This window comes from Lagopus leucura, unplaced genomic scaffold (genome assembly GCF_019238085.1).
Source record: "Lagopus leucura isolate 7727_CA_CO unplaced genomic scaffold, USGS_WTPT01 Super-Scaffold_100009, whole genome shotgun sequence".
Classification (NCBI taxonomy): domain Eukaryota; kingdom Metazoa; phylum Chordata; class Aves; order Galliformes; family Phasianidae; genus Lagopus; species Lagopus leucura.
In genome coordinates, this window is record NW_024962266.1 from 12,293,474 (window position 1) to 12,365,562 (window position 72,089).

The window sequence follows — 72,089 nt, forward strand, 5'->3', positions numbered from 1 at the left end:
GCAAACCTGAGACCTATTAGTGCGTACATCTGCTTAAAAACTAAAAAGATAGAAAAAGAAAGCTAACAAACTACAATAAAAGTTATGTCTTTAAAGCAATAGGTTATAACAGGGTGGGAAATGTTTAATTTGTTTGCATACACCTGCAAAAGGGTCACTATCTTTCTGAAAGATCTGGTATTTTTCACAGCATCAGATTTATGGCTAAAAGCCATCACATTATTAATTATTATGCTTTTCCCACCCTGGCAGAGAATAAACATGAATTAAGAAGCACAGTAGAAGTGAAAAACAAAGAGGAGGAGGAGGAGAGAGAAAGCAGCAGAGAAAGACAGAAAAGGTGAATACAGAGCTACAGAAGTGTTTATTGAGCATGCTACAGAGGTAAGCAGAGTACACACAAAATGAAATTAAACAACCGTCAAACCTCCCAACTTTGTTAGAAAATTAATTTTTAATTGTGCCACTTTCAAACTATACTGAATTTTACAATTCTAAAGATGTAAAAACTCAACTAATAGAAAATATACATGACCATTTTCTCTACATAGATAACAGAATCTATGAATCTTGAAACTAAGTACATCAATTTCAAAAAGTATTGGTCATTTAAACAGAATCAAGGTAACAGTTCAGACTGACAGAGAACTGCTTTCAAATTAACTGGATCTGTAGATTCTGAGCAATGTTTATAGTAAAGTCAGATTAATTTCTAAATATAAAATATTTTGAAGAGATTTATTAAAACTGAATATTACAATGCAAGGTAAATTAAGACTAAAGGCACATAAACTTTGGTCCCACCTGGTTGTCAGTTTTAAAAAACTGCCACAAAATTTCCTGCAAGTGTTTGTTTGCAGCGAACTTTCTTTATCATTGAAAAAAACATGCACCATTTCCTGAACTAGCTTGACCAGTCTGTACATGCTCAGAAATCCACAACCATATTCCATATCTTAATTACAAACTAAAGATGGCAATATATATTTAAATGCACATAAGTCATGTCAACTTCAAAAACATCTACAAAAAATATTCAGCCACAAACAAGACATTACTTAGTGCTGACATTTATATGATACATCCCACAAGAGTGTGTACAAAAAGGTTAAGATTCCACAATGCTTTCCACATAGGGCTCAAAGTCACAGAAGTCACTTCTTGTCCTTTAAGAAATTAATATTCTGCACCTTGGTAATTGTAACAAATGCCTACATTCATAACTGAATCTAGACCAGAATCATAAAATACTAAAGGCCTTCTTTTTTTTTTTTTAAAAAAAAAAAAAAAAAAAAAAAGCATAAAGCAAAAAGTAGCAAAATCAAATAGCAATGTTTTACTCTTTCAGTACAATGTATCTTACCAAATAAAAATTAAGTGACAAGCCAGCAGATAAAGAAATCAATTCCAAGCAGGAGAAACAAAAGCTTAACCTTTTTACACACCCCTGCCTAAACATATTCAAATTATCATGTAACAATGTGCCCCACACAACCAAATTCGCTTTCACTAGTTATGCAATTCCAGCATTACTCGCTTTCCTTTATAAGGCACGTATGTCAACTAAGTTGAAAAACTGTGGTATTAACTTGAAATCTTTTAAACAATGTGATGGTTCATCTAAACAACAGTTGGACAACAGCAGTTAGTATCACTGCTCTTAATTTTTTTTTTTTTCTTATTTTTTAAACAACCAAGGAATGATAACAGCATGGAAAACAGAAAGAAAATCCAAAAATAGAAGACAAACTCTGGTCCCCACTCTCCGGAACAGTCAATAGGTGACAACACCAAACAATGCAATACACCCTCATTTTCAATCTGCCTTTTTAAATAGTTGACTTAGAGAAAGAAACTCTCAGGTGGTGATTTTCTCCAAGATTGTAATTGTGAAGATCAATCAAAGCCTGAATAGCTTCCTCTACTGTTGACATCTGAAGAAGTGCCATCTTGTGATCTCTTCTGAAACAAAATAATGGCATTAGGAACTCGAACACTACAGGAGTTGTTCCTAATGTTTGCTATGCCCTAGGCACTTAAGACACACAGGAAAAAATGCAATTAGTCTGCCTTTTGTTAAAACTTCGTACAGAAAAATTACTTACTGAAAAAATTTAAATGCTTTCACAGTGCCTCCAGTGTTAGCAAACAGTGTGCGTAAATCCTCTTCTGCTACTGATGGTCTACAGACAAAAAACAAGCAGAATCAGAAATTAATTCACTGTGTTACGATTAACACAAAATACCCCAGGCTTTCTGACAGGCAAAACTTACGGAATATTGGATAGATGAAGCGTTGCAGACGGAGGGAATATATTCTGGAAGTTTTTTGAACCAGGTTTCTTGAAACGATGCAGAGGTGAATTACCAAAATCTTTCGTCAGCCCTTGATCATCAAGACCCTCTCGAGGTAGTTGAACTGTTTGATGTTTAGAAAGGGTAACACGAATTATCTTCCCATACATTTTTTGTCCATTAAGATGGCTCATAGCTGAAAGAGACAACAGGTTTCTCAATGTAGTATTGCTTTTCAGTAGCATGTGACACATTATACACAGCCCTTCAAACAAGAAAAAAAACCACGAGAAAATCAGTCAGTGTGCTAGAGGACTGATCGAAAACTATCTCGGCAGAGTACATGAGGATTTGGAAAGCCAGTTTCAACTTTTGAATTATTCTACACTGTCAAGCTTTTGAAATACACGTAGATGTAATAAGATTTCAGACCTTGTCAGTAACTACGATACAAGAACTTTCAGATGTAAACACCCTCAGTTCACCTCATTTTACATAGCTTAATTTTTTGGGAATATAAATAGAAATCTAATCTTACCCAGCTGCGACTGGTTTCCATCAGCCATCTGTATAAGAGCACTGTCTTTCTTATTGTATAAAATCTTCACACGCTGCACATCACCATAAACACCTTTTCAAAGTCAAAGGTAACCCAAAAGAAAAAGTTTATTTTAAAGCCAGTCAACTAAGTTACATATTTTCACATACCAATGGAACATTCAGACAGCAACAAGATCACTCGCTCGGACTCAACACTCTCACAAATGAATAAAGGAGATAAAGATTTTGAATAGTGAGTTTTGAAAAGAATTTCTGATAAACCCTCAAAGCTATGTGAGTGATATTAAATTAAAGACCATGCAAAATATATTAGCATGCATTAAAAGAAAATCTGTGTCTATGGAGAGTTTTAAACAGCAAAAGAAAAACAGCAAAAGATTTACTACTCAATTTTAAGCCAAAGTGCTAGCTACAAATAAGAATTAAGGTGAAACAAAACAAAACCAACAAAAAAAAAAACAAAACAGAACAAAATCAAATCAATAATAAAAGTATAGTGCTAACAATAACATACCGAAGAGGGTAAACAGACTTTGGGGCGTAACCATCTTTAGAAGGAGAGAAGAGCAAGCAGCGTAAGACAAGAAGAGAGAAGAGTCGAGGAAGAGCGGAGATGAACAGATCATCCATAACGAAGGGTGGTTCCCGCAGAATGGTGAGGTGGTCATGGATCATGGTTTCAAGGCGGTTAATTGGGGCAAGTTGGTCCGAGGAACATTTTGTTCAAGCACAGAAGCATGAACATAGGGAATGAAGACAGGGAACGTAGACAAAGACGAGGAGAAAAGGGTAAAATGGGGAGGGGCATGGGAATTTGGGCAAAGACAAGGAAAGGGAAGTTGAACACAAAGGGAAAAGGATGAAATGGGGAAGGGGAAACAGCAATGCAGAAGAAAAAAAAATAAGTGGGGAACAAAAAAATAAAATATAGGTCAGTACATAGGAAATGCAGGAATTTGGTCAGAAAATGGTTGGTTTATGTACTGTACAAGAAAAACTGAGTAAAATGTAGTCACCCAAGACAAATATGGGTAAAGTACATTCATATCAAGAGTAAACTACAGCATTTCATCAACACGAAAATAAATAAAAAAGCATGCAATAGAAATTTTGAAATTTAAACTTCAACTGCATAAGCATGGCTGGTTATGAAATGCAGGCAAAATAATCTTCCAAAATGGCACTCTGACCTCAAACATTTTAGCATGCAAGACTGTGGATGACAAAATAGTACCAGATGATAAAATAAGCTTAATGATTTCTAGTGACAGAGGCCAGTTAAAAATGGAACAGCTAGACTGAAACAAACTTCCCACATTTCATACCAGCTTTCACAGCCATCAAAATAAAAATAAAGGACGGTAAAGATGCATAACCAAACAAACTCCTTTAGATTTCAAAGTTAGCAAGAAAGATACAGTTAAGGTGAAAGTGCTTTGTCAATTTTTCCTTATTATTTTTAGACAAATGAGAAACTGCAATGAAAAAAATTACTAAGAGAGACTGGAAGAGCTTCGTCAAGATCTTTGGGAGAACCTTTAAAGAAAAATGTGTTAGAGTAGTTCACATAAATTAAGACCTTACAATGTGAGATACAAGCATGAAATGAAGCAGCAAACAATTAGAAAAAACAAAACAGGAATTCTAGTTTAAATGATCATAATTGCAAATTAAAACAGAAAACTTTCAATTCAAATGTCAAACATGCAATAGTTACCATACTTTAAGAATAAACAGGTAGCCAACTATCAAAGCACATTTTAAGTCATTAGCTACCTCAGAAAACAAAAGTGTTTAACAAAGACTTCAAAATTAACTTTGGGAGAGTAGTAAGGTAATAAATATAACAGCAAAAATACCATGAGCTTAAAATCCAAACATAAGAGGCCAAATGCAAAGAAATAAAATGATGACCAATGAAGTATGGGTAAAGAGGGGAAAAAACAGTGTCAAATTATTTCACTGACCTCTTCATTTAAATTGCTAACCAAGAGAACTGTATTGCCACCGGCTGAGACTCCAGGCATTCCCACGCGGCCAGCAGCAGCAGCTGCAGCTGCAGCAGCAGCATTTGGAATAGCCAGAGGACTCAGAGCTCCTGGAACAGCTGCAACAGGAAGCCCTAATTTTAAAATAAAGCATATTTTACGAAACACACACAAGTCGCTTATGAAAACAGCACCTATATCAGTACAAGTGTTGAATATGACTCTAGAAAGCAGTCCATTCTAGCTGCTGTAGGTGTCCAGAGAGTTGTAAAATGAATTAAGTGAACATGAGGGATAGAAATATTAAATATGATTCAAATCAAATCTTCAAAGAGATGAGGTATAAAAACTACTCTCTTCTCTTTTCAAACAAGCATTCTTGTGCACCAGAACTGTTCCCCACTGTATTTATATCACCCTTTGAAAGGTATTGTTCACTTCAACTTCATGCTTCATACTCCAGAGCTGGTCAAGAGAAAAGGCCTATCCATCTCTCACACCATAAATGAGGTGAGGAGGCACAAGGCTGCAGCAAACTGGTTTTATAATAATCTAATTCCCTAAAAAAATCACTTTACCACTCCTCCAAGGAAACTCGGATCCTACAGAAATCTGAATGCTTCTCATGGTGATGTCACTGCTGTACCTGGCAAGTGTGCTAATTCTGGGAGCTGTGAAAGATTTCGGCAACATACGTGCACTGCAGACAGCCCATACAAGAATACCCTTATCATATGTTAGTCAAATTCTTATTTGCATATTTCAGAGTCCAGTAAAAGGACATTTATGTAGCAAAATATGTAAAAAGAACAGGAACAGAACTTGAAGTGTTTTATTTTCTCTTCTGAAATTGGCTTCTCCGATGTCACATTTTGGCAAAATTTCAGATGTTTGTACGATGATGCTCAGCTAGCAAAGTTTCTGATCAGTCTTACAACACACCAGGTAGACAGCCTAAATATCATCTTTTACACTATGCAACACTTTCTTCCCAGATTTATTTCAGAGGAAGACAACAGGAAAAAGCAAAGTTCTTCAGTTTCAGTCAATGACCAAATATTAAGCAGAAAATAGTAAATACAGTCATCTGTATTAATGGCAAATACCCCAGATTTAGCATCACATGGAGGGAGAGGAAGGTTCTTACCATGGGGGGGGAAGAGGTTATTGTACCATTATTATCTAGAAAATACATCTATATTTATTTCTACTCTTTAGTTACCTTTTGCTAAACAAATTGATGAAAAATCAAACAATTGAAAAAAAATGAGATGTTCCCAGACTGGACAAATGTCTTCTCAAAGAGAATAGGACATAAATCCCCGTTTTTCTGAAGTTCTTACAGAGTATTACTGATCAATTATGATTTGAAAAATATGTTCTGGTCATTTCTTGTCAAAGCCCACACAAAAATAAAAACAAAAATCCAAAAAAAAAAAAAAAAAAGGAAATTAAAGATACAGAATGCTTTCTGATAAATCAATAGCACAGCATTAGCATTCGTAGACCAAATCAGAGATATATAAAGTACTAAGTAATTAAAATATTTAGAAAATTCTAGTAATCTCTCAGGACAAGATAAAGGGAAAATTTACTTGAATTGAGGCAATAAACACAATCTTTTTATCGCATCACTTGTGATATTTGTGGAACTGTCTGTAACACAAAACAGAAAGAAAAACCTTGTCCTTCTTCCACTGAGACAAAAGCCCTTATCAGCATTTCAAACAGTATTTGATGGTCTATGGAAACAGCAGCCAATTATATTAAATAAAGTGATACATAATATGCTTCAGCACATAAGCCAAGCACTAGCTACTTCTGGTCTAGGAAAGTACTTCTCTCAGGCATGCTAACATGTGATCATCCATTATAAGGCTGTCCTAGGTCTTCTATGAGTGAACATAGAAGTAACAGCATCTGTCAGAGAGAGAATATCAAATTAAACCGCTGCTGGCATACAAACACATGGTGATTACTGCTTCCTAAAACCAATTCTGTGATACAGGAAAGTGTAAGTACAATCCTATATATCTAACACAAATGTTCGTTTTGTTCTTGGGGTAAAACTGAAGAATATGGCTTTACTTTCAAGAAAAACCTACTTATAAAAGAGACAGTTAAAAAAAAAAAAGTACCCTTCCAGATGAAACAAAGCAGCTTACTGCCAAAAGCAGACTGTGATACAAAGGAAAATCTGGGAATATAAAATGCAAATTCTCAAGTAAGAGTTTTTAAAAATAAAATTCTGCTGTACAAGTTATAGTTTGGAAATGTAATTTAAGTGTTTTGTATCACATATACTGACTTTCAAATTTGTTTACACTCAGCTACTGTGGAGGTCACAGAGACACAAATATGAAGAATGATGGAAAAGTATGACAGATTTTCAGCTAACAACTTGCTTTATACTAGCTTAGCAGCAACCATTTAGGTACGAGAAAATGTCAGAATATTAGCGTGCTTCAAGTCTTTTAATGTGTTTGAAGCACCTCTCCATAACTTCAGAAACTCTAAGCTAGTCCAGCACGTTGAGACATAAAAGAATTTGAAGATGCCTAGCCAAGTTAAGGCTTTTTCCGTAATTGGATGTAATAACACAACTGATATTTTAAAGTCAAAATTCTTCATAGTATTAAACTTTCTACAGGATTTTTTTGGTCCTACTGATGAAGTAAAAAGCAAAGATTAATTTAACAGCATTCATATAGAAATGTTTTCAATTGTTATCCTCTGAAACAGATTCATTTAATAAGAATTTTAAGAAGAGGCAATTAATGAAAAGTTGTAATAAAAAAACCTAGAAAAGACAGCAAGAAATAATACTGTAGGAGTAGTAACAACAGCAAATTTCTAGCTGTAGTAATAAACAGCTAAATTGAAGTTGAACTATTATATATCTTGCAATTATAAGTAGTTTTTGTTTAGCATTTTATTTAGCATTTCATTTTTATGTAGCTGCTATTACAATATAGCTGCTATTTACACAAAAGGCTTTTTTTTCCCTGGAAGATCTTCCATAACTTTTCTCTACTTCACTTATAAAAAGAAACACATTCCAGGGAAATAAAAAAAGAAAGCCTAATTCTGATATGATGACCACGACAGCCATTTGAAAGCAGCCCCATTTGGTTCATTAGCAATTTTGCCCTCCATTCAAAAGATAGTAAGACTCATTGAAAATATGCCCAATTTACAGTCTCCAAGATTTCTGACAACTTAGCTTCATCACAGCTGAGGAGGCAGTATATGAACAAGTAACAATCCATGAAAGCCTGGATAATTTACACGTGCAACAATTTTCTACTTGGTTATACAGCACACAGTTCTCATTTCCTGGGAGGGTCAGAGATACCACAAGATTTGCATTTTTTATGGGTTTATTTTATAGGTCTCTAAAATTTGCCACTCAATAGAAGTAAAACCTTGTTTTATGAATAAAATTTAGATTATGGTTATTGATATCACTCAACTCATTGATTTTTTTAATGACTTACCTACAACTATTTAGAAACTGTTGATACTGTATCAAGAAATGCACTTATTGGAAAGCTTTGTCATCGTTAACTTAATTTTAGCTTCCAACAATCAGGCTTTGGCTTCTTCTGGATATTAATGAAAACATACAAACATTATAGACCCCTCTTCCTAGCCATTGAGCTTTTATCCTCAACACAGCATGTCACACATTACTTATTCCCAGCTTTTTTTTTTTTGTGCAACTTCTCAAGTACAAATTACTAATGATATTTTATTAATAGGCAAATTAAAGCTATGCTAAAAATTATGTGTGAAAATAATAGGTAATACAAGTAATCATTTTAATGTAGATACGTAAAACTATGACTGAATTGGATTTAGTCCCTAGCTGGGCTACAAACTTCTTTATGACCTTATGTCAAGTAATCACTACCTCCTGGTACTCATTACTTCGCTCTATGCCTTCTTATACTTAGCCTGGAAGGATTTTGGGGGGGCAATAGGAGGTTCTTTGAAAATCTATGCTCAATAGCTCGAGAAGTTTCACATTTTAGGTTTTACTATAGCACATCACGAAGTTACAGTTTCTGAAGAAGAGGGTTAATTTCATGCAGAATGTAACCGAGGTATACGTACACACACATGATACTCAATCATAAAGACTGAAGCACCAAGACTAATACAAGAGTGTCATCCTGTCACTAAACCTCTACTGATAAAACATTTTAACCTAAACCTCACTTCTGACTTACAAATTACTTTATACACTTTAGAAAAAAGCATGAAAGCTGTACAACAATCCACTATTTAACAGCATAATGTAACAGAAATCAAGGTTAAAACTGAAGCCTTATCACATTTTCTGCTAAGAGATCTCATACACATATACTAAAAACGGCTACAGCAAGAGTTTTAGCAAGAAAGCCACAGGTGCAGCACAGCATTGCTGCAAACATACTAGAACTTGAAGAGCATCACATCGAGCTCAAAATGGAGCTCCACTCTTGTGGCAAAGCACACCCTTTGGGAACCATCAGTGAATACTGAATGGCAGATAATCTACCTAAGTACACTCTGAAGCTATCTTTATCACTACTGACATTAGAGAAGACAATTCTAAAGCAAATACAAATATAAAATAAGAAGATAAAAAAAAAGCAGGAGGAAGGTCACTGCAATCATTCTGCCATACTTCACACATCATAGTTTCCAAACCTTCATCTTACAACTCTCTGAACTTACAGCTGTTCTCACCTTTCTCCTTTTGAGTATGTGAATAAAAACAGTCATAAACCCATTCAGGCTTTCAAGTTTTTTTCTGTTTTTTTCGTTTCATTTTGATGTCGTGTATTTTATGCCTTTTTTTTTTTTCCTTCCATAGAGAGCCTCATACTTCCATATTCAAACAAGTATAATTCTCATTATGACAACTATTTGATTGGCTAAGGCAACAACAATATTAACAGAACCCTTTCGTGAAGTTTTTCAGCAGTAGAGCTTGAAGTCTGTGATAATAAGGCAAGCAGGAGGCAATAAAAATGAAAGAAGAAACTAACCCAAAGATCAGAGTACTTGTATTTGCCAGATGAAGCAAAGTTAAGATACACAAAACTCACCCAACCAGTCATTAGCAGAATCAGAAATGGTCCCTCCCTCTCTTCCAATATAAGATCTCCATTAATAACCAAGATAAATATGACTGACTTCACTGATGCTCAGGACACTTTCAAGAACTGAAGTTTAAGTTATTTGTGTCACATCCCTTTTATTTTTCTGTTGTTAGGGACAACATTGCAGTTGAAGACATGCATTCAGAGTGAGAGCTTATTTATCGTTTGTGCATTTCTCATTTGTCATGCATTCTCTCATTCACTTCTCCAGGGCTTCTAAAGATAATGCAACTGTATTACTACAATTCACATTGCAATGTAAACCTAATAGGCCTCAGGACACCATTGCAATTTAAGAGTAATTAATATCTTCATCAAGGACTTTGCAACACATAACAATAGAGTCAGAGTCATACCTAGAAGAGAAGTCTCCTTTGCAAATGCTGCAGCAATAGCAGGGTCCAGCGCTGGTTGTCCATCACCAGACGGAAGATCAGGACGAGTGTAGTCCCTGCTTTTATCATTGTTGTACTTGACATTTAAATTCACCAATTTGGAAAAATCAATCCGTAGAGTACAGCAAGCATTATAAATATTCTGACCATCCAGGGCCTGCAAAAAGGAAACAGTTTATTTAAAATAATACACAATATGGGTTGGTCAGTACTTAACTATTTATCCCTCTTACTGTCTAGCTTAAAACCTATTAAGATTACAATGCATTAACCTCTCTTAACATGATTCCAGGATGCTTGATGTTTATTTCTCTTATCAAGAGATTGTTCATGCACCAAGGTGCAGAGAAATCAGCACAGTCAAACTTCTGCTGAATATAATTTAACATGTATTTCACAGTATAGCTTTAAAGCAGGTAAAATGCCAAACATTTCTCAAAAAGTAAAAAAAATAAATAATCACACTAGAAGTCTATAAAAAGCAGACTTAAGATATCAAAAAATCTAGGCTTACGCACCATAAAGTAAATGGCTCTGTGCCAAACCAGCATATTTGTTCCTGCCTCCTTTTACTCTCCCTTTAGAATTAGTGCCAAAATTGAAAAAAAAAAACAAAAACAAACAAACAAACAAAAAAAAAAACATTACCTTCTAGTCTAATGCTAGACCTTAATAATAAAAAAAAAGTTCCATTTTCACAATTCTTACTTTTTAGTGGATGCCTAACAACAGAATTCACACCAGCTCTTACCATGGTACCACATCTATGTGGAAACATTCTCCATTAAGACCTAATTATATATGCTTCAATCATTATCATTCTGTACCAGACTAATTTAATTCCATCTGAAATTTTGAGCATGCTTTCCATATAGCAACGTATAGCTGTTAATGCTACACAGAATAAAACTTTTTAAAGCAAGTTATTTTATGTTTCCAAGAAACACCCAGATCATTCAATAGAAACTCTCGATTTTCAAATACGAAAGTTAAATCTTTTGTTTCTCTTGAGTAATACTAGACAAAAATACATCAGCTCTGGACCAAAGCAACCTAGCTTAGTTATACGTACAAAACTTCCCAACACATTCAAGTTCTGAAAAGATGAACTACTTTGAATTAAGTGCTGCACAAAACTATTAGGCCCACTGGTCATGGAAAGCATCACAGCTATTTTCATACAGCAATGCACCTGGGAACTGAACGTCCCACAGACGCCTCACTCTGTCTGGGTCATCAAGGTTGTCCTTTCCTACAAGATGTATTATCTCAGCTAATATATCACCAGGGCTTATGAAATTGTTTAAAAGAATTAACAGCATTAGCAGCCAATGTACAAGAACACATAAGTTAGTACTACTAGAACATTCAAGTAGTAGGAAGATAAAAGAACACAGAGCAAATAAATAAAAATTAAAAAAAAAAAAAAACTTGACAATCTAGATATTTGTCTCAACAAATACTTCTGCTTGAAATTCAGATGAAAGAATATTGGCAATGCAAAGCCTATCATCTAAAATCCACTAACATAGGGATTAAGTCCAGTTTACACAACTAGAGTTTACTCTGGAACAACACAATTATCACACAGAAAACATTATTCTTATAATAATGAAAACTAGGTATGACTGGAACCAAAAGGCAGCTCCTTTTTAGCTGAGTCCAAATCACAGGAAAGCACTAAGTATTTACAACGCAATCAAGACTCTCATTATACCTCCATGTGGAGTCTGTAGACTCTAATTTATGGCTAGAAGAAGGATGTTGATAAAAATCCTTAGCCTTAAAATAAAAAAATAGCAAGCCAAAATACTACCTGTGTTTGTAGTTTCCAAACAGGTCAGTACTTAACAGAAGCATGTACGTAACCAAAAGCCACAGTGAAACTACAAAAAGGAACTAGAAACAATATTTTCAAATACTTCACAGTAGTTTAAGATTTAAAAAAAGAAAATGTGATCCTCACACAACATACTCCAACTCAGCTCAAAGGTTATACTGTAAATCTCTCTTGGGAGAGATGCATCCTTAGTGTATCCTTTGGATAAGTATTTGAACGAAAATTGTTTCTTTTCAGACAAATGCCTTGGATGCAAGAAGTTTCTGTGGCTAAACAGTGTTTATAAACCACAGACCATTATTCAAAACTAAGATTCTTTGCATGCAGTTCTTTCATTAAAAGACCAGTTACACATCACATTTTTCACTACAAAGCTGGAGCATCCAGGAAACAAACACTATTACTGCACTTGCTGGGCTTTCTAACACAATGGGCACAATCTGGCACTCGTCAGTTGATCCAAGCACTGCCTATCATTTCAGCACAATAATCTTCTTCAGGATTCAGGGGGCATGAAAATCATTAACATAATAAAGGGTAACTGTGCTGAAGCTAAATATCTTAACTGGAAATGTTGTTACTGTCATTTTCTAGAAAATGACCACAGGAAGCTCACATTAGATTTTACGGTGACAAAACCTGGCAGAGGTCTTTTCTGCAGACTGCTAGCAGAAGAACCACCATGAAGCAGTCACTCAAAGAAACTGGAAAGAAGGCATCTCCAGTGTGGAGTCAGACCTTAAAAGAACTTCTGTAGAGAAACTAATTCTTGGTACTCCAGAACAGCTACATGCCATCTTAGGTTCAAATGACTAAGCACAACAGCAACTCAGTAGATATGCGATATTTTTAACTCATACTGGGTCAAGATGACTTTCATGCACAGCATTACTCCCAGTAATCAAACCAAAAGATGGCATTAGTGGCATTCGAATGTTTGCAAGGGCTGCTCCAAAAGCGATGCCTCCTATCTGATCATGCTGGTCCACGTGGAGATGGATGTCAGTAGTACGGCAGGAGAGGTCGAACCTTCCCCATCAATATTTTGTTATACATCGCTGCTGTGTGACAGACAACAGCAGAGGGGCAGTCTGACAGAATGGTGTCTGACATGGAAGTGTGCATGAAGCAAAGAAGTGCTGCTGAATTCCTCCATGCAGAAAAAAATTGCACCAACATACCCCAGTGTTGCTGAACATTTACGGAGATCAACATGAATGCTAGCGTAGTGAGGGAGTGGATGGTACATTTCAGCAGCTGCAAAAGTGAAGTGAAAAACAAGTCACGTTCCCAGTCAACCATGCACACCTGTCACGTGACCAAATGAGAGCGTCTCACTCAGCTCATCGAGGCAAACTGGCAGAATATGATCAGGGAACTGTGTATGGACTAAGTATTGGCTACACTGCATTGGAAACTATAGCAGCAAAACTGGAATATCTGAGTTTTCATCAGCTATGTGTCCCACAGATGCCCACATAGGCAGAGAAAGAACATGGTATGCAAGCCTGTCAGGATTTACAGATCCAATACAAAGCTGAAGGTGACAGTTTGCCTGGATCACACTGTTACCAGTGGTGTGACACAATGTCACCAGTGTGAGCTGGAGTGAAAACAGCAGTCAATGGAGCAGAGACATGTGAATTCCTCATTGAAGAAAAAGATCAAAATGCAGCCCTCTGCAGGTAAACTGATCTGTGCTGTGTTTTAAGAAAGGAAAGGGGTTATCTTTCTGGATTTCCTGGAGCCTGGAAAACCATCAACTCTGACCATTTCATCACGACACCAACTAAGCTAAAGGCTCAAACTTTCCGAGTCTGACAGAGAAGATAACCATACTCTTAGCTTCAGGCCCCATAGCAGTCTGAAGACCACGCAGCACACTTGTGGCTTGTCTTACCACACCCACCGTATAGTTCAGATTTGGCACCTTCTGACTTCCTTCTTATAAGGCCAACGAAAGACGGACTTCACAGGCAACATTTTCCTAGCAACAATGCCATCACAGCACCCATGAAACAATGGGTCACCTCTGCTGGCACAGATTTCTATGACTGCAACACACAGGCTCTTGTTCACTGTTGGCAAAAACACATAGCTAATGGTGGTGACTGTTGAAAAGCAGTGTTTTGTAGCTGAGGATTTGCTCTATCAAATACTGTTACTGTGCTCTTTGTATTTGTTGTCGTTTCCATGGAAATACATAGAAGGCATTACTTTCATAGCAACCTAAGCAGGCTTTCTGCTTCTATTGAGGGCACTATCATTTACTGTGAAAATCTGCTGGCTTTGATGCACAAAAAATTTCCATATGAATACAGACACCTCCAGAATATCCCTTTGTTTCACCAGAGGAAGCAAAATAGTTCGGTGTGCTCTAGTGCTGCACATTCTCAACACTTTCTCCAAACCATGGCTAGACTGCTGCACTGAAAGTAATCTCAAGTTTGTCTTTACCTTTAGTTACAGATATAATGAACTATAATGACCCAATCTGAAGGTGGTGATGAAACATGAATCAGTGTAGCCACAGCCTACTTTTACAGGAAATGAGTTTCTCACACAGCAAGTGGAACAGGAATGTAATTTTTCACTACTTGCTCGTTCGGGTAGCAGAAGGAGTCCCACAGGGCTAGAGGCTTCATATTGTACATTCTTGCCAGTGTCACTAGTTTCTCAGAACCTTCAAATGAATAACATCTCTCCTTGGTACTTACATCACTTGAGTTTTTCAAATTGCTCTTTTAACTTCCTTAATAAAGTCTTCAATTTCTATTAAGACCACATTCTGATTTCCTGTGAAGAGTGCCAGTGGAAAATTAAATTTCCCCATTATCTTCTACAGTAACAACTGACGGAAAACAAATTGAAAATTTCTTTACTCTTTTACCATGATTTTAATTTTGAATGCCATGTAACTTAAATTTGCCACCACATCCTCTTGCTTCTACCACTATTTCCAGCTGAATTTAAACTGTAGGCTTTTTCCTTATTGTGTGACTTTCTTTCCTTTTCTCAGTTTTGATTGGGTGACTTCATGTTTTATCACATTAATTTAATCATAACAACAGTATCAATTTTACTCTATCTCTGGGAGAGAAAAGAGGAAGGAGAAAAAATAAAAATCAAATCTTCCCTCATTAAAGCATTTACTTAGAAATCGGTTAAAATAAGAAGCTATAAACCGATTCCTGTTTCAATTTGTCACTAAGCTAGGTTTTAAGATAACTCTGACAATAACTATACATGCAGGTTTCACTGTTATTCAATTAAGTTTAGTCACTCACACATGAGCAGCCATTAGTGAACAGCTACCCCAGTTAAAACATGCAAAACCAGAGCAAATACAGGTGTTGTTGTTTTGTTTTGAATATTATGACCAATAGTGTCCCGCAAGCTAGTATCAATTTATCAGAAGTCAGCATCAGCAGATTCTTTATTTCCTTTCATACTTTTACATACCTCATCCCGTGTTATTTGTCACTTCTTTTAGAATACAGTTCTAGAAATATACTGATAATTTTCAGATTGCTACAGTTCATTTCACAGATGCCGTCTTTCCATTAAATCTTCTGATAACACATTTAAGATTCAAAAAACGAAGTCAAAAATGTGAAGTAAAACATATCAACTATTACTGAAAAATAACTTCCCAAATGTTGATCAAAATTGAATTACAATATCCGTAAGAAATACCTGAAGAACACTGGGATCAAAACGTATCTCAATTGTGAATCCAAATGACTTACAGTCAATTCCCACAGTAATTTCAGGTTAAAGATCTAGTTTTTATGTCATTCTAAGCCTATTTACAAACCTGACAGCTGCATCCCATCCACGCAATTTTTTTTTCCCCAGTAGTTACAGTAATACATTCACACACCCCTCCCACCTAGTATTTTATATATAACATGTCAGTAAACAACATCCCTAATTAAAACTGGACTCCAAAGTCTACAAATATTTCCAGACTACTTTCCTGAGGTAGACTACCTTAAAGCAGATATCATAAACCAAGTTGAAAAATCTGCTTGTCCTATGCTACCATTACTTTTTCTCAAAAGGAAGAGCACTTATACACTGCCTTTTGAATAGATCTCTCATTTTTTGCCATTCCCTGTCTTGGCGGCCTTATACTTTTAACCAACATTTATTATTTCATATGGTGAGAAGAATGAAAATAACAATCCTCCACTTTTTAATGACAGTCTTTATCTCAATAGTCGTCATTCTTCAAGAAGCACAGTAGAAACCAAAGCCTGCTTTCTGTTTCCTCTACTACTAGGTAGTCTTTATCAACTTCATCTGAGGCGTGAGCTTTTCACTTTTACATGATATCCTCAGCTATTTTGTCACCTCTGGGTAAGTCACTCTTTCTACGCTGCCAAGCAACACTTAACCAGCACATCAATTTTAACCAACCTTCCAAAAACCCAAACTGCATGTGAATGTTAAAGAATATAAATTAATTATATTTAACTCTTAAAAGTTAGAATAAAAAATTGTCTATATATAAAAATATATATATATATATATCACACACATAAGCACAAAATCTAGTCTTTGCCTCTGGTTTACTTTTCTTCTCATCATGGATGCCGTCACATCACTATCACTTAATTCAAAATGTCTGGTCTTGATGACATGTTGTTGATTGTTGTAAAAATGATATAAACTCCCAATTATTTTTTATTTTTAAAGAACTCTCAAAAACAGAGGAGGAATATTACAACTACAGTAGTCAGGGTTCTGCAAACATTGTACAAATGTCTAGAGCACAGAAACATATCTACCCTTAAAAGAAAACTATACTTACTAGTTTTGCTTGCTGTGCATTCACTGGATCCCCATACTGGAGTAAAGCTTGAAACTGGTTATTCTTTGTGAATGTGATTATCTTCAATACAGCACCAAATTTAGAGAATATCTGTCAAAAACAAAGTTTTATACACATGTTCCTGCTAATTACAAGGTCAAATTAAAATGAAATTTGTCTTACCTGATGAAGAACATCCAGGGTTACAGGATAGTACATGTTGTCAATAATTATTCTAAGCACTGGACTTTGAGCTGGAGTAACTGCACTCTCACTAACGGTGGTCCCACTTATGGGAGCATTTGTTGCCTGCACAGCTGTCACTGCCTGAAGAACAGCTTGGGCCCGCTTGAAAAGAAAATTACAAAGATTTTACTATCTCAAGATAATAGCTAGAAATTAATTAGAAAATTGCATGATTATTCAGGAAAAAAAAATGAGTCAGAATATGAATGTAATGCAGTCCAATCCATGAGAAAATAAAAACAAATACCTCAATTAAGCCTTCAAGTGGCACAAATATCAATCTTCCTAGTAGCAAGCTTACTGTTCTACTATTAACTATTAAAAAATCATTTTGTGGATATCAAAACTCCTTACATACTCTTAAAGGGGAAAAAAGTGCAGAAGCCAGTAATCTTTTATCTTGTTTTTTCAACAGTCTGTACAGTTAATATTTCACTGCCACTTTAATTACGCGGAAAGTTCTGTGAAGAAGGAATAATGCTGAACACTGTCAAGCTTCTCTGATGTAACACAAAGAAATAATGCACAAGACAGACAGTATCAGAAAGTACTATCCAGAGAGAGTTAAACAACCTGGTGTCTGTTATTTACCCTTCTTACTAAAAAGAGACACAGAGAATCTTCTTCCACCATGAGCTCTTCTGTTTCCTTCTGGTTTGTTTTTTTAAATATCAAAAGCATGGTTTTAGAAATTCAAAGGTTTATGAAGACATGACAACAACACACATCTACATAACTGCTGCTGCTGCCAAAACTGAAAGTATCAGAAAGATAATTTTTTTCCTGAGAAAGAAAAAGTAGTGGGTTAAAAAAAAAAAAGTTTCAGTTACTACTTTCATTACAACAGTCTTACATGATTACTTACATGATGCTGCTCAAACTGAAATGAATCAACGAGTTAAGGAAGGATTAAAAAAAATTAAAAGACTTGATGAACGCTAGCTGAGAAAATAAAATTTAACTGTATTTACAAATAACTACTGTAATTCTACAGAAATGCCTTCTGATAAAGACATTCTTTTTCCCCCTTAATGCATGAAAATTGTTACAAATTTCAAGCTGTTCCAATATTTGGCTGAGTTACATAATTATTTCCTACTTCGTCTGTGAGCACAGAAGAAGGACATCAATTAAAATTCATGTATTTAAGTGATTGGAGAACGTTGAAATGTGCAACCTACGAAACCAAAACTTTTGAGGTTGCTTTTAAACAGACAACCCTTGATAGCACTGTTCATGTAAGCTTACACATCATGCTTCAGTGCACTAAAGTTACACTAAATACATGATGGGGTGAAGGAACGCGCATGACTTAACATGCTTACACAAGGATAATCTATTAAATGAACACAACAGTGAGCATTTTTTCACAGAAGTTCAAAACCACATTTAGGATTTATATAAATAGCCACTTCTGAAGATGAACATAAGAAAACAATCTTGAAATAATCACTGACTTGTGGTAAGTTAATCTTTTTTTCCTGTTGTAAAAAAATGGTCATCACATTAGGAGGAGAACTTATTTTGCACAGGCATTATTTTTGCTAATTTTTCCGTTAGAAAAAAGACAAAAGTTTCTGTACTAGAAACAGATATATGCATTTATCTTTCTTTTAAAATATGTTCTGCAGAGGCAAAAACTAATTATTTTTTCCTTCTGCTAACATGCACGTTTATCTCTGCACTGAGCATTAACGTGTTCTTCATCAGGAACAGAAGATCACAGGAGAAGAGCCCACCAGTGCTACCAGAGCATTCATTCAAAGCACTGAAATGTAGCCATTCGCATTAGTCATTAACACCAGGGAAATTGAAAGAGATATTACAATCTCAGGTGTCAGAGTTAAAAAGTTCATTTTCTCATCCTGCACTTTCTAAACTAAGACGTAAATTTATTTTGTGAAAAAATTTTAAGTTAAAACATCTTCACAATCTTTCCTTTCACACTAAGTAAATTCATCCTAATCGAAGGAACACAGAGAAAGCAAATCTTCATTCCCAAAACCACTGGTAAAACTACTGTAGTGTTTGAACGTGGACAAAAGTAGATTTAAATAACAGGTATTCTTGATTGATGGTGGTATCTATGTCACATACCCTACTGCCTACTATTTCTAATACCATGTAATAACAAATATACCTGGTTCAGTGTATTATCAGTCTTCAGTTCTTTATGATTGGAATACTGGATATAGATAGGTTGGTTACGAAGATGAGGTGTCACAGCTGAATAGTAATTAACCATAGTGATAGCTGCTTCTTCTGTTGCAAGTTCCAAAAATGCCTATAAAATCAAGTTACATTGATAAATTTCAAGTAGACAACCTTTGTATCAGAAGCACAAGAAAGAAGACAAGAGTTTTGAGAACACATTTTGCCAAACATATACCTTTATAAGACACCATCCTCCAATTACTAACTTTATTTGCCAAGCCACCTCCAAATATTCATCTGAAGTAATGCAGAACTGAGTATTTAACTTGCAGTATTTATCCTACTTCCTACTTTATTTAGCTCTTAACCAATCCACATTCCCAAACAGAATTTACAAGACAGCATAAGCTGATTTAAAGAAAGAAAAAAGGTTTTTACCCTCCTCCTCTTTCCTCATTAATACCTACTGTAGCATGACGTATTACAATACTATTTTAACAGCATATTTTGAAATGAGAAAAAAAAAAGCAACAAATTACCTGATTTTTCCCTTTCAGCATCAAGATGTTGGTTACCTTACCAAAAGGTAAGCCTAAAGCAATAACTTCTGTTTCTGTCACTTCCCCAGGCAGTTTTCTGATATGAAGAACACGAGAAGGCGCCCCATCCATTTTATCTTCACTTTTGAATTTCTTGTTGTCATTACCATTAGCTGAAAGACATATCAAGACTATTTGAAGAGTTTACTGCCATTATTTGTGCTCTGTTTAAAAATGCTTTTTATTATAATGTAAGAATTTTTTAGAACCACCTTGTCTTGTCTAAAAGAAAATGGGGGTGTTTAGAACAAGTTCTGAAGAAGCAACTAGAAGAACATGAAGAAATTGTCACATGCACAGAAGAAAAGGATCTGGCAGTGTCAGCTGACAGCCAGATGAATGTGAGCCAGTTGTGCGCTAAGGTGGCCAAGAAGGCCAATGGCATCCTGGCTTTGTACCAGAAACAGTGCAGTCAGCAGCATCAGGGAGGCGACTGTCCCTCTGTACTCAGCACTGGTGAGACTACATCGCAAGTACTGTGTTCAGTTTCAGGCCCCTCACTACAAAGAAGTCACTGGAGCCCTGGATCGCATCCAATAAAGCTGGCGAGGGGTCTGGAATATAAGTCTTACTAGGAACAGCTGAGGGAATTGGGATTTTGTCTGGAGAACATGAGGCTCAGGGGTGACCTCACAGCTCATTAAAAATTACTGGAAAGGAGGTTGTAGCTAGGTGAGAGCAGGCTTCTTTTCCTGGGTAACTAGCAACACAATGAGAGCTAATGGCCTTAAGCTGTGGTAGTGGAGGTTTAGGTCGGATATCAGGAAAAATTTATGCTCCAAAAGAGTGGCGAGATATTGGAAAAGGCTGCCCAGGGAGGAAGTAAAGTCACCAGCCCTGGAAGCCTTCATGTAAAGGCTAGACACAGCACAGAGGGACACAGCTTAGTGGGCATGGTGGTGATGTTGGACTGCATGATCTTTTCCAATCTTAATGATGCTACGATTCTTTAAAGATGGACTGTTCAAGGATACCCCAACAGCTGTTTGTGACTGCTCATTTCCTAATCAAGATGAAAAACATAGTACATTTTTTCCACCTCATTTTCTGTGATGTATGATGTGTAGGAATACTAATTAAGACTCAGAATGGCTTGCATAAGAACTGTAAAGTAGTCAGAGGTAAACCAGTTCTGTTTTTCTCTTTGTTTTTACCTTGAATGGATACAGATGGCAATGGAATAAAGTAACCGGAAATACTACTAGTACAAGGCACAAAGTAGAAAAGTCACAAAGCAAATTTACTGATGCAAATACAGGAGAAAGAATTAATACTAAGAAGAACCATTTTGAACCATGGGCTCATTCATAAGAAAGACCAGCTAACGACATGATGCAGTTAACAGGGAGGGAAAAGCAAGACAAGTATTTCTACTAGAACAAGGGGGAAAGAAAAAAAAAAAAAAAAAGAAAATCAAAAGCACCAAGAGATAGATTTGAATGTTTTCCAGAATTCCTTGCACAGGCTTCCAATAAAATTATTAAAAAAAAAAAAAAAAGAACTCAAGCTGGAACATATGAAATAAAGAGCTAACTGGATGGAAGAAGTTCTGCTTTGAAAAACTATGTGAGGAAATATTTACTTACTTTGGCCATAAAATAATAAAACTACTGCCTATAAATGTCACTGAAGTAACATCAGAAAGAATTAAAAGCTAAAGCACAATATTGTCTTAATATACAAGGATATTAATGAATTAATGTTGAAAAATCAGAACACATTTAGATATGAGAGAAACAAGCATTAAGACTTCCTTTTCTGTATTTCTGGCCATAAAACATGCAGTGTTCAATCTTTCATTTCATCTCTGGAAAGCCACTCAACAGCTACGTACTCTTCTAAAAAAAGAAATTAAAAAGCCTGTGACTAGAAGAAAAATATATCTAATTATTAGGGTTCAAATTCATGGGTCAATGAGGATTTAAAAAATAAATTCATGAACAAGACTAACTTTATTTACTAACTAAAAAATTAGAAGAAATAAGAAGAAGAGGAAAAAAATCAATACCAAGCATTTATGTTAAATCCTCCAAAAGCCTCACCTTCATAAGAAACCCATGGCTGTGATTTCCAAAGGGAAGGGAATAAGTTTTCAATTATCACTCGCTGTAACTACAGAGTACAGCTCAGATTTTGCATCCAGGCAAATTATTCAGACCTGATCAGTTGCATGAAAATATTTCATTCATATGTGCCTAAATTGAGAACAGTAAGTTATGCTTAGGGTATGCCTAAACTAAAATTAAGAATTTAAGCTCTTAGCTCAGTTTGCCTAAACCATGACAACTCAGTCAATATTAAAAACACAGAATGGAATCAATTCATTTTTAGAAGCCAAGAACACCAACATTTCAGTTCTGGATCCAAACAGCCAGACCAAGTAACATATTTCACTAACTTCTCAACACTTCTATCAAAACAGACTAACTCCAGTTCTTTGACCAAAGCTACAAAGAGTTCCTATTTTGAGTAAATACAGTCATTCCCTGTGTTTTCACTATGGGAAATGACAGGAAAGGAAAAGATCTGTACACGGCAAATTATTTCTACCACTCTCTTATATCTTTTCCTAACATCTGAAGTTCCTGTTCCAATTCAGTGTTTCTGCTTTCCAGGTTCTTGCACCACTGAAGATTTTGTAAGTCTTTTTCTATTTGTTCTACAAAAACCTTACAACATACAAACTGGTTAGAATTGAGGGTGTAGTATCCAACAGACATTGATTTCTAGGAGAGGATGAATGCAATAAGATCCACCTTCTTTGGCTCTGCTGCCACATCTCAAGACTACGGCTTGGTTTCATACGTGTGGAGATTTACAGAATAAATATTCACTTTCAGAAGATAAAAGGTAGATAAATATATGGAAAATAATACACGCAAAAATACACAGAGTATTACACTAAAAAGACAAAACATGGGCAGCTACTTGAGGATCTCTGGCAATAGCGCTACATAAATGAAAGTAAGCCTGACAGAGCCACTGATTTGCTGTCGGCAGAAGCATACTTCAGACACTGAAAGCTAAGCTTGTGATAAAATTCACAAAATGAAGCCATCAAAATTTACCACAAAACATTTAATATTGGATAGAAAATGGAAAAAAAAAATTAGTTGTCCTGCTTTTCTTGAACACAGAAAAGAACGCTTTTTTGTAATCTTCAATTATCCAGCCAGTATAGCTTAATGCAAACTTACTACTTCAATAAGGGCAATAACAAACTTTGCCATATATTAAACACGTATGTACGTAGACATGAGTTTTCAAAACATTTGTCAAACAACCAAATTATCTTTTGGGACAAACAGTAAAGTTTCTGGCATCACATGAAGCATCTCTCCCTAATTTTATACACTGTCTTATGTATCAGGTCAAGCAATGCTTCTCAGTCAGAGACATCTTCAAATTATACTTGGGTACAGAAAACCAGTATTTAAAAACACGGAAACACAAATTGTGCAGAGCCACTGAAAGGTAAGCTACTATTAAAGCACCAATGTCATTCTCTAGCAAAATAAAAAAACCCAAGCACTGAGAAGAACATTATTCATATAGTCTGTTTTCTGACACAAGACAATCTGAAAGATGCTTCTGGAAAAAGGCAAAACTGCAGAAAATTGGGAAGGGGCAATTTCAAAAGCCAGCTAATAACTACTACCAAAGAAGTGCTATTGAAGTGGAAGCTCATTGGCAAGAAGCTATTCCACCAAAAGAATAAGATCTGTTCTGTAATAGCCAGTGCACTGTTGCAAAGTCCTCTTTGGTTCTCCAGCAAGGAGAGAAAGAAAAATCCAATTTCCATGCAACATCAGTTGGCTAATCTTAAGCAGAATCTCGTTGCTACAAACAGCATTCAAAATCATTATTCTCCAATCTAAGCAGGATCCTGCAGTCTAAACATAATTGACACATAAGCCACATCCCTACTTCACAGAAAACCAAGTCATGGAAATTGAAGACGTAAGAGCTGACAAAGCCTGTGAATGGGCATTATCTAAGCAATCTGCATTCTCTGACATTTGAAGTTAGAAAGTCCTCTTTTATTAAAACAGGACCGAAAATCTGTATATATATATATATATATGAGGAGCAAAATGAAGCTTAAGGTATACAAGTTAAGTCTACAGCATTCAATCATTCAAGTTATAAAGATTCAATGTTCACAGGCAGTTTTTTCTACAGAAAAACAAATTCTAAATTTCAACGTAACTTCTACACAAGAACAAATAAGATTTCCTGCTGAGAAATAATTTTGGAAACATTTTAATAACATTTCATCCTAAGGAATTTTTCTTTGCACACTTCCTCCCCTACAAAGATACATAGCAATACTACCTGAAATATTCTGAAGTCAAAATACAAGAGCTGGAAAATATACACATTGTTTACCTTGAAAATATACAAATCATATCCTTTATGTGTGTAATTTTCTATAACAATAATTGTAATGAATATTTACTCTAGAAATTAAGAGCTACAGCAGTAAATATTCTTTTCTTCCTCATTCATTTTCCTCAAAGGTTCCTCCTCTCATGTTCACAATTTCTCCCAGTTCAGAAACTCTTCAGAGCAAAGACTTGGCATACAATAACTTTTAACTTGTTATTTCTTCGACATAAGGAGGAAAAAAAAAAGGCAAACTATAAATCCTTTTATAGCTGCAATATAAGAAACAATTGATAAACCTGATTTCTGCACAAGCCACTCTGGTTCAAAATCATCACTACACTCCAACAACCAGCTACAAAAGAAAGGAATGTAAGTATTCATGCTCTTCTGGAACACTTATTTCATCCTCACCACTTCACATAGAAAAGACAGGATCCTTACTAGCAGATTTATTCATAGTTTCTGCTAACATCAACAGTATTTGTTCCTCCTAAGTTGAATATACAAAACTCAATGTTAAAAAGTAGCATCAGGCATATATCTGCATAGGAAATACATGACTAAAAGAAGGCAATGCAATTATGAAAATATTTAGTTTAAAATTGCAGATTCTGACCACAATCAGGAAGATTAAATATCACAGTAGTTACCTGAAAACAATCACCTGTATTAAACAACGAAAGAAAACCCCAAACGAAAAAGCTGCAACACAAAAAGAGCACTACAGCTCCATTTCTGAGGTTCAGCTATGTGTCTGTACCTGGCCTGATACGGATGACAGAAGACAGAAAAAGAGGATCTTTGGTAGGATCAAGCGAGATTTGCTGCAGGAGTCAACAGGTTCCCAAAAAAGGGAAAACCAGACTCTTAATTTTCATACAGATAGCTCAGAATCCAAGCTAAAGATAAAATCTGGAATTCAGAGCGCTTGAAATGAAGAAGAGAGTCAATAACGCATGCAAAAAAAGATAAAAACTATGAGAATATGATGTTCTGTAAAGCTTGCATTTTTTTTTAATTCTAAAATTGCAGGTTACATGTTCTGTGTTAACTCTATTGGACTTTTGTTGTTTTGAGGACCTCTGGGGAGAGAGGAGCATGTTCTCTAAGATTTTAAACTTAAAAGTATGTTATATCTTACTATCCTTGTCGTGTCAGGCCACTACTGTGTTGCAGAAATCATACTCCTTAACAGAAGCATCCCATCAGTAATAAAGCCAGAGCCTTACTCCAGATACAGGCCACAAGGGAAAGGAAAATCCTGAACCAAATAGTAATGAAACTAATCCTAAACTATAGAGAATATTGCCTATCAGCAATTTGAGTTCAAATACATAACCACGGTCAGGCAGATAAAAGATTATCTATACTGCTTTTAGAACAAGCACATCTGCATCCAGTCTGTGGCTGTTTCAAAATCCACTGATCATGTTTTGTAACTATAATACAGTTATAATGTGGCATATTGGCTGTTCAAAGTTGCACAGGACCATCCAAAACAAATGTCAATCACTCTTGCCCTTAAGAAATATAAAAATAATATGGCTAGTGTGCAATGCAACTGAAACGAAATAAAAACAAGTTATGGCATAATGATAAAGACAAATTAACTGAATTAATTCTAATAGCTGTATTCTCACTCTCGCATCTGGAGATGTGGTTCCAGTTTGTCGTCAGTGGTTGTTTTTTTTTCTTTGCTGTTTACCTCCCAAAGTTTCTTAATTTAAAGAAAGATAGTGTTCAAACATGCTGAGCATTAAAATTTAGGTTGTCCACACACAAATGCCCACATGAGTCTGCTCCAAAAATAACACCCCCTCTTTTGCTATGTTGGTGATATGGCAGTAGAGGTTAAATCATCCAACCAATACTCCAGCACATTTTGTTGCTGTGCAACACATGGCAGCAGAGAGGCACTCTGACAAAACTGCATCGACCATGGAAATGTGCTACTGAATTCCTCCATGAAAAAAAAAAAAAATTGGCATCCACTCACATTCCTCAATGCTTGCTGAAATTTTATGGAGAGCAAAAAGTGGATGTCAGCACAGTGAGGTGGTCAGTGGTGCATTTCAGCAGTGGTGACATAGACAATAGGTAAACTCCACTGGCACAGGTTTTTACAAGTGCAGCACACAGGCTATTGTTCACCACTGCTGAGAATTCGTAGCCAATGATGGTGGTGACTATGCTGAAAAGTAGTGTTTTGTACCTGAGAATTTGCTCAATCAAATAGTGTTACTGTGCTCTTCGTTTCTTTTGTAGCTTCCACGCAACTAAATAGGAGGAACTACTTTAAGAGTGACCTATGTAAATTTTAGTCTATTATGACACTTTACAATCATGAGTGTGTGCCAAAGTGGCCAAAAAGGCCAATGGCACCCTGGCTTGTATCAAAAACAGTGCAGTCAGGAGGGCTAGAAAAGTGACCATACCATAGAATCATGGAATGAATTGCCTGGGTTGAAAAGTACCTCAAAGATCACGTAGTTTCAACCCTCCTGCCATGGGCAGGATCACCAACCACCAGACCAGCCTGCCCAGAGCCACATCCAGCCTGCCCTTGAATGCTTCTAGGGATGGGGCATCCACAACCTCCTTGGGCAACCTGTTCCAGTGCATCACCACCCTTTGTGTGAAAAACTTCCACCAAATACGTAACCTAAACTTCCCATCTTAGTTTAAAACCATTCCCCCTTGTCCTATCACTATCAACCCATGTAAACAGTCATTTCTTCTCCCGTTTACACGCTCCTTTCAAATCCTGGAAGGCCACAATGAGGTTTCCCCGGAGCCTTCTCTTCTCCAAACTAAACAAGCCCAGTTCCCTCAACTTTTCTTCACAGGAGAGGTGCTCCAGCCCTCTGATCATCTTAGTGGACCTCCTCTGGACCATTCCCAAGAGTTCTGAGTCCTTCTTGTGCTGGGGGCCCCAGGCCTGGATGCAGTAGTCCAGAGGGGCCTCATAAGAGCTGAGTATAAGGGGACAATCTCCTCCCTCTCTCATCTCTAGAGGCTTTCAAGAAAAGGGTAGATGCAGCACTGAGGGACATGGCTTAGTGGGCATGGTGGTGATGGGTAAATGGTTGGACTAGACGATCTTAGTGGTATTTCTAATCATAAGTGATTTTGTGAATTATAATAAATTTGAAAATTCAGAGGTAAATTACTTGTGCTCAGGTTAGTGTTAACTAAAAACCAACTTCATTTAATGTGCTATCAAAATCAGAACATCTATGTTAATACTGTAAGTTAAACTGGGCACTGAGAACACTGGTATCTTGCATGCCTTAGCACTAAGTTTTCTGTGAATACAATGAATTACCTATAAAAGTCGCTGCTAACCTTCCCTACTAATGAAGTAAAAAAAGAGATGAAGATTAATACTGCCATTTAAAGCCAGAGGAGCTTGGTGAGCTCCACTGCAAAACAATTTTTGAAATATTTTTACTGAGTTAAAACACACAAACATAAATAATGAAAGTGACAGTGGCTACAGTATAAAAATACAATTTTCTTTGTCAATCTTTCGTCTTCAGTAACTTTCATAAAACTTTCTTCAACTTTTGCTTTTATCTATATCCCTTCAAATTTTTTTTCTTTTGTGGATTTCAGAAATACAGTTCAGGGCATGAGCACCTTCATATACACAGCTGTTCCTAGAACTTCCAATGAGTAGTCCTTCACCTGAAAGAAAGAAGTCACACAAGAAGTTTGGTAAAAGTAACCCCTCATAAAGGAAATAACCTTTGTAGTTCTTCAGAAAAAGGGACTTGATTCTCTTAGAAGTTGAAGAATAGAGTCTAGTGTCAAGAAGATATTCCTTATATATCTAGGCTTCAGCTCTTGTTTCTCAGAATCCTGCTATCAAACTGTCCTTCGAGTCATTGGCAGCTGTGTTCACGAGGAAACAAATTCACAGTTCTCACGGCAAGGTAATTTATGCTCTTCTAGGATATGAGAGATGAGCATGACTATGATACAAAGAAAGAATGGACTTGGACAGCATTTTCAAAAAAGCTGAAAGAAAATACTAATAGTGCAAGGCCTGTGATTCTGCAAATTCAACATATCTTTGTCAGCTGATGATAAAATGCATAGTCAAATATAACTTTAAAAAAAAACAAACACAAAAAACAGATATTTGTTGACCCAGAATCTTACAAGGTCTTTTTCCTAGCAATAATCTATGATAGGATTCTACCCTCAGATGATTACAGAATGATGTTCTTTCATGTTGCTCATAAAGTTCTTCTACAGTAAAAAAAAAAAAATCTTGCATACTTTACAATAAACATGTTTAAATGAAATTCATCACGGCTAAGAACAGTCATCAACTGCAGATGCAAGGGGTGAGAAGTAAACAGTAAGAAAATTGCACAGCATCATGCACAAATATCCAAGTTTGTCTTCTTTTCGAGGCAGTTCTTTTACTGGAGATACACAAAGTACTTAAGTTAGTAACTTGCAGTAAATCATAATATAACATACTCCCAACTTCCCTTTATCTATACAGTCTTGAAGATGGGTAACAATGACCAAGCTGTTAAGAAATTGTTCAAGGATCACAACTCCTATTTTCAGCAATTTCTTTGGTCTAATATGGTCAGCTTTCCTTAATTTCATACCATTTATCAAATTATCAGTGGTTCAAATTATCAAATAAAAACTTATACAACAATTATTCAAATGCAAAACCAATGCCTATCCAGCAATTTTGCAAGGCTTTTTTTTTTTTTTTTAAATAAAAGAGGAAAAGAATTCATACACAAGACCCTGCAAAGGAGAAAGGTACACATCTTTCATGCCTTTAAGGAAGAATTAGCACAAGAATACACTTCAGAGCATTAAACTACAGTATTCTATCTGAAAAAGAAATGAATATTACAAAAATTTTCGTGAGACTATTACTGTGATAAAAGAGTAAGACAACTATTTTTAAAAAACTTAGGTTTAACCTCATCTCTAAACACAGAGCCATTAAAGATAGTTCAATTAGACAGCACGTGTCAACTTCCATGAATAGGTCTTTTTAAAAAAATGAGTTTTTAAAAACACTGCTTAACAGCAACAGGTCTGAGGCAAACTGTTTTATAAGAAGTTTGATATATTTTTGCAGAATGGATTTCAAAAGAAACAAGGAAACAATTTTCAAGGTTTTCTTCTAAATTTGGGCCTGTTAGAGCAGCGCTGGTCACAACTGGATTTTCTGGATTGTATACTTTTACCAACAAAGCTCAAAGCACAATATCTGTTCATAAAATATCAGGAATCTTATGTTGAAAAGATGAATGACTAAACAAGAGTAGGTTTCTATGTATTGAAAAAAAAAAACAAAACAAACCAATGAACACGTTTCATGAAATGACACCAAACTTCAAGAAGGCATTAAAGAGTTACAGAGTAGGTCAGTTTCTATGACATGCCTGCTTAACCAAGACCTTAAGCAATGACTACAGATTCCCTGAATAGGCCCTGAAAAGCTACAATGGCTCAGCTACAGCTGATAAATCCTTTCCACTGAAGTTTTAAATTCATCTACAGAAAAAAATAAACAGTGCTGAAGCAAAAGGAAGGCATTGGTTTGGACATAAAGAATGTTTCAATTCATCTGGCTTCAGGAAACAGGTACAAAAAATTAACACACCAGTTTCTATTTCGGACCCAATCATTTCTGCATCTCTAATCTGAAATTGTTAAAGAAACCTGTGCAAAACTGGAAAACGTACCTTCCAGGTTCCTGATAAACAAGACAGATACAAGAACATATGCACATAGGAATAATACTGAAATGTTGATTTAACCTGCTCTACAGATTTTGTATGCTATTTAACAAAGGCAGGCAGAACAGAAGCTTGAATGCAATCTCAAGAAAATGCATGAAAACAAACCAAGAAAACTTTGACAAACCAGGACTCCTTCCCACACACTTCTGTACAGAATGATTTGAATTAAAACACTGCATTTGTGATCGTGGGGTTTTTTGTTTCTTTTTGTTGTTGTTTTTTCCCCCTGGGTATTTTTCCAGAATAACTCCTTTATACCTAATTAGTATGAAAATTTGTTACAAACAACAGATACTACAGGAACTTATCTCACACCACCGCCAGCTGATAATGAGATCTTTTCTTGGAAACCATTTATGGTTCTGGATGCCTAGAAACCTACCAAGAGGCCTTGCTTGTTTAAAACAGAGAATCAATTTGTTTGGAAACTGTCTCTTTGGAGCTAAAGAAAAAAAAAAAAAAAAAAGAGAGAGAGAGGAACAAAACCAAGATGGAGGGTAGGAGAATTTGCATTCATTAAACACAAACTCCTCCATTCACGTTATGGAACCAAAGCCATTTTTCCCAAAGAACTCTCAGATGAGACAAACTCAGACTTCAAGTTTTAGGGCTTCTTAGAAAAGCTTCTCTAAATTTTCTTCTGAAAGCCCAAACATGTAATTCTTTTCTTTTTTTACCCTTTCAGCTTTTTTTTTTTTTTTTTCCTTTTGATAAGTAAACTTCCATTTAGCTTTCCTGATTTTCAAGTTTCTCATTTCAAAATGTTCAGGAAAAACTAACTTGTCCTGTAAACACTGACATTTCACCCCCACACTCAACATTCAAACCCGAATGTACCCTCCACACAACTCTAACTCCCTCTAATTGTGGTTTCTTATTTATGAAAAGCAAATTGCTGAAGCAGTATTATCTTGGACTGCTGAGGATATCAAGAAAATGGAAATGAGAAGATGTACCTGTTTCAGAAATAGAAGAAAGGACAAAAAGCAGAGGAGATAAATAAGCATTCCAGGGGCTCTAAAATGACCACAAATACATTATTTTTCCTCTTCTGACAGCCCACTCATTTTCCCTATACTGTACATGATCTAGAAATTGCACAGTCATATTACCAATCTCTATGCTGCTCCAATGGAAAGCAGCTCTTCTTAGCAATACACTTTAGTGCTGTAGCAGCTATCTCACAAGAGTATGAACACTCCAGCACCAAGCAGGGCAGAAACACAAGCAGTTGCATGTTTTTTTCTTGTTTATACTAGGAATGCAGGAAGAGAACATCCACTCTGGCAACATCTGCCATCACAGCATATTAAATATATCATGAAACTGTATCCAGAATCCTAATCTTTGTTTACTTTACTTTCAATATAGTAGTAAATCTGGAACTAATACTGCACTGCTCAACAAGTAAATACAGATGGGAATATATATATATATATATATAGCACATGGAAGCTGTGAACCAAGCAACCATTTGGAAAGACCAAGTAACACCGATACCATGAACTAATTCCTCCACATTTCAGAGAAATAAAAAAGTTACATGTTCTCAGAGAGAAAAAGCAAGACTGTGAGGAGAACTCTCACAAGGAACTCAAAGAAAGTGTGAATGTCAGGACCATACACTGCAATGAAAGGCATTTTATTATGTGCTAATTCCTTAAAAGCCTTTCTATCTAGTAACATCATAGTGGTTAAAGAACAACCTAACGTTGAGATTTTAGTAACACTGCCATCTCAGACTGAAGAAGCAAAGTGAAGTTCACTGCTTTTGCAGTCTAAATAAGAGCAGACCAAATTCTCTTTTCTTGAATGCATTACAGGGCAGCACAATTCCCGTAATTACATACATTCCCGTAATGCCCAGGCTCACAGAAGCTACATGTGAAAAAACAGAAGTCATAATGAGTTGTTATCTGTTTACCCTTAACTGGTAGTTCTGATTCCTTACTTTGAAGGCAGCAGTACAAGACAAGTGTAATTTTTCATTCTGTCATCCACCATTGGTGTACTGTACAGACATCTGAAAGTTGCTCTTTGTTTCATGGGATTACCTTTCTCAGGTTCCTGAGGATTTTGACTATATGTACACTACAGTGTAATGCATGCCAACACTTTATCCCTCTATAGCACAATGGATTCTCGTTTCAGCGTTCTCCCCTTGGAAACAGGAAATGAGTCCAAAAATAAATGATAGATTTCTCCTTTGAAAGGGCATCACTTACCAGTAACTACCATGCTGCTCATGTTAGAGTTCGGGCTATTGAGTACACTGCCTGAAAGAAGTTCGTCAGATCCTCTCTAAAAAGAAAGAGACAGTAAGAGATTTTTTTCCTCTATTTTGTGATTTTTAAAGATGATATTAAAAACGTCAGTTTGACAGGGAAAACCTTTAGAACTTAAGCAAGCATAACCAAACCTATTCAGATTTGGCAGACTTTCTCATTTCAGACAAGTGCAACCACTTGAAGTCTACATAAAGCAGTATATTTACAAGGCAAACTTGCAATGAGAGCAGCTTAAGCACAATTGTTTTACCCACCGCCAAAATGCAGCCACCTTAAGACACAATAAGAAGTCCTGAGCAATAATTCTGTTCAGCACTTCAAATTAAAACATTATAATTGTTTACTTCCATAAAATATAGTTAGTTATTTTAATATTTCACGTTAAATTAAAATATTATATCCAGATTAAACTACAAGGGAAATCTGCACAAATAGAAATGGTGAGTTCAGCTCAATTCTAACATTCCTATTTGGAGAAAAAAAAAAAAAAAAAAAAAAAGACTTGTCTTCAGAGAATACTATCACTATTCAATCTGGGGGCATCCATTTGTCCTAAAAACCTAGGGCAGAAGGTAGCACCTACAGGTGGCAACTGTAACTCCTAAAATAGGACAATTATCAAGTTAATGATCTTTTTGAATAGTAGTAGGCTGCAAAACAATCAAAGTAGGATGTATATGGAAAACTCATAAGATAACCTTTTCCTCAAATTATTTACAAGACAAATACTTGGCAAAGCTGAAGAGGCATTTGCTTCTTTCTCCCCTACTGTTTTTCCCCATTTTTCTTTTTTTTCTTCTTGTCCTACTCCAGTAAGTTTTTATCACACACACACACACAAAATTATCTTCCACTTAAGAAAAAGAAATTATTAAAAAGAAATAAACTTGACAACCTTTAAACATTTTTAATTAGATCTTTTCCCACTTCCAAAGTACTTCCTCAACAGCCCTAACACCAATCCATGTCACCACTAAAATGCACAAGCGAAAGAAACCAATTGCAGCTCATCTTTTTAAAAGTGAAAGCTTCTCATTTAGTTATGGGCACTACAACAGAATCTCCATGCTAGGCAGAAAATATCCTGAAAGTACCTCAAAACCGAATTCTAAACTAACCTGAGAATATTGTCTTTCTATGCCGCATAGCTGTAAGATGCATAAAATCAAACCTTTATCATTGTACCACAGTGTTCTGTGCGCATATATACATATAAAATGGCACCTGACATCCAGAGGTCTTAAGTACTACGTATGTATACACAGATAATAAAGATGCAACTTTTAGCATCAGCTCTGTAGTATCTTTATACAGCTTATGGAAGACTATTCACTCAACCAAAAAAAAAACGCGCCCATCACATCACCAACTGACTTCCTTTGAAAATAAATAATGGCTAATACTAAGAGTCCTTCTTGTTTGCAGTGCAAAGGCATATATGCAATCAGATACAATTACGGAAAAATGTAGCTGGACGTGACAAAGACATATGCCAGAAAAGTTACGGAAACTCTTTTTCAACCTATACTGCTCCATATTGTCAGTATCATACACTAAAAATCAGTACAAATGGCTACACAAACATTCTTTCTTTCTCTCTAACGGCCTATTTCTCTAGTATTTACATAGATAGAGTACCTTGAAGGTCACGATTGCCAACACTGCTGCTCACTTAGTAATACAACAGTTATTTCTGCTCACAGTTACTCATCCAGCCTTGCTCAAAAGCCTCATCTCTAGGCTGGACAGCTCAATGCAATAGGCAGAGGCAGCAGAGACAGAATCCATTCAGAGTTTGGCAAATTAAATTAATTCAGTGGTAGATTTGGTTTTCCTCAATAGGCCAGTCATCAATTTGCAACACTACAACAGATGCTACACCAAGAGCTGAAACACCCTCAGTACTGATGAATGAATGCCTTCCCAAACCCTACAGAACCTCACAAATCTGAAGTCTAGAATTTATTCCAACTGTCTTCAGCTTCAAAAAGTTGCCTAAATGAGCAACTTCAGACTCGCAGACTGTAAAAATGACTACATAAACTTCTGCCTCCTAAGAAACATGTTACAAAAGCCTGATACATTTCTTAACTCATAGCAGAAAAAAAATCCAAAATCAACACCAAGCTAAACAGTCAGAGTGGTTACTCAGTTGTGTTTTAGGAGCAATTTTAAAAGTTCTCTTTCCGTTCTGAAACACATTTAACACCTCAGATAACATTTACATAGCCTGTTACAAGATTTTGTCATTATACTTGAAATTTCAAGTTATGATTTTGTTTCAGAAGAACATGCAAGTTATATGTAACTTAAAAAACAGCTATGCAGCAAAAGAAGTCACGTTCTACTTGAAAACAGAGTAATTACAGAAATCAAAAGCAGTTAGCTGGCTGTTAATTGCTATTTACTTCAAAAAGGTCTCATAAGATGACAGCTGTTTTACAAAGCAATTTAATAGAAGCATTTCAAGTAAGTCAACTGACACTGCTATAATGACATAAGCACCTACAAAATAATGACAGAGGCCAACTTTTTTATTTATTTTTTGAACACCCATTCAGCAAAGGTAGGATTTTATTCAACTTACGAGTTTGGACCAGTTTTCATGTGTTTTTTCTTTAACAGAGAGATAGGCCAAAAAGGACTTGTACTCTACTTCAAGGGCAAAACTTCTACCACTTGTACATGCATTTCAGAATTACAGCTCACTTCCCAAGTATCTCGTGCACACAGTAGCCTTATTCTCAAGCACACCACTTCCAATAGTCAAATCATCCAATGCGAATAAACCGTCAAGTTCAGGTCAATTCTATTGAATGTTTCAGAAACAAGGAAAACAAGCTCATGTCTTTGAACAATGTGGTGAATCAAATTCAATAAAGAATGAAAGATTCAAGAGCAATATTCACTTAGCTCTCTTCCCCATCTTTGTAAGCTGCTGTGCATCAAGCTACTTCAAGACGGTAGATCACAAACACTGACCAACAGAAAAGTCCAAATTTAAGTTTAAAAATAAAATTAAATAAGCCAAACAAATTGAAGCCACCACATCAAATTCCCTTCCAACCATAGGCTGCAAAGGAAATTTCTTACAATAGCAACATGAGAGAAACTACTTGAGTATTCATTTTAGCACAAGGGAAAGATTGCAAAGGACAGAAGAAGTACAAACTGTGATTGTACACTATTCAAAGGTCACAGCCAGTCCTCAGGAGCAGAAGTTTTCAATGCCACATCTGTATTCCTACCAATGTCAAGAAAAACATTAAGCAGTACTGGTCTTATGTACAACCTAAAACACTAACTATGCCATAGACGTTCATGGACAAACATTCTGAATTCAACATCTGCCAAAGTACTGTAGCAAAGTAAATCAGGGAATCATCAAATTAACTTCTTATAGTCAGCAAACTTTAGATTTCTTGCAGAACCAAAGCCCTTTCAAGGAGTGCAACGTTATCATACCCTGCCCACTGTCACTGAGTACTTCTAACAGCACGGTGTGGCAACAGCATGTTAACCTATGGTTCTAACCAACCAATGGAAACTATGCAAAACTGACATTTTCAGAAAAAGACAAATAAGTTGTCAACTCCAGACTCTGAATATGTATTTCAAAGGAACTTAAATATACATATATAGAAATTTTTCCATACTTTGAACTGAAGAGAGCATTTCTATATTTCAGTTAATTTGTAAGGAAATCTCTCAGTAAATACAGTTGTATATACTTCGGCTCTTCCACAATTCAAATGAACAATTACATTAAGTAACTAGCTTAGCAAATGAATCTTCTAGCTCCCTGCTTTAGCAGTCACTGTTAACTCAGAATCCCTCACTACTGGAATTAAATTTATGTAGCTGGATTCCAGATTCCAACCCCTCCATTCCCCCACAACAGATTACTTGAGACTTCATGCTATCACAAGTTATATTAAGTACCTATGCCATTTCAGGAAGTTGTCACAGTCACACCATCTTTCCAGGCTAATAAAAAACCACTATTTACAAGTCCTTACCAAGGATTTTCCTCACACTGCAGACAGGAGTTAAGTATTTCAAAAATGCCCAGACCTTACTACAGCTACTACCACCATCCTTTAAAAAAAGGCTACTAAACCACAAAAAAAAACTTTTCAATTTTGGCTTGAGAACCACCAGAGAGGTTTAGTCTTTCAAACATCAGAGTATTTTTGACAACTGTTTATAGAAGAGAAATACTATCAGCTCTTTTTCCAGTAATCCAAGGCTCCGAAGGCTCCTGTGAGAAGTTACAGCTGCACATAACATGACAAACTCTGAATTTACCAGCAGTGTGTGAACATGCAGGTCCCTTCTAACACTACACAAACACTGAACTGATAATACTAGAAACAATAAACAAATAAACTAACTGCATTTTAAGATGTCATCAGCATCAGCTAAAATGATTTTTTGACATCCCACTAGAAAACATAAAAAAGATACCGAAAAATACTGCTTCATTAAATTCTCTGATTTCTAATACACAACAAGCAGATGTTCCAAACCTCTCCCAACGACAGGATGATTTCCTGCCCCCCATCCCTCCCCTCCATGAGGGAACAAAAGAGAACCTGAGCTGCACAGGAATACACCAACAGCTCTGGCAAGCCAGGAGACAGCTCATGATTTAAAGAATTCTAACAGCACTGTAAAATATTTCATTTCTAACAATATCTGGGAACGATTTAAAAGCAAGAGCCAGAAATCTGGCAGTATGGGAGACTGTAATGAGAATTCTAACGTAGACAGCAACATCCCTCTCCAAGACACACATGCAAGCCAACTACTTCAGCATCCAGCAGCTGAATTAACTTTGGGGCATGGATGTTAGAAAGGACAGGGCAACACACTTTAAACACCCAAATATGGTGCTCTTCTTTTTCTTCCCCCCCTTTTATACGTGATGGAACAGAATGTAATGAATGCCTTATTTTAATAGGATACATTTCTAATGCAACACTGCATAAATACACAACATAAATACTGTTGGTGAAAAGGAAATACTTGACCTGCCATACTCTCTGATTTTGCACACCGCTATCAAAACACATACACCAAATTTCCTAATGAAGAGACTGCTACACCTCTCACATATACAGGAACACAGAAGACTCACTCAAGACAGGCCAAACCAAGTCAATACATAAAACCTAAAAGAAATTTGCTGCTGTTTCATGGTATTCTATAAAGCACGTAATTTCAATTATAAGCTTATTATCTCTTCATCAGAACCCTATATATATGGAGTATGTCTTCATGACTGCTTCAGAATCCTATTACATCACTTGGCCTTAAATTCCCTATGAAGTAACAGGATAAAATATGTTTGCCTTCCCATACTTTATCCTCTGTATTCTTTTTCTCCCTATTTCAATTCTTTTCCATGCTGTAAACAATATATGGTTGGCTGGGGACATCTCCTAACAATTAACTGAAATAATGAGTCCACAAATATTAAAGTAAGGATCTATCTAGGAAAAAGTTTGCTTTTTGTCTTTCAACTATAAGCCCAACACATACCACAGAATTCTCAGAAATTGAGCATGCACAATCAAGGGAATGTGAAGCCTTTAAAACTGAAAGGAGACAAGTCTCCACTCCTGTGAAAAGCCTCCAGACTCTCAATCAAAACAATGTGAAAAAAGAGCCGAAGTTCTCAAAGCATCTGAGATCAAGATGGGCATGCTTCACCAGGACACTGAAGTGCTAAGAGCCTTCACTTAAACCATGCCACCCAGCTTCTTTTAAAAACTCAAACTTTGAAACTGTAATGAAAGACTTCAGTCAGAAATCTAGCCAAAGACGAGTCAACACTTCAAATGCCCTGGATGAAGTACAAAGATCATTTATTCCAGCATGTCAGACTTATTATTCTGCTTTCACCAGCACAGAAACAGTTACTCTGAAGCAGATGTACATAACTGGGAGAAAACTGGAACAGGAAATAATAGCTCACTCAGGAGATACCGTTTGGATATGCTCTTACCTTATCGGTCAGAATAATATGATGGCGTCTAGAAGTGTTATTCTGTAGCAGTTTCTACAACCCTAAAAGAGCCATCAGAAATGTATTTCCTACTTGACCACCTGCTATACTTGTAACAATGAATGGAAAGTTCCAGTGCTACTGTAAAATCTTTAATGCAATAATTACATTAGGTATTCAAGGAAGAACTGAATCTATGAAAACCTAAAAACAGCTGTATGTATCTGCAGCTTAATAAAAGGCACAGCACATAAGCCTGAAATCAAACATTGGTCCCCATAGTAGGTTGTAAAAACACAATCTCATTAAAACCAACACCACAACCAAAAGCAACAGTCCTATCTTCTCCTTGGCCCTAAGCAGCTTGTTTCTATTGCCCACCTCAAGACATATAAAATCTGTGTTGCTACAAGAGCTCATGCAGTCATGTCAGATTTGCACCAATGCACTAAAGAAGACGTAAGTCATAACCGTGTCAGCTCAGTTTCAACCTGGTTAAGTTCCCAAGAAAGGTTTGTAAAATGATAATTCAAACATTTGTGCCTTAGGTGTCACAGAGGCAGGAAAAACTGGAATGCAGCTTCAATTGCCTGTGAAAACAGATCTCAGAGTTCTAAGAAACTGGAAAAGCATTCTAATGCTGACATTCATCGAGCTCTTCAGACTGGGCATATGATCACATTTCTCTTCCCGCAGTCCTCTCAATTAATACATAAGTCTAGGTGTTCTCTTACAAAGGAAAAGTGACTTCCAATTTGCAACAGACAACAGAAATTTCCTATAAGCATTCACAGTATAAATTTTCAATACTTTTATTCTCTCTCCACTTTCAGCTTTCTCTTTTCTTTTTTAATTGACTTAGTACCCAATCATTTTGTCACCTTAAGAAAAAAAGTTACAGAAATAAAAAGGAGGAATTGTAGCAGACTTAGACCTGAGAAAAAAATATGAAAGCCACCTTCAACAGGGTCCATTTTAACATCTTTCATAAACAGGTGTCTTTCATTGTATTGTTTCAGTCGCTTTTGCCATCAAGGACATACTTTACATACTCCTGCTGAAGAAATAAATCCACACATCATTCCCTCTTCACTGTTAGAATGATCAGAATATTCTTCCTTACTAGCACTGCTGTAACAAAATATTGCTGAATACAGTTGTAATCATTATCCCAGCTAACACAGTTTCTCCAATTCATAGGCAAACAGCTTTTGTACCACTGCCCCTAGCAGAAACTTGGTCTAACCTACTAAAAGCCCAATTAGTATGAGAAACACTCCAGTATTTTACAAAAAATAAAGCAGATCATCACATGGCATTTGTCCATATAAGTGAATCCATTTCCCACGCTTCCATTGCCCTCCTCTTATCTAAGAATGATGACCATCATGGTGAAACAGTACATCATGGGGAAAAAAAGAAACAGAAGGAAAAAATCTACTAAAATACATTTTCTCTTTTCCTAAAGGGAGACTAAACTTATCTATTGTTAACTTGCTAGAATTTCTAATAGATTACTTCTGTGCTTCCTTTTTAAAGTATATTACAAACAGCTTAAATAAAAAGTCACAATATGACCAAATATGTTTCCACCATAATGAAGCTCTCCATTATTAGTAGCAAAAAAAAAAACAGCCAGTTTTCCATCATTTCCTAGGAAAATCTCTCAGAATTTGAGTTTAAAAAAAAAAAAAAAGAACCACTGAATACTGCTTAGGGAGTACTTACAAACACTGTTTCTCAGTGCTCTCTTATTTCTCTCCTTCAACTTTGTGCTGGTTTTAGCTACTGCCTTTCCTCCACAGTGTTAAATTTCAGCAATCAGGGAAAAGAGGACCTTTGTGATAGACCACTTGTCAGAAAGCTAACAGAAAGCACTAGTATGCTATGTTCTAACATCTCCCACCCAACCCTAACATTACCAACTAAAATCCCAATGAATTTCCTCTTTTCTTAAGCCTTCTAAAAAAGTTGATGCTCTCACTCTTGGGAAAAAATCCTTCTCCCAGATCTTCAAAACAAATTTGTATTTACAGTAATACATGAGCTTTCTTTTCCTAGATATAACCTGGGCTGTTCACATTTGGCAGCTGAAGCTCTGCTCTCGGCCAGACTGTAACCCAAAGCCGCTCCAGTCTTACAAATTCCCAAATGCTATGTTCCAAGTACACGTATTAGAAGAACAAACAAAGAAAGAAAACCTTCGCCCCACCACTTTTTCTGCTCATCAGGTAGAACGTCATAAGCAAACTGACTGTAGCCGTCCTGAAACGTGCAATGCACATCCCCAAATGAGTCACTCAATTGCTCAGGCCGCATTCACTGCACAGCTACTTGTGCCAATCAGGAGAAAGATGATACATTAAGCTGAAGTGGCCCACGCTTACAAAGAGAACTATCAATACCAACTAGCAGCTCACTGTTTAACTATACAGTTATTCCCTGAATCTCTGGGAGGTACGTTCTTTCCATCACAGCTTCTGTATCTCTCAAGATTTTCATTATTTCTCCACAGAAAAGATAGATTATATACTTCCTACATTCACTGTGTCTAAAGGCCTCCACCACTCCAAGTACCAAGTTTACTTGGCCAGATCAAAGTGTTGTAACTGTAAGGAGAACACAAGACAGCAATTCTAACTACAGCTGTTGGATCCAGATGTCAAAATGCCAAAACTGACATTCCTCACTGACTACAGACATAAGATGCTAACTTGTCTCTGAAACTCCCTGAAATTTAGAATGCCATTTTGTTTTAATAACTATGGACCACACGTAATAAAAACAGAGCAACTAAAATGTACAGTCAGAAAAAAACATTTTATACAACATGGCAATTTTCAAAAGCGTGCACAAACAAATCCATAAACTTAAGATGTACAGAATTTCTTCAAGAAATGGAAACCTGAAGAAGGAACATTCGACACAGTATTACTGTTGCTACTGGAAGCCTTAAATCTGTTGTTCTACTCGAAAAATTTTGTACAACTGTTTATAAACAGTGGGAGTTCACAAAGTAACACCTGACAGAGTTAAAACTCAGTATTTTCATATTGCTACCTAAATTGTACTGAAAGGGGTGTACTTTGTGCAAAAGCACGCCATGAATTCCAAGTCAGCCAAACAAGACACTACATATCAAATAAAGTATGAATTACTTAACATTATGGCCACAAGTCATCTGCATTTTGACATATCCTAATTCTTCCACAAAATAAGCAGACTGCTTCTCTGACAGATATTAGCTGGGAAGTATGTTCTCATTACACATTTGATTTTAGACAGAACACCACATTTACAACACGTAAACCAAGCTTTCAAATAACATTCATCATTTCTCCACTCCTTCATTTTGTGCTAAATGCTTTCCTCAGCTTTTGGTATTAATTTCTTCTGACTCAGCACACAAATAAAATAAAGATGGAACACTCAAGAGTTGGTTGAACAAAAATGCTTTAAATCAAGCCATGCTGCATAGCACAAATAAACAGTAATAACTTAAATTTTACAACCTCATTAGAAATTTGCAGTTAGACTATATAACTGAGAATATTAAAAGCAATTATTCCCTTTATTTATACTCGCCTACATATAGTTCCCAGAGCTGAAAACCCTTTTTTTTTTTTTCCCCTGTCTATACTTGCTAACTTCCACTACTAGTCTTAACAAATGGGTTTAAAACATAGCTAACAAGCTCACTTTTCCGCTTACAAAAGCAGCCTGCCACAAAATAGTTAATACAATTTCCATAGTTGATGATGATTTTGATAAATCGTATTTTCTAAGAGAAGGGTCACAGGCCTTTTCTCCAACTATAAGGAAATAAGCTCTATAGCTGATCAGCACACATACAGCAGGTACAAAAAACTTCAAGTGTAAGGTCACACAAACAGCCAGGGTAAGTTATCATGTGCAAGCACAGATAAATCCTTGTCTGCTTCTAATGGCTGCCCAATCATGATAAAAGCAGTACTAAACGAGCATTAAGTCTGCTGATGCAAGACCTTGGCACTCAAAAGTTGCTCTCTACCCACTCCCAATACACCCCTAATAATAGATGACAGCTAAGTTAAAGCCCCATGAATTTTCCCTATCATCTATACTTACTACCAGGTAAAGTATCCCCCAGCTTTAGAGCATTAGGTTTAACAGGCACAAACATCCACCGGAGAAAAGAAACACACAAGTGTTTCACAACACTTTCTAGAAAATATGACGAGAGCCAACATGAGATTGCTGACACAAACATGAATATGAATTGGTAAGAAATTCCACGTCACATTCTTCTTGGTGTCCTGACAGTTACAGAAGCTCTACGAGACAGTCCACCTTATCCTATTTATTAACAGCTTCCTTCAGAAAACCATTGTCTTTATTTTCTTCCCTATGCTCTTGTGTATAGATTGTTTCCTTCTATATCAACAATACCATTTTCACGTGACAAAGATCATGTCTTTATATACTTGCTTGCATTTCCCTGTATTTAACTTAATCATTTTCTGATACACTTCCCTTGCCTTTCTTATATTACATCCACAATTTCTACAATCAGCAGAAAGTAGTAGTTATGTCATTCAATGTGCCTTCATTGTCTTGCTAGTACCTGAAAATACGGTTCCAAAATTGCTCTACACACAAAGTATTTCAGGAATGTTCAAATTCTTGTACGATTCTAAGTTACTCATACTAAGAATTGATATTGAATCAACTTCTGAATTAAGAACATCAGAATTTCATGTTCAAATAATACACGGATTGCCTGAAATTGCTTCTTCATTAGAAATGACTGAGAGTGATTTTATGAACTGTTTTGCCACAAAGTTCTTCATGTGGTGCAGTTTATTTCTGAAAGGCTTGAGTTTAACTGTCAAATACACTCCTACAGTTGTAGGCAGTTGACACTGTCCTCCCAGATAATGGGGAAAACAATTGTACCAGTCTGTATTTCTGAATGGAATGAGCTCCCACAGAAGTACCTTAATAACTGCACTTTTTGTACAAGAATGATATATCTGCAATACTGAACACACACATGGACTCAGGTAGGTCCAGAACATACAGTTTATTACAACTCCTCCTAGAAGAGAGCTTACTCAAACATAACACAGGTTCACCCAACACAGTAGCCACTGTTATCTAAAGGCTAACTGTATTATTTAAGGGCTAGCCCAAATCCGGCAGAACCACTACTGAACCTGAGCCAGGCAGCTTTACTACACAAAACCTGGTTCACCAAGCAGTTAACATAAACCAGCTTTAGGTAAAAAGGCAGCTATGCAACACAGCTTCAAACTCCCCAGACAAGTGGGAGAGACCATATTCACAAGAAGACTTTCATGCATACCCTGAAATTAACAAGTTAAGTTCTCTTGTCCCGCAGATCTTTCCATTCTCATTATTTCCCAAGATGTTTTTATGAAGTACTGATCCAGTTCTTGCAACAAAACTGGATACAGAAGTTAAATAAATAATTAATAACCTACAGGAAACTCCTTCCTTGTTTCAACAAATACGATAAGTTTGTAACTAAACTTGGGGAGAAAAAAATCAAGCAAGGAAAACGTTTACTTCTCTGCCTACGTAAACTCTAGCACTCTCTTTTTCCCGTATTGATAAAACAACTTTGTTTAATTCAGCGTTAACTATTTTGAAAGAGGATGAGGGGAGATGAAAACATCAACAAAAAACAAGAGACAGCATTGTTTGGGAAAATAATCTGCAAAATAAAGCTTTAAAATAGGAACCTGATAGCACTACATTAATTTAGAACTCCTGCTTACAGTCTAGTGCCTAGAAGCGTCTTTTGTGTAGGGCCTCCAATTTATCTCTAGGGATTTTTTGTTAATAAAGCATATACTGCTGACTAAATATCAGCTGACAGTGACTGCTTAAAGTCTTAAAATTTGCAATGACACATGCTCAAAGCAGTTCATTTTGTATCAGCAGTGTACCCGCTTATTTGTTAAGAGCACATCCTACCTTCACACCAACTGCAACATCAGTGACAATGCTGTAAGAAAAAAAAAGAAACATAAGTCAACCAACTTGTTCTCATAAAACCAAGGGCTTTTGTTGGTTTGTTCTGCAACATCAGAGTAATTAGGAGTCAAATTAGTTAACAACTTTCCCAATCCAAAAAACGTGGCCAAAGAATAAAAAGATGACAGAATATAAAGGAGAAAACTACGGAAGCTCCACCTGCTCATAGGCTTCAAAGTTTCAGGTAAACATTACTTCAATGCAACACACTACTAGGCAGTACATTTAGGAAACATGGGTTTCTGGATGACGTGAGATCACAAACGGGTGAAAAAGGGAAGAACTTAAAAGTAAACACAGAACTTTTCTCACAAACCCTGTAACTAGGCATCCAGTTCAACTCAGAGAACTCCTTACAGAAGAAAGCAATAAACACAGGTTTTGAAATGAGCTTGGAAAAAGAACACATTGGCTGGTATCAAAATTTAACCATCAGATCTCCTATCTACATGGAACTTTGCAACAGGTACGCCAAGGTACACCATCTTCGTAGATGCAGATTCCTAGACGCTAGAACGCTGTAACTTACACTATGCAACAAAACGCCAAAGGTAGCAGAAAACACCACCAGAAAAAAGAAAAAAAAAAAAAAAAAAAAAAAAGTAAAATATGAACGGGTGAAAGCATTCCACAGCATAACAACACTCATCAGTGCCAAAACTTCTTCAGCCGGACTTGTAACTCCCAACATGACAGTCAGAAGTAACCATAATAAGCCTTTAAAACTCTCAAAGTTGAAAGGTTACGCTCCTAAAGCATGCCAAAGGGATTGCTTCTGTGTTTGAGCCAAAACAAATAACTTGTTGGGCATCTGACAGCAGGAAGATGCTGTGTTTATACTGATGAAGGCAGCAGCCAGCAGCTCCCTCCCTCCCTGGGTCCAAAACTTCGGGCCCTGAGCCCTCTGCCCGCCAAAGTGAGGCCCTCGCTGCCTCCCGGCTCCTCCGGAGCGTTCCTTTCTGTGGCTCCTACAGCCTGTCTCCCGCATACACAAAGGCATTTTTCTACCTGGGGAGAGGAGGAAGCCAGAGGGCTACCGGGCTAAAACAAAAGAGCTCCCGCCGGTATCGCTCCTCCTCCCCAGCCCACTCCAACGCACGCCGCGTGCCGCACGGAGCTCCTCGCCCCGCGCCCAGGAGCAACGGCGGGGCCGAGGGGCTCCCGAGGGCGGCTCGGGGCAGCAGCACACGGAGCAGGGGGCGGGATCGCGCGGCCCAAAGCCCTCGGCCGCGTAAACCCGAAATCCCGGCAGGGGCCCGCGTTGCTGGGAGGCCGAGCTCCCCCTTCCCACCCGGCTCGGGGCCCCGCGCCCCAGCCCTCCCGCGGCCGGAACCCGTCCGTCCCCTCGCCGCCGGGCGGCGGCCGCTCCCACGCCCCGCAGCCGCGACGGGACCCGGCGCGCGGAGAGGTCCAGGAGCCGAGCGGGCGGCACGGCCGCCGCTGCGGCCGACCGGGCCTCGTCCCACCCCCTCGCCAGCCCCGGCCGTCGCTCTCACCCGTCCATCGCCGAGCAGGACAAAGCGCTGACCAGCGGGACGGAGAGCCGCGCAACCGACAAGCACGGAGAGCCTGCGAGAAAATGGCGGCGGGGCCTGCACGGAAATTGCCGAACGTTGCCGAGCGCCGGATTCCGCTCCTCGTCCCTCACCACCACGGGGCATGCGCCGGAGTCCCGAGCGCGCGCAGAAGGCGTGCCTGAAGCTTCTGCCATCAGCTGCCCGGACCGTGAGGCGGCGCGAGCCTGCCAGGCCTCGGGCGGGAACGGGGCGCGGCCGCGGCTCGGCGCGCCGTGGAAGTGGGCGGTGCTCCTCGTGTCGGCGGGCTTTCCGGGAGCGAGGGGCGGCGTCTCGCTTGGGAGAGCTCCTGCCCTGTGTGAGAGTCTGTCTGATAGAGACACAGACCGTGGTCTCCTTTGTAGCTGACAACCGGTATCGTTTCAAAAATAAAGACTGTGCCATCGGTGCTGCGCCGGTGCTCCGTCTCTGTAAGGAACTTCTTGTTGCCGCGCTCCTCCGGCAACTCCAGTAGCAGAGCACGTGCCTGCTTCCTTTGCCCTCTTTTTTGCCCGGTCTTAACATTTCATAGGGCGTGCGAGGTTTCTAGAAAGCAATACTCACTTTATAGTCTTAAGTTACATTCAAGAAAATGTCTTTATACCTATGATGGAAAATCTGAAAATGACCTTAATGTGCCTAAAAGATCCCAAGCATAGAAGGACATTAAAGGGAGTGATCTTAAAACCATTTTACATCTCTTCTGTGATACTCCAGTTTCCTCTTTTTTTCATGACGTCCACCAGAAGCCATCTGATTAGATGAACTAGTAACACTCACTCAGTTTGTCCTCTGAGTGATTTGCTCCTCCATATAGTGGAGATGGAGGAGAAAGCAGTAATTGTTCACAGCAGAACAGAAATGAACTGAATTCCCAATGTTTGGGAAACATTTACTTAGCAAAAGAACAGATGGGAGAAGTAAGAATGGATGTGAATTTGTAGAGCAGAACTTTGGTCACTTTGAATCCAGAAATAAAAGAAATAATTGATTTAGAATAAACTAAGAGCATTTAATCTTAGAAGGAAAAAAAAAATACACCAAACTATCAACATGCATTAATTCATTCAGTTGTTTATTCAATACAGTATTTCAATTTCCTCTTCAAGTAGCTTTGTCTTTAAAAGCATTTCAGTATGCTTTTGGACACCGTTGTCTGGTATATTCTTAAACAGTGATAGTATAAGCAGTGAGTTTGTCATCTGTTTTCTCTGTAATAAGTCTTTGCTTTATCTTTCTCACAGTTTAGAAGGTAAAAAAAAAAAAAAAAAGTTGCCTCAGACACCTCCTTTTCCTTCTGCCCTGTTAACTTCCTGCTTAAGTGTTGTACCAGGTATTTCAGAAAAAGGCTCAAATGCTTGGTAATAGACAACCATTCAGTAAAACACCTCTATCAAAACCCTCCATATTTACTGGTTATATTATGAAACACTTGGGTTTGTATCTTGTGTTCATCTTATTCTAACTGGAAGTTAAGCATGTAGATTATTATTAGCAACAGAAAAGCTCAGTACTTCTAAAATTCTATTAATCTCATTCTGTATGGGAACTACTGAATCACAGCCTGAGCCTCTGATTGATCACCTGAGGCAAGCACTGAGTCAGCCGCAGGAGCACAGGTGAAGGCGATTAACCTGTGCTGCTGGAAGGGGGGGAGCCTGGCTGCAGCTCTCCTAGACCCCACTTAAGGGCTGACTGCCATGGAGGAAGGATCTCTTTCTCGAGATTGCTCCTCTTGGAGTCTTCTTCTGTGAGTCCAGGACAAGGGGAAGCTTTCCATTCATTTCTAATTATCCCTCTCTAACGCAATAAGCTTTCCAGCCTAACTTCTCTGTATACTTATTGATTATACATCTGTATACTCGTTGATTATACACACTCCTGCAGTAATATATTTTCCAAAATAATTTCCTCTGGTCACTATTACACTTGAATGTTTCTTTCACTGATTGTTTCCTTTTTATTTCAAGAGCAGTGAATAATGAATAGTCCTGCAGCAATTCAGTGGTTAGTGGTATATGCTTAGTGAAAGACTGTAGGAATTAGGAAGCATACAGAGATACTGTCTCAAGTACCTTGTCTCAAATTCAGTGCTGAGTTTGGAGTTGCTGAGGAAAAAACAGCATCTGTATTTGCAGAGGATATCTCTTGCAAGCATTTATCTGAATACCTCTTGGCATTCACAACATTGAGAACAGCAAGTTGCATAATTTAATTGAACACTATGTAAAACATATTTCTCGCTGCTTGTTTCGAGCTTGCTGCCTGATAATTTCCTTTGTTATCCATTACTAGTTTTCTTAACAAAATAGATGGGTAGTTTTCTCTCTTATCCTAACCGTACCATTCATGAATGCACATACCACCTTCAGTTTTACACTGAGAGTCTTTGTAAATTTAACTTCTCCTTTATTGGAAGTCATTCCATATTTTCAGTAATTTATCTTACCTTAATCTACACCCTTCCTAATTCTACTCTAGAAGTTTGTGATGGTCCTCATTATTCATTACAAACCAAATGCTTTTATATAGATTAATATTTTTTGTTGTATTTGTTTTTCTATTATTTTACTGATAAAGCCAATCTGAATTCCACATTTGAGTGCTGCTAAACAATGAGCTGATATTTTCGCAGAACTTAAGCTCTTTCCTGTGTGGTAGTCATTCATTTTAGATTCCAGCATTTTGCATGTATAGTTTAGCTTTTTTTTTTTTTTCCTCCCCTGCGTATTACTTCCATTTTTCAGGACAGTATTTCACTTGCCATTTTATCATTCAGTCACAGATTATCACGAGAGCTTTCCACAATTCTTCACAGTCAGCTTTTGTTTTTATTACCATGAATAATTCAGCATCATCAGCAAACTTGGTCACCACCATAATCACTCCTTTTTCCAGATCATTTAAGAATATGCTGAACAGCGGAGGTCCCAGTGGTATGCTACAAGTGACCTCCCTCTACTGTAAAAATATACATTATTTTTTCTTGTACCTTCATATAAACTCTTGTAGTAATCTATTAGTAATAATTGATAAGTAATAAGTTATTCGTGTATCAAAGAGTGTACCTGCTAATTTCGTATCACCTTAGTCTCAAGGGATCTGGGCACGGAACTTCAACAAATTCTTTTTTTGAGACTATATCATGTTGTCAATCAATCCTAAAACACATACATATTGGCTCCTGTGAAGAATTTTATTTCTTTTGCTGCTGGATATACTTGTACATAACAGCTTTTCACTTGTCTGAATGACCAAAACTAGATACCTCTATCATCTATTTGTTTTCCTTATATAAAGGGTGAATGGTGTTGCTAAGTACATTTGTTCCTCTGGATATTTTTGGAAAGGTTGATCATTCCATTTACCAGTTTTTGTTGCATTCGACCAAATTATTCTATCTTAAATCAGTTCTTATCAACTTCATAATTCATAAATTCCCTAGATGACTTTGAGCAAAGTCCTAAAATTTATTAGTAGCTATTCATCTTTTTGTACTCCTGCAAACAATGTCCTTAATCAACATTTCTTTCCAACAGCCTGTGTTGATTTACTTTCTTTTATTGAACTAAGTTTTAAAGCTACTCAAGTAATTCTTACAAGTGCTGTACCCTAAGTAAAAGTAATTTTTTTGAGTTCAGGTCAGAACTTGTCTTACTGGTCCAAGTCCCACGGGATATTTTCCAGCATTTTATTTCTAGTATTTCTCCTAGAAGACAGATTTTGGAAGGGCAAGGAGTGTTACTGTTCTCTACAGTCTTAAATACTAAAACATGAGAGTTCATACTGCACTTTACTAAGCATTCATAGAGATTAAAAGATCAGATTTTGGCAATTAGATTATCATTTGCCTGCTCACCTTTCTCTCGTTTGTATAGCATATCCACCTGGAAATTTATTCCCAGAGCAGGTACACCTTTTTCCACCACTTTTTCTGTTTATAAACACATGCCCATTTACTTTCATTAGGTCTGGAGATCAATTTTTGTTACATATGTGATGACTGCATATGTCTTTCATACACTGAAGGTGACTTGTTCTTTGCCTCAGTTGGTTGGTAGCAGTGCGAGGGTTGTGTCATGGGAAAAGCAGGGCTGCAGCTTTCTTCCCACCGCTTTGCTCTGTCATCAAAACAGGTGAAATGAATGATTTCTTTCTGAAAGCAAAGATATGTCTGTGAGGTTATAAGGCAAAGGCTAGGAAGTTCTCTGCTTCTCAATCTAATTAAATGTATGGATCCCTGTTATTACAGATAGACAGCCATTCTAAAGGCTGGCTGGACATTCTAGGAGAACCAGCTGAAATATCCCTACACCAAAGTAGTGATTGCTTTCCGAGTATGTTAACAAAATTATTTAGTAGTTTGTGAAAAGCTAGCGTTCCCATGACTGTATGGGTAGTGTGACTGACAGGCACTGAGAACGGCTGCCTTTCTGATGTGTGGTTTGCCAGCCTAGGTCTGTACTCCTGCTGACAGGAGTGGACTCACACCAGAGCTTTAAGCTGCAGCCTGAGTAAATAATTGCATACTTGAGAAATAAACTGCAATTGCTTAACAGTTTGTGTCACAAAATTAGGCATAGATACAAGCTTATGGGCTGCTTAGCTATATTTTCTGATCACCCTCTTAACTCACAGGCCAATGTCAGACAGAAGACTTACTGTAACATCTTCAAGGATCCCATACCTGTACAAGGCCTGAGGTCACATAGATTTAAAACATGGTAACTATAATTAGTAAAAAGATGGGAAAAAAAGTAAAACTTTTTTTTTTTTTTTTAACAAAAAGAAATGAACAGAATGTTCACATTAGAAATTAAAGGAGCCCAAATCCCCAGCAACATAGTAAATTAAAGCAATACGTTTTCAAACAAAGAAAGAAATCTCACAGCAATTTCCAAGAATGGTCTTTGCACAATTGGACTGAAATGGGAATTTTCCTATTGATTTCAGGAATCCACAACTTGAACTCTGAACTCTTTACAATTTAAAAGGAGTAAAAAGTGTCTCACAGTAATTTTTAAAAGGTCATGCCACTGATATATGAGCTCACCTTTCCACTTTACACTTTGATGTCAGAAAATGGAATTATTTTTGCAGCACTTTTTCAAAACCGCGCTCTCACAACACCTCATCTTCCACAAGTTCCTCCAAACCGTTTTGCACCTTACATAGGAGCAATATTAGGTTCCTGGGCTTATTTAATAGAGATTGTTTTATAGACTCCTACAGGAACATGTGAATTTTCAAAAAGAATATCATAGGGGGAAAATATTTTCAGACTGATACTGTTCACACTGGTGAAACGGAAATGCTTTAAGAAAAGTATCTTCAAAGAAGAGACCCAGAAATGTGACTGTTTTTAAAAACGAAAATCTTCAAAGCAGGCATCTCTTTGTGAGGAAATCCTCAAAGAGGCATTCCTCCAGAGTCAGAATCACCGAACATGAAATCTCTTAACCTATATGAAAGCTTTGAAAACTATAACCCATTCCTAAAATTGAAGGCAATATTTCCTTGATAAAATATAGTGTTATTAAAGGGGAAAACGACTTCATCGTTGCTAACTATGGAGGTGGTCAACCCTTACTTTAACAAAAGAGGAATTAAGATCATTAAAAACCTTAACATAATGACAGAGTTACATAACTACATTATTTGAATATTTCAAACAAAAGCATTGGCAGTTGTATACTCTTTCATCACTGGACAAGTAGTTTCATAGATACTGCAGATTTGAAAATAGCTTCTCCATTTTTAAAAATGGCAGCAAGGGAGTCCATGGATTAGAGCCAACAGGCAATATTTGTGTGAGCCGCATTCCTAAGGGGTAACACAGAATTCTTAAAAGTAAGACTTTTCACAGGAGAAAAAAAAAAAAAAAAAAAAAAAAAAGCAGGTATTCAGTACATTTCCCAGTTGAGAATAGAGTGGTTTTTAGAGTCTTGACTGTTTTTCCATGAAATAAATGCTTTTTTTTTTTTTTTTTTCTTCCAGCTACTGGAGCCCATTAAATCATTCCTGGTTAAAAGCTTTACATTGATGTCATGTAGAAGCACATATGTCACAACAGAGCCAGTCAAGTATCTAACCTTGATGTAAGTTAGAAAGGAAAAAAAAAGATGACAGAACTTGTTCCTTAGAATCATAGAACATCCCAGGTTGGAAGGGATTCACAAGAACCATTGAATCCAACTCCTGGCTGCACCAAGACCTGGGACAGGAACACCCAAACCCTATGTCTGAGCATGCTGTCCAAACACTTCTTGAACTCCAGCAGCTTTGAGGCCATGACCAGTGCCATGACCAGCCTGTTCCACGCCAACCATTCTTTGATGAAAACCTTTTTCTAACACCCTCTCCTGACACAGCTCCATGTGGTTCCCTTTGGTCCTGTCACTGTCACCAGAGAGCAGAGCTCAGCACTGCCCAGGAGTTGCAGCCACCATGAGGCCTCCCCTCAGCTTCCTCGGCCCTGGGCTGAGCAAACCCGGGGACCTCAGCCATTCCTCATATGTCTTAGCCTCCAGACCTTTCCCTGTCTTCATAGGGCTCCTTTGGACTCTGCAATAGTTTTATGTTCTTATATTGCAGCACCCAGAACCACATGCAGTGCCCAAGGTGAGGTTACACCAGTGCAGACTAGAGCAGTACAGTGTGTCACATTTAATCATGATGGCCTTTAAAATGAATTCTGCTAAAGCATTTATTTGATCAAAGCCAGGAAATTACCCCACAGTGTCACTCAAAGGGTCTGACTGCTGTGGCACTCACTATTGCAACGTGAGTGAGGTGCAGATGACCCACAGCCAAGGGTAAGCCACAACCAGGCTGCCCAGAGAGGTTGTGGATGCCCCGTCCCTGGAGGTGTTCAAGGCCAGGTTGGATGGGGCCCTAGGCAGCCTGGTTTAGCATTAAACGTGGAGGTTGGTGGCCCTGTGTGTGGCAGGGGGTTGGAGTTTCATGATCCTTGAGGTCCCTTCCAACCCTGGCCATTCTGTGATTCTGTAAGCCAAAATGATTTTCTGAGCAAGACATTAGAGTTCATAACAGCCCGAAGAGACACAAGTGGGTTTTTTTGTTTGTTTTTCACCTGATAAATTAGGTAATAAAATACATATTGGACTACCTGAGTGGCCATTTTCTCTATTACTTGGGAGATTCTTGGCTGTAACATCCTGATCACAAACTGCTTCAGCCATGCAGACCTAAAGTGATGCCAATTACCTCCATACAACCATAAATAGAGTAGATACTGAATACTGTAGTGTTTACCCAACTCTCCCACAGCCTTTTCTTAAGCTCCCCTTACACCCCTTTCCCTTTGGGTTTTGAGAACCACAAACTCTCTTAACAAAATGAGGCTGAGGTCACACATTGTAAGACTGGACTGGTTTTTAATTGCTTTGCTATATGCATTCTTCCCAGTCCTTTATTTGCCTAGCAGCAGATTAGCTGGCATCACTTAAACATCTTTCTGTATTAAATACTCTGGATAAAATTATTCTTTCAGATCTATTCATCTGAAATACTTTTTAGCATATCAATTTCACAGAACTGTGATTCTCATAGTGTTAGTGGGAGATTCAGTACATATACATAGCAGGCAAATCTGACCTAGTAATTTTCCTTGTCAAGTCTAACCCTCCCTGTCTTTGAAATTTGGAAATAATAGAAAACTCCAAATGTTTCTGAGGGCACAAATACTGCTCTCTCACCTAAATGGTATTTCCCATTTAAAATTGGTAATTTACCTATCAACCATATAACATGAATGCAGCTTTCTTTCTTATGTGACAAACAGTTTCAGAAACGTTATGTGTAAAAGGCACATCAGCTGATTCTGAGAATCTGAAAACAGGTGCTGGATAGAAGGGCAACAAGTTAGTAGGTCTGAAGTAATACTGTTAAGTTCATTACACCTCCAGAATGGATGCCATTAAAAAACAAACTAACTAAAACAGCCCTTGCATTTGACTTTCCAATAACTAAAGTACTTTATAATTTTGAGAGTAATCTTCTGTGTAGTCTGCTGTCATTTAGGACTGCTGATGTAGCTGGAGAACAAGAGCAGCCTGTCACATTGCATTATTAACTGTCTGCTGGTAAACCTCAGAAAATTTCTGCCCACTTGTGACTTGATATATCATTAACTTTTTGCAATATCTAAACCCTTAAAGAAGATATTTGCATTTTGTGAATAACCACCACCGCTCATCTCAACTTCATTCATGAATAGCAGCAACTTCAACAAATACAACCAGTTGTATAGTCCAGTGTCTTCAAGATTTAGATTGTAGCAATCTTCTTTATGGCAAATTTACATGTCTATAGCATTTACTTATTTTTCATTTCAGATATCAGTCTGATATAATGCTTGCTGCCTGATGTGGTGACATAGTAGATGTAAAAAATGATATTAAAAGGGCAAAATTTACAGCCATTATAAGCACCGAGTGTCTAAGAAATTGCTGTCATATGGTAAGCAATCAAAACATTAGTATGCTGTGCTCCTGATGCAGGTTTTCAGGGGGACTTGAATGCAGGAGTAGTAGCATTTCTCCAGCTTTTGCACAGGGGCAGGCAGAGTTAAGCCTTGGCTTTGGGGCATGTGAGCTCGCTGGCTGGGGAAGGAGGCAAGGCTGCTGACCCCACTCGCGGATGAGCAGCACGTTCAGAGGCGCGAGGTATCTCACAGCTCCAACCCAACCTGAGGCAATGTAGCTCCCTCCCGTTACAGACACGCACTGCTGTACAAAACAGGGCTCTACACAAACACAATCCTAAGAGCTGTAGAGACTCTGTTTACATATCTCTCAACTTCCTTCTTGGCTCTGGGAATTGTTATTTCTTTCCAGACACCAATTGCCTGCATTTGTTTTTGTTCTTAGCTGTATTCACATCTCAAAATGTTGCGGCAATCTTCAGGCTTAAAGCTTAGAGACCACCAGACCTAAGCCTTAAATCTCTAGCTTTTAATTATCTAACAAAGCTAAAGGCATATTCTTAGCACTAGAGAAACAGCAGACTTACATGCTCAGCTGAAAAGGGAAAGTTTCAGTATACAGCACGTTCTTGTTCAGAGACTACATATTTTCATTACTGGCAAACTGTAGAGTAAAGGGCTATCACAGCACCCGGCTCCTTAACTTACTCCTTACCCATAGCATGCTTCCTCACACTGTCACTTTCAGAATTAGATATGACACCCTATGCAGCACTGTGTTAAGACCACACTCAGTTGGACAATGCATTAATTGTGCGGCTTTACGGTAGCAAAGCTTTAAAGCCAACAAGAATTGCAGGAGTAATACCCATACTCTTCTACATTCTCCCCTTTCAGTCATTTTCACTCTATTTTCCTCGTAACAGTTCACCAGAATTAACAAGTTAACAGCATTCATATGTTAGGAGGCCTTATTTTTCTTGAAGCAAATGTACTTGAGCATTAGCTTTCACCCAAATATCGCAAATGTGGTACCAGTAAAAATTCTCATAAGTCCTTCATAAAATCCATTATACGTGTAGTAATCATTGTATTTTTTTTTTTTATTTTTGGACATACTGATTCATTTCAGGTCATAGAGCAGCATGGTAGCAGAGGAAGAGACTCAGGGTTCTATTCTCACCACTGCAGTACCTTGAGAGTTGTCATAGTGACAGTGGGATTCTTTGTTAACAGGACAATCATGCCTTTGAATTCAATATCTCCAACAATAAAATACTCCATATAGAAATTAATTAAAACTCCTATTTCATGGAACATTAAAAAGTTATATTTAAAATCCCCAAATATTCAAGAAAGCCTAGATTCAGATTGGCTACAGTCTCCTTCCTCTGTGGTGGTGTTCTCAGCATTCCCAACCATTTTGGCCAGAAAAATACTTCTAAGATTGTTTCATTGCTGAACGTAGGGACATCCTGACACATGAGCTGTCTGAGAAGTGCAAGCTCCCTTACTAAACTCAAGCTGAACAGTCAGCCTAAGTATATACATATTAGGATTGTTATCAATTGTTTAGCAACTGTCAGAGTACCCGTAAAAGATACAATGGGGAGTCTACCAACCCAAACTTATTATCATCCTAAAATAGTTCATTACCATCTGTACAATCAATAGGCATACAGATAGGCAGGATTACCATGGTGGAAAGACGAAAAATGAAAAACACCCACCGATACTGTAGACTCACAATAAACTCCACAAAGAACAATCTCCAAAAAGAGACCCTTCCCCAGTAATAGTCAGCTCTTAAATGCATCTAGGAGAGGTGCAGCCAGGCTCCACCCTTTCCAGTAGCCCAGGTGAATTACCTACACCTGTGCTCCCACAGCTGACTCATTGCTTGCCTCAGGTGGTCAATCAGAGGTTCAGGCCATGATCAACAGTTCCCATATACCATCATATACAGTGTCTTTGAGGATTTAATAATAAGCTACAAGTATCTATCCCAATTACAGGCTTGTATGAAGTATAACACATTTATAGATTAAATGCAGATTTGGACATCATCTTCCAAAGGAAGTATTTCACTTCTTAGTGGTTGACGATTTCAGTAGTCACATTAGACAGAAGGGATTTTGACACCAAGTCCACTGAAGGGAAATAGCATCTCCCAGAAAGTAAGGGCACTGGATCATCCACAAGGGAAACTTTGAAATTACCTCCTAAAAGAGTTAGGAATCAATAACAGATAAGACAAAGTATAAGGGCAAATGATTGTTTACGAGCGACCCACAGATTAATCCACAAGACGGGGAAGTGGGAAGAAGGGAAGCCAGCAGGCCAGTCTCCCAGTCATTGGTTCTTTTGTCATACAGCCTGGGAACTCAGGGAGCACATTTCCTTGCAGTATGGATTAGGTAGCCACCCACAGCTTGTCAGCAGAATATAGAGAAGCAAGAATAAGAAGGACAAGCTTTTGCATTTAATTTAGGATAAGTGCAGTTTTATTTCTGTATTTACTATTGTCAATTTTGGATTTTGTAAATTAATATTTGGCTTCAACAACATACTTCATTATAAAATGGCTTCTGTTAAGAGAGTTTGCAGGAATGGTGACTAAAATCACAGCATTACATCTCAACAGCTGTAATAATCCTTAAATGCAGGTTACTGGAGCCCTTTTGGAGCACCTATTTCCAGCTATTGAAAGATGAGTAGCACAGTTTATATAGTAGTGATGCTGGGCTCTGCATGGAAGAGACACCTTTGGGCAACCTGCATTAGCAGAAGACACAGAAAGGAAACAGCTGAAAAAGAGTTATCTTCTGCTTTGTTCTCTAAGTTTGCAGTTGTCATAGCTTGTTAATAAAAGCATTCAGATTTTAATTAAGCTGAAAATGTTGCCTGAATGGTGCATTTCAGGCACACAGAACTTGCTGCAGAATGTGGCTTCTTAATTCTGGATACATAGGACCCTTATTAAATGTCACAAGAGTAAACAGAGTTTGGAGATGAGGCAAACAGGTTGTATGTCGAGGTTTTTACTTACCTCAAAACCAATTGGACCAGCAGAAATTCTAATTGTGACTTGAATTGAAAAACATTTTATACTGTATTAATTCATCCTTCACTAAGATTTTAACAAAATCTAGAAAATAGCATTCCTGAAAAGAGCAAGAAGAAGAGAATCAGAAGCCCCTTTGTGAAACTGTTACATTTACACAATGGTACTTCTGTTCAGGTGAGAGGAAAAGCAGAGGAATAGTAACTTTACATATATTTGGCTTTCACAGCCTGGTAGAACTGCCAGGAGAAATTCCTAGCAGTCACAATGCTGACCATAGCTGAGATATAGCAAGCTTTTAGTTACATGCTTATCCCCTGAGTCACACTCCATGGCCATCTTTCACCTTACTGTCTTTCCCCAGTCTACATCCTTATAAGGAGAGAAGCAGTACTTAAGTATATCATCAATATCAGCATGACATTAAGAGGATTGGTCCCAGGCTCATTGTGTACCACCTTGCTCTCCCAGATCAGCGCAAGTCATCTTTCATTTTCTCTGGGCACCCTTCATTTAATGTGGTATAAAAAGAAAATTACTGCTTACAGAAGTACTGTATCAGAGTTATCATAATGAGCATGCATGGGTGAAGACGTGAGTAAATAGATAAAATATTTTGCCTTTTTCTGATTTTTTTTTTTTTTTAAATATAAATGTCGATAACATAACAGCCAGGATATTAGAAGCCAACGTCTGGAATACCATCTTAATACAAGGGGAAGAAAAAAGAACAAAGCAAGAAAAAATATTTTTGAAGTCAAGCAGGCAGTTAGTGACTTGAAGCAAGTTGTAATATTTACAAATGAGCACAGGTCAAGTGCTTATATAACCCATCTTTGAATTAGTGAGCTGAAGCTGCACAACTGGGCACAGTGCAGGCTTGTGGCAGGGGCAGCCTCTTCCCAGCTGCACTGGTTTATTTCGATGTTCTGCCAAAAGCAGTTCTCATACTCCTCCACAAGCTGCAACAAAGCAAGTTACAGGTTATGAATTGTACAAGGTAACATTTACCGGTAGCATACACTGGGCCATGTTCCATTTCTTTAAACACCATTTATTTCTGTAATATCTTACAATGAACAATGGACTTTTCTTTAACCAATTAAAGAGATGGAAATATTTTAATGACTGTAGAGATGAGCATCTCATTACCAAACCTACTGCCAATTCAGTGTGGTTAGCTCCTGTTTAGAAGGCAGTTTGTTGGAGCAGGCTGTGCTCCGTGCTTTGAGAGATCCTGCTTACAGACAGCACTCCTGCCTTTAAGTAGCAGTAACTTTCTTGTCTGCCTCAAGCAATTCTTTGGGATGTCACACATCAAAACACAGCTTTTCTTCGTTCATCCTAATAGGTAGCAAAGAGTTCAGAGTTTTTAGGTTCAGAGGCTGATGTAATCTTGTTTTGACCTTTCTCAACATGCAGAATGCCCTGCAGTGCTCTGCACTGGAGTGTGGCAAGCACAGCAGAATCCCCATCAATCTCATGAGGAGAAGCAGCACATCTGAGATGCGCCTTAGCTTAATAGCACTGTCACGATATCTTAAAATGGGTGTTGCAGTCCATTTGCTGCAATGGGAAGTGCCTCAATAACTGCAGTTAGCCTTGCAGAATGTTCAGCAGCAGCTCTGTGTTTCTCAATGCTGCCAGCTCTCAGTTTACTGGCAGCATTTAATGTATTTTAATTTAAAGCAAGCAGTAATAACAGTATAACCAAATTCTGCTTGAAAGTCATTGCCATTGCTATGGCATGTAGTGCCTTTTCTATCCATTGCTCTCTCTTCTACATCCACTTGGGATGCACAATTTGCCAGAGTGACAGATAGCTTTTCACTTTCCAGCTTACATGGCCAGCAGCTCCATGCTTCCCTGGGGTTAGAAACTTCAACTAATGCTGGATGCTAAATCTACACTATAGATCATAGTAATGCTTTGGTTTTATTTATAATGCTGTTCTTTCTTCTCCTAGAACTTGGCAGAGGTGCATATCCTTACTGTCATTTTGTAGATGAAGGAGTTGAAACAGGATAAGCTGTTGTGACTGGCCCACTGTCACATCACCAAGGTTTGAAAGAGCAGAGCTTGTCTTATACCAGCTCAAACTTCTGAAAGTCAAAATCAAAATAATGACAAAACACATTTTCTTCCAACTCATTGGGAGCTTTTTCACTGAGCTTTTTCACTGACCTGCCACTTGGTATGACAAACCTTGAATAAGTCAGAAGAATAAGAAGTGAGAAGGTAAATGAAGAGTATATAAAGTGAAGTAAAATGTGAATAAGAAACAAAAAGCATCTGCAGATTTACAAATGAGATTAAAGACCTTTAGGAAAAGTAGCCACATCATCTGTTTTAGACAACTCCTGCCATCCAGATGTGGTGTGATGCACTGTTTCACTCCTCAGCTGCCTGTCAGCCTCTTGTCCAAACAGTGAAGAGTTGCACAACCCTTTCCATCATCTACCAGGTTATGAAAAATATTGCCCATTATGGCAGAGGCACATTTGGCTGGATGATAAGACTTATACGGGTCCTAGTTATTAGTTACACCACCATCTGCATCAGTGCACAGCATTTTTGCCAGGAGCAAAGAGGGCAGCAACTCATAAGAAAAAATCAGTTGTTCTGGAAGACCCCAAGGTGGCAATTTCCCTACCTTTCAAATGTTAAGAGCATGAGTTCCCTGTACTTTTAAAACTCCAGTAGAAGTTTTAAAAAAGGTGGGAGTAAGGAAGAGCCATAATCTAAGTTATGCATCTTATGTTAGATGATTTTGTAGTAACTATAGAGTGCAAAAACACAACTAAAAGAATGAGTTTGCTGCTTGTTCTGCAATCACATTAATCACTTTTATTTACACATGAGCAGCTTAAGGTTAGCTATGCTTCGTCTGCTGTGTACTGTCCATTGAGACAATAAATATTTGGGGATCTCTGCACATTTTCTTACTTTTAAGGAAACCCAGATGCAAGCAAAGGGGAGAGAATGTAAACCCCAGAGAGCCAGCCAGTCTCAGTCAAGTGCCAGCTAAGCAGCCTGTGGTGCTGCTGGTGTGCTCTGCTTTATGCCACCCAGCAAGAAGCACAGGACCTGACAACACAGCCCACTCCTGGGCTGACCAACCAGCTGAATTGTTCTCCCAGCAGGGCTCAGATGGCATAACCACAGACATTATTGCTAAATAGTCAGCAAAAATTCCATTTGCAGTGCAAAGTATCTGACAGTTAGTACTTTGGAGCTGTATATTGCTTGAATGGAAAGCAAAATTACTCTATATGATAAAGTTAATGGTGTACAGTTTGTAAGTTAGTTATAACAACACCTCAAGCATTTCTACAAAACTTAATTTAATATTCCAACTCATTAAAAATCTTATTACAGAAACCACTTACAGGCTTTATAAACACATTTTTATATTATTAGGGAAGGATCTTAATAAAGAACAATTTGAATGCAGAAATGCACATGTAGAGTAAATTGCTTATAGTAAAACTAGCTAAACGAAATTTGCTGTCAGCAAGCCTCTCGACTAGTTTCTTCATCTACTTTATAAATGTGCTATGTTTCAGTGTATCTAGAACTTTTCTCATAGAAAGAGTGTACCAGAGAATTCCAACAACTGAAGTAATGGTGCAAACGTTAGCGTAACTGAGGTAATGGTGCAAACACTGCCCTGTGAGCCAAAATATCCCAGAGCAGTCAATGATGAGCGCTTGGAGTTGATTATGACAATGAATGCAGTTCCCATCCCTAGAAATTTCTCTCTCTCAAGCTTAACAATTATTTAATAGTAAAAATTAAAAATGATATTGAATCTTTAGACAAACCTCAACAGCATCTCTCATAGAAAACATAGTGTTGATCTACTTCCAATAGTATTTGTTATGTGTAGCTACTGTTTTATTATATTTACTAGTTATCATCATACTGTGACACCTCATGGTGATGTACCAGCAAAATTAATCATTAAAAGAATTACCTGAAAGCAAGTATATTTCATCTACATAATGTTTTTTTAAACTAAAGCAATAGACTGATAATGACTTAATGGTTGATTTGCAATCAGAATAAGAACCAATACCATTTGACATTATCTGCTTTCTTCATGAGCATTGCTGTTGTTGATTTTCATTTTATGCAAATTTCAGAAATCTGTAAGATTTGACTCTTCTGTCGCAGATATTTTTATTCGTATGTTTTGAATTTTGTGCACTCACAGCCTCAAATAGTTATAATTTCAAATCCCTATAAATAACATAATTTGTTGTTTTCAGTATCACTTAAAACATTAATCTGCAGATCCCTATCTTAATGAATTAGTAGTGTTTTCTATGTACAAAATAAATACAAAAGGTCAGCTTATTATCCAAAAAACTACTGTGAAGTGAGAGAATTAATTTTGTTTTTCTGCTGAAACTGCATGCAATCACAGAGGTTCATATAGGTGAAGTGTTATTAAGTTCTGTTCACTGACACATACGACAAAATACGAAAAAAGAGCTAAGAAGTGCAGGTAACTTAAATTACTCCTACATGCAATCAGGTTGTTTAAAAAACGGGCTTTTCAGACATTTTGACGGCAGTCCCGTAGCTGCAGTTAATCCTCCATTTATCCCTGCTCCTCTCTACAGGGTGCACTTGCAAGCCTGCTGAAGCCAAGTCCCACTCCTCTAGATCTGCAGAGAGCACGAGCCCCCTCAGTGAGGTAGGTTCAAAGTGGCAGCTGTGGGAAGGTCACTTGAGCCAGAAACGGAGTAGAGCCTGCTTCTGTTCATCTCTTATAGTGGCAGGAAGGGGCATGAAGGGATGGAAAAGAGTGGGGCTTCTGGGAAGTGGATCAGGGATAGAAAAGACAGTGAGTTATGTAGTTATTAATATGCCATTATTTATGAAAACACTGAACCAGAATCAAGATTCGCTAGAGAGAATATAGGGAGGAACCAACCATGGCCATGTGTACAACAGCCACGGCCTGTCTGCATTAGTATTCTCTTCACCTTCCTCCATTTTCAAAACCCAGTGCTCACCAGCAGGCTGTGGGTGTACAGAGCTTCGCCTGCTCTGACTGCCTCATGTGCATCTGGCCCCATTCTTCTCTTCCAGCCTGGAAGCACCTGAGGTCCTCCCTCTTGTGAGTCCACACCCAAAGCAAAATTCATAATTTGTAATTCATAGCTTTTTTCCTTACTACCACGCATGAGGATGAGGGATCAACAGAGGTGGCCGCCTTGTCTCATACCTGCCTGCCTTATCTCATACCTGCAAGTTCTTCAGCCAGGATCCCTCTCACATCTCAGGAGATCGAAAAAATGCAGATGTCACAGCTGACTTCTGGAGGTTTTTTGCAGGGAGAAAAGGTAGGTGGTGCAATGAAGAGCGATGTGAGGACATGGCCAAGCTCTGTGGGGGCTTCTGCTGCCCCCAGGCTATCATCGCTTTGCAGTTTAACCCCACAGATGTCTTAGAACCACACAGTCATTCCCTTACTCCTTGTCTTCACAGTGGGATGGAGCAGAGAACTGAAAAGAAAACAACATAGAACTTGTGAGATAAAATTGTTTGCTGAGATAAAGGAAAGGATACTAATTATGACTATGTATATGTGTATACATATATATATCCTGTCAAGTATATGTACATATATACTTGTCTGTAACAAGTGATGCACAAACAATGTCTCACCACCCAACAGCTGATGCCCAGCATGCCCCTTGAGCAGTGGAAGAGGGTGAAATGAGCTTCCATTCCATTTAAAATTCCTTCTGCTTGATGTCATATGGTATGGAATATCCTTTCAGCCAGTCTAAGTCACCTGTCCTAATTCTGTTCCCCCTCAGCTCCTTGGGCCCTTCACTGTGAGAGGCCTTGTGTCTGTACAGCACTGCTTAACAGCAGCTATAAATATCAGTGTGTTATCAACACTGTTTTTCTTCTAGAACCGGAACATAGCATCATACCAGACACTATGAAGAAAACAATTTAATTCCAGCTGAAATTAAGACACATTGTTACTTCACGCTAACCCAAACACCCCAAGAAAGCATTTCTACAGTATTTAATTGCACTTCATGCCTGGCTGTGCGTTACACAGTCTCTAAGGTATAAAGAAATCCAGTCATGTTTAGCTGTATTCTCTCCTTGGCCCTTCTAAGCTCACCTGATCCATAGCAATCTAGACTTGAGGGATGATGAGATGCCACTTGAATATGGCAGTAACAACATGAAACCTTTTCCTTGTGAGAGACTCTTTCTACCCAGGACGTGGGCAGTCCTACAGATGGTCCCTGCCATGTGGGCTGCACACCACCTAGTCCTTGAGATTCCTTGCAGACCTTCCGGAGGAGCACTTGCAGATTGCAAGTTTGAAGTCTAGCAGGCGTGAACTTACACCATCGTGCCTGTAACCCCCTACTCCAGAGGAAAGGAAGGAGAGAGGTCTTGCTCTAGAACAAATTTGACTGTACTGTTTGCCTGGCATTTTTATTTTTATTTTTATTTTGTAATGTGTTCTGTTGTTTCTTTTTCAAAAAAATTTGGGAAGTGAGTATGGTGTTTCGCAGACCTGTGTCATTTCACCATTCTCTAGCACATTTGCTCATGACCCTTTCATTTATTGCTGGAGTAGGTCTCGCATTTACAAATATAGAAGACTTTAAAATGGATTTTTTTTTTCACTTTTCAATATCTATTCTATTGATGCTGCCCTTGTGGGCTTTGTATTGCTGTACCTCACTCCCAATGCAAATGTCATCATCAAGTGAAAATAAACTTTAAGACTACCTAAAAGTATACCTAACAAAGTAGCTTTGTTTGCCTTAAGCAATTTAATATAGCTTCAGCATAAAAGTTTGCCCACATGTGGATGAAAAAGCTTTGGCGCATCTGTATGCACTCCCGATCTGACTTTTCTCTCCTTTGGGCCCATGGGCTAAAGTGATTTAAAGGTGCCTGATCATCTTTTAAGTACATAGCCCACAAAGTTCAGCTGGAGCTTTGTGATTAAATCCCAGCTCAAAAGCCAGAAAGCTGAAGAGGCAGCACTAAGCCTACAACCAATGTGCCTTTAGCAGTTCCTTTGTGTGGCATCTCTAGATGCAAAATCTAAGAAAAAATGGTTGAAAAAATGTGCTTGTAATGTAATTATAAACACAATCCTCCAATTCTGTAAATGTCTGATGTTTCAAATAAAATAGCAGCTACTCATTCATTATCAGGACTTATCGATGTGAGACAGAAGGAGATTGAAATGTTTTTTTTCAAGCCATAGATGTTATTTTATCTCAGGAAAACGTCAGCAAGTTTTTGAGGCAGAATCTTGAACTTTTCTACTGCTTCTGCTGTGCTATCACGTAGGTTGTCATGATCCCAGTTCTTACTGTGACAACTCCAACAAAACATGCTTTATGTCAATTCTTAGAGTTCCATAGCAAGATGCTATTCACTGCTAATGCATTTTGTTTCATACAAATACAGAAAGAATATGTGATAGGTCACCATTATCACCTTGTTATTTTTAGTTAAAGTACGTACTTTACCTTGTTCATTGTTACAGGGGCTCCACAGCTGATTCAGGGCTGTGATAGCGACTCAAATCAAGTTAGAAAAAGAACATTAGCATTATAGTCTGTACAAACTATGAACCAGAAAGCTCAGATTCAATTTGGGGATGACAGGAGGCTGGAGATGCTTCACCTGCTCTTAATAATGTCATAACTGCTACACAACCAGATATGTTAGATAAGGATTTCCTGGTTTAATGGTGAGCATAAATACAGAGGACCAATGCTCCGCCAATGCAAAATTATATAGCTCTGTTGAAATAATGGAGCTACAATGATCCAGCAGAGTATCTGGAGACAGTTAAGGATTCTGTTTTCATGAAACTTGGCAGGACTACTCAAATCAGTGAGATGAGAAAGAGCGGGCAAGTAAGCAGAAAACGTTTTACCTGGCAAAATTCAAAGCTTCCATTTCTGGGCTTTCTGAAAAGCAAAGGATGGGTAGGTGGGCTCTGTTTACCACTCTTTTAGCTCAACCATTTATGCAGGCAACCAGTAGTCCTATGGTTATTGCATCCTGTTTTGTCAGTTACTTTTTTCTTTTGTGACACTGATGTATTAAATATTGGTCTTTGGGTTTTATTTCTTTCTTACTATCTATAATCCAACCAAATGAGTCTTTCTAGCTGCCTTTAAAGCAGAGTAAATCTTCTTTTCTAAATCATTAGTAAACAAATCCTTAATGTTCATTGTCAGATCCAAGCTAGAAGATATTTTGTGTGACCACAAACAAATCACTGTCAACAGAAAAAATAGGTGTTACATCACAAAATACCTTTAAGCGTATTTCAATAGAAAAAGTATACATCAGCATCAAATTTTTTTGGAACTAGAAAGAAATCCTAGCACAGAATCCTACCATTCAGTCCATGTAACTTATTCTAGGTATGTGGATGAAATGATGTGCTAGGGAGACTACAGTGTACAAATAACAATTACCACATTTCTCCTCAAAATCATGCTAATTCTTAGGAAGTCAGACATATTTCTTGATCAAGCCTCTGTTCTAGAAAGAAAAATAGATGCAAAGTATAATAAACGGTAATGAATAACTTAAAGTCCTGCTTTGCATATCCATAATGCTCTAGTTCTAAAGATTTCAGATCACGCTTCATAAACTTTAATTGAGCTGCCTGTATCCCTGTGACATAGGAAAAGATTATTTCCTGTGTTTTATAGCTAGATGATAGCAGAGAGAAATGCAGAGGCAAATCCTGCCCTCAAGCAAAGGGCCATGGAGAGTCTCCTCATTGCCTTCCCAGTACAGTGCTTCTCTGCAGGTGGTGCCCTGAATTATTTTACAGGTACAGAACAAGAAGAGGATGCTCCAGCTGCCATGCCAAGGAGCCAGGCTGCTCCCTAAGGCATCCCAAGGAAGCAAGCAGGATCCGTGTGAAGCAGGGCAGGGGTTCTGTCCTGAGCTGCCATGGGCAGCATACATGCAGCGCTGGCAGCTACCTCAGGATCTCCCCAAGCTGAAGGTTGGGATTTTTCCCCCTGATCCTTTATGTGCATTACCAGGCATCACACTAGCAGTTGCTAATGCACTCCTGGCAATTAAAAAAAATCCCATTTCCATTATATTTTAAGCTCTTCACAACATAAATAAATTAAAATAATTCTACTCTCTTGCGAAATTATAATTTTGGGGATGAACCAAAAAAGACAGATTTCTTTCATATTGCTTCACATTTCATATGTCTTGAGTGGTTTCAGAGACTGTAGCATAAGCACAAGCAAACAAGTTCACAGTCTTCCAGTCTACTATTTTAACTCATTACAAGCATTGCTCTTATTATTTTATTTGTTCTCATCTCAGCCTTGTCTCATCTCCTGGTGAACTACAGCCCTGTTCCAGAGCTCTTATTCATCCTAAGCATGTAGAAGTGCACAGATATCACAGAATCATAGAAACATAGGGGCTGGAAGGGACTCTGGATATCATCTAGTCCAATGCTAAAGCAGGTTACACAGAAAAGTGTCCAGGTGGGTCTTAAATATCTTCAGAGCAGGAGACTCCACAACCTCTCTGGACAGCCTATTCCAGTACTCTGGCATGGTAAAGTTCTTCCTTGGAGTTCTTCATCATATGTGAAATACAACCATTGCAAACAGAATAGTCTCGTACAAAATAAATAAATAAATAAATAAATAAATTAGGGAGCACAGCGACCTGCTGATAGTGTAACAATTTAAACATGTGTGAAATTCAAATAGAAACCCACTGTAAATAAGTGAAATGATTGGCTTAGTGCTGTTCTCCTTATGGTCACACTGCTCACTGCTGTCTCAGACACCTTTGTAAGCAAGTTCCCATTTACCAGCAACCTTGTCATTGCAGGGAGAACAGGGCAAGGCTTTGTATGAAACAAGGTGCTTGGCTCCTTTACAATTCAAATTTCAATACCACATCAGCTGAACTGAGCACTGTACAAACAAAAGGATGAACTTCCACCACTGGATGCCTAAAAGTGGCCTTAAAGAAACAAGTAACAGCTTTGCTGTAATAATAGTGCTGTTCTATTTAAGTCAAGGCATAAGTCTCAAACAGTATAATCAGAAGTAACAAGACGTGACAAACAGCAGGACAGAAAGCATTTTGCTGGGGAAAATGGGCACAATTTGATTAGTAGCAATTTCCAAGACACGCGACTGGCTGTGGTTTTAGCTGCCTCTCACAGAAAAACATTTAAAAATACCTTTTACTGAATTAACATTGTTGTTACCTCTTCACAAAGGATTTGGGTTTTTTTCTGAATAAAAATTGGTGGAGCAACATCCATGCTTCCCCAGCAAGGGCTTCTGCTTCCTTTTGGTTAAGCCATGAAGAAACACAAGGAGGAAGACACCTGCCTTTCCTTGCCTACAAAACCAATTGCATTGCAAGCATCTGCTCATTAGCAGATAAGCACTCAAAAGTTATTGTAGACTGTTCTCAGGCACAGATGTCCATAGCATTCCCTGCTATTCCCACCACACCAAGCCCTACACTGTACCAGAAACCCCATGGCACAAAGCAGCAGGGAGCTTGCAGGCAGCACTGGCTGCAGGCTGCAGCACTGCTATCTGTTAGCATAGCAGTGCACTCGGGCAGGCACTGACACCTGGAGATGCTGAATCAGGGATGACAATACTGAATTTTGGGGGAGCGTTGCCACTGCAGAAATAGCAGCAACACATCATATTTTTGTGCAGCACAGTTATACTCAGTAGCATCCCCAAATTGCTGTGTGACAGTTGTGGTCCAGCCTCCCCACACTAAGGTCATTTAGAAAAGGCTCCTGAATGTGCATAAAATTACAGTGTCTGCACATATTGCTAAAAAGAATAACTTTAAAGCTGGCTTGCTTAGGATTCCTGCTTAGCTATTTATTCTGCCATTACGGGAGATCAATATCCCTTCAAATGGAAGGTTTTTATGAATGACTGCAGTAACACTTTAACTCCAAAGAAATTACATGAAATTCCAACCTGTCCTGAATTCTCCGGAGTACCCCAAGGTCACATGCTGTCAGACTTGAGCAATATCTTTGACTGAATCTCTCTGGGAAAGGAGAAGGCAGGGCAGCAGGTCAGGTGCAATCTTGTGTTGCTCCTGTTTGTTATGGCAATAGACTTCTTAACCTGGGAAATGGCTTTTGTTGTTCCTGCCGATCTCTGTTTTCTCAGCACTGCATGCTAAGCAACAGAACAGATGAACTCTTAAGAAACAAAGATACTTTTTTTAATGCAAATGCTTCTAGTGACACAGAATAAGGAAATACAGAAAATATAGGCTACGTAAGTAGAATTGTTTTGATGCAAAGAATGGTTCTGTAAGACTTTCCATAAGGCAGCTGCAGCTCTGTGAAGTCAGCAGAATTGCAAAATGACAACATCCAATGTTTTTTGTTTATAATTAGTGATTTCTCTCCCCACTTCAACTTCAGTGCCCATTTTACTGCATAGAAGTCCAGCACAATCATCCTCATTTATAGATATCTGGAAAACTATATTCTCCCAGATACTGTAGTTCAAAGTCATTGTATGTCTATGTATATTTAAAAGTAGGTATGTTATGGGTGGGATACGTGCAATTTAAAAATAAAGCCCTCCTGTGAAGGTATAATTGAATTTTTAATAGAAAGTTTCCAGTACTTCACAAACAATGGATTCTTCAGCTTTTCAGTGTCATGAAATAAAGGACTGAGCATGCCCCTTTCTGATGTGTGTGAGTTCTCACTGCATGTAGGAGGCCAGGCTGATCTGGTGGATAAAGAAGGCATTTGAAGGAACACTTGGGCACCTCTGCCTCCGTTCTAGAGAGCAAAGAGCTTGGGAGGTGCAAACTGGTTTGTTTACTTGTATATGACTATCTGCTTTTGCAGACATCTTTTCTATTCACAGTGCTTCCAAACCTAAAATTTAAATACTACCTATGAAATGAAATGGCCAGGAGAAATGCTTTGCTCGTGAACAAGAACTTTCATTTCAATGAAAACAAGATGTCTTCATATGTTAAAAGAATAGAAAGATCAAAAGCAGAAGACATGCCATGCTGTGAGAAGTAATTTCATAGCATACCTAACAAATAAAGAAAAAAAATAATCAGACACCTTTCCACAGTTATATCAAAACAAGATGGCTTTTTTCTTGTTGTTACTGTCATGTTTTTAGCCACAAAGTACTATTTGGTTTCCTTTTCTGCTCTCACCAGGTTCTGGCTATCAGGAACTCTCCCTGTCTCAACAGTGAAGGCAGCCCAGACCCACTGAGCAGAGAACGGCAGCTGCTGCTCACCACTGTGCATGGCTGTGCTCCATATTCCTGTGCTGGGTTAGACAACATCTGAGAAGGTGTGTGATGAGAGGGCATGATCTTGTGACAGATAGATCATTATCACAGAGGCTAATTACCCTTTGCTGATTCCTGGACAATGAGATTAGCATCAGTGAGGCTGGGGAAATCTATCAAGAACAGAAAGAGACACAGGAGACAAACAGTGGAAATTAAATCCCTCAGCTAAGCAGAGCAGTGAGACACTTTCTGAGGTAGATTATTCCCTCTCCCTCCCTGCTGCTCACAGAGATGGGGAGGAGAGGTATTGATCAAGAGCAGCTCTTTAGACAACACAGAGTGGTGTAGCCAAGGTGTCAGAGCAGCTGCTGCCTGCTGGGTTGAGTCACACAGCACATCCCAACCACAGACCACCCCACCAGAGCCAGAACAGCAGCATCACCTGGAACAGACCTGAACTGCAATAGCACCAAAATGACCAGGTCTGCTGCCAGGGGCTGTGCTGTGCCATCAGCAACAGCTTTTGGCTCCTGACTCCAGAAGGATCTGTGTATATATGTCTAAGGGTAACACCTGAATGTATGGGCATATTATTAGGATAGAAGAAGTGATGTTCCTCAGGGGTTGGTATTGGGGTCCATCCTGCTTAATATCTTTATTGATTAGGATGATTTGGATGAGGGAATTGAGTGCACTCTAAGTAAGCTGGCAAATGACACAAAGTTGGGAGGCAGCGTCGATCTGCCTGAGGGTAGGAATGCCCTACAGAGGGATCTGGACAAGCTGGATCAATGGGCTGAGGCCAATGGGATAAAGTTCAACAAGACCAAGTGCTGAGTCATTCACTCTGGTCACAAAAACCTCATGCAAAATTACAGGCTTGAGGCAGAATGTCTGGAAAGCTGTACAGAGGAAAAGAATCTGGCATTGCTGGCTTGCAGTGCCCTCAGGTAGCCAAAAAGATTTGTATCAGTAGAGTGTTGCCGGCAGGAGGTGATCATTCCCCTGTGCTCAGCTCTTGTGAGGCCACACCTTGAGTACTGCATTCTGTTTTGGGATCCTCACTACAAGAAAGACATTGAGGCCCTGAAGCATGCTCAGAGGAGGGCAACAAAGCTGGTGAGGGGACTGGATCATAAGTCTTATGGGGAATAGCTGGGGGAACTGGGATTGTTTAGTCTGGAGAAGAGAAAACTCATGGGACATCTTATTACCTTCTACAGCTACCTGAAAGGTGATTGTGGCAAGGCGGCGGTCAGCCTCTTCTCCAAGGTAACAGAGATAGGACAAGAGGAATGGCCTCAAGTTGCACCAGAGGAGATTCAAATTGGATTTTAGGAAGAGTTTATTCTCAGAAAGAGAGGTCAGGCGCTGGAACGGGCTGTCCAGGGAAGTGGTGGAGTCAGTATCCCTGGAGATGTTTATGGAAATGTTAGATGTGGTACTTAGGGAAATGATTTAGTGGGCAATATTGGTGATAGGCAGACAGTTAGACTAGATGATCTTAGGGGTGTTTTCCAACCTTAATGATTCTATTAATAGAGTGACGTGTTTAAAAGCACCTGGCAGTGATAAACTTTATTTGTAATTAGGTCAATAGGATTTCTATCTACATACCTTAAATGGACCCAAATTAGGTCAGTGATGAAGTGCTTTTGTAAATCAGACCTGTATGGTGGGTGGGCTGGTACAGCATGTTCCTCTTCTGCGACAGCTTATGGACATTTCCTCCCATTCTGTACAGCATGAAAACAAAGACACTGTTATTAGCATTTAGAAAAACAAGTTAGTTGTGTATATAGAAGCACAAATATGTGAAAAGTTCATCATAGTTTACAAAATTACGTATTTGTATATGTCAAACAAAATGCAATGTATTTATTCAATCTCTCTCAGTTTTCCTTGCCCAAGTAGCAAAATGCACACCTGCAAAGCCTTCCTTCAGGAGAGTGGGCCACGTGCATGAATACTGAGCACTGAGCACTCTGAAACCCTCGTCCCGGCAGCATCCCAGTACCACTGCACCACAAATCGAACAGAAATTGAGAAAAAGCATCAGAAGCAGGCAGAGTGTATGAAAAGATTAGACACACAAGTGTGTGTTGAATATGCATGCACAATTGCATGCTTAATTTGCA

At 37.9% G+C, this 72,089-nt stretch overlaps 1 protein-coding gene across 10 annotated transcripts; it reads right to left on the reverse strand.

Annotated features, from left to right (window-relative positions):
* Nucleotides 1-1,281: 1,281 nt before the first annotated feature.
* PTBP2 (polypyrimidine tract binding protein 2) lies at nt 1,282-46,222 on the reverse strand. 10 transcript variants are annotated; one of them, XM_042873323.1, is made up of 15 exons: nt 46,053-46,222; nt 44,497-44,527; nt 32,445-32,520; nt 28,073-28,120; nt 19,985-20,157; nt 19,432-19,575; nt 17,229-17,393; nt 17,046-17,156; nt 10,351-10,546; nt 4,824-4,978; nt 3,371-3,404; nt 2,834-2,926; nt 2,275-2,491; nt 2,106-2,183; nt 1,282-1,962 (listed from the first exon to the last, which is right to left on the reverse strand). In XM_042873323.1, the coding sequence occupies exons 1-15, from the start codon at nt 46,058-46,060 to the stop codon at nt 1,830-1,832; spliced, it is 1,662 nt and encodes a 553-aa protein (XP_042729257.1). In that variant the 5' UTR covers nt 46,061-46,222; the 3' UTR covers nt 1,282-1,829. The 10 variants fall into 10 exon arrangements, with proteins under 10 accessions (XP_042729257.1, XP_042729260.1, XP_042729259.1 ...); XM_042873326.1 differs by having other exon boundaries at nt 1,282-1,959; nt 4,824-4,963; nt 46,053-46,221; XM_042873325.1 differs by having other exon boundaries at nt 4,824-4,963; nt 46,053-46,221.
* Between the last annotated feature and the right edge of the window lie 25,867 nt (nt 46,223-72,089).

What these genes read in the sequence shown, in the direction of transcription:
- PTBP2 (XM_042873323.1), bottom strand. An exon ending in GAGCAGCATGGTAGTTACTG is followed by an intron (nt 28,121 to 32,444) that starts GTAAGTGATGCC and finishes TCTTTCTTTCAG; the next exon opens with GTGAAGGACTACTCATTGGA. An exon ending in CTTCATCTATCCAATATTCC is followed by an intron (nt 2,184 to 2,274) that starts GTAAGTTTTGCC and finishes TTTTGTCTGTAG; the next exon opens with ACCATCAGTAGCAGAAGAGG.